Here is a 72,089-nt window from a genome sequence, read left to right on the forward strand (position 1 = left end):
ATTGAATAGTAATTTAATATAAACAATAATAATTGGTTTACCCTTATACATACATTATACGATTATACTATCTGCAAATTTACCACTGAGATCCGAAATTGGCGCTCAGAAAGCAACAATAATAGGTGCCAACCTCAGAGTAATGCCAACAGTAGGCAGTTACAGCAACACCGTATGTAGATCGGTGTTGGTTAAGCCTTGTTTACACGTGGACAATACAACATTGTTTTGTCCCCAGACTCGACCATTGTCCACGTGTAAACAGCAATTTGTAGGACAAGACTTTGTATCTGGACATCGCCTCCGAGATAGACGGGCAGGCCGGGAGCAAATTATCCTCCGTGGAACAAGGATTACCCCCACCACCGCGCGCAGGACTCGACCATTGTCTACGTGTAAACAGCAATTGTAGGACAAAATCATGTCTCGGGACATCGCCACCGAGATAGACAGACAAGCTATTTCGGCGGAACAATTATTACCCCCACCACCACGCGCGGCCGCCAGTGGGAGTTTTTCGGAAAAAGATTAGAAATCTGTGGAATTTTGAGCAACGGAATAGTACGTTTTCGTTTATCAACGATGACATTAGCAGGAATTTTACACATAAAAAACTTAAGATCTAGCAGTACTTACTATGCATATAAAATAGGTTGTGGTTTAGTAAATAAGCATAATCAGAGTATAATATATGAAAACAAGTAACACATTTTGTTGTTTTAACCTACAATTATGGCCTAAAATGGATTTTTACAGCTGTGTAAAATTCGCCATATTTCTAAGTAGGATTTATGACTAGATTAAAATATTCCTAATGCAGGTATATGATGTTTAAATTTATTATTAAATACATATTCGTTTTCTTTGTTTCATTTACTGAGATACAATATAAGATAAAAAATATATAATAATGGCGAACGGTTATGCTGTGGTAGCAATTCCAGTGAATTCGGGTAAATGAAGTTTAATCTCGGTGCTAATTAATGGTAAATAGTTAATTAAATATTTTGGTGTACGCATTTAAAATATAATATCATAAATATAAAACATGGATTAAAAAGACAATAATAAATAAAACAATTTTTTTGCCATTATGATGTTTCTATAGGTATAGATTTATTTGTAAATCGGCCGACTCGCAGTTGTCAAGCATTATTTGTTGGAAAGTTCAACTGCTTTCGATCACCATTTTTAAGACTCAATATATAATTAAAATACTATCTCAAGTTTCATTCAAATTTTATGTATAAATGAGTCAATCATTTTTAGATATCTGCGCACCATCCAATTCCTAATCCATAGTTTTTTTCTTATTATTATCTAAATTCCAAATACATCTTGGCCAATAACCTTATTTCATATTTTCATCATCAGAAATCATATTTTTCGCGAACTCGCTCGCAACAAACGCCGCGCCGTCGTGTATTTATTTTCGTAGCGGTGACGTGTGAACTGCGGCCGAATTTTCGTATTGTCCCAGAGTTTATGTTCTGCGCGGTCGAAGCTGTCCACGGAGCCTGGACATGACAATATTGTCATATCCATTGTATTGTCCACGTGTAAACAAGGCTTTACAGTGGGACACGCACACACACACACACACGGATAGAAGAAAACGCCAACATTACAAGAAAATGGAGTTCAATTATCGGCATTTGACAGTTCGCCCGTCATCGAGTTTTTAGTTTGGATTTTGTAGTAATATACACATATGTCAAAATTTAGGAATTGCGTTTTATAAAAGCGAATTATTACTCGGGCGTAGCAAATTATTACATTAAAATGGCCCTTAAGAAAGTTAAGGGTAATTTGGAAAGACTTTTTGATAGAAATTTGACAGATTTAGTGAGAGGAATTAGGAATAATAAGGAGAATGAGGTAAATATACGACGAATATTATCAGATATCAAATAACGAGAGGCGCAAATGTTTATTTGGTTGACTTAGTCATCTTGATTTAAAGTCAAACTTGAAGAAATTAATTTATTAAAATCTATTATTTGCTAATCCAATATTGTTTTCAGGCCAAGTATATAGCGCAATGTATGGAAGAAATAAAGATAGAATTAAGACAAGACAATATAGCTGTCAAAGCGAATGCCGTCGCAAAATTGACCTATGTAAGTTTTGGACCATTATCAAAACTCATTTATCTTTAGTTAATACATTTTCATATGTTATTTTAGAGGTTAAATCATAACATACATAATTGATATATTATGGAATATTTTATTTTTATAGAATTTATAGATTTCTATATTACAGAAATTATGTTGTACCTATGTAAATAATGGTTCTTTTGAACGTATTCTACTTAAATATTTTCTATTTTTGCTTTAATTTTCACAACAGTGCCATTTCATTATATATATATATTTTTTTCTATGTTTGCCACTGCCATTTTTTGTTCATTCCTAAAAGTTTTACGAAAATATATTTTAGAAATAAATTCACTCGTACATCAAAAGGAGAATCATTAAAAAATAACCAACACTAAAAAATATTTGGACATTTTTAATTTAACTGATAGCCAAGGGAAACAAATCATTTGGACACATCGACTTCATTGTATTCTACTAAACATAAATAAGTTCTCATGTGAACCTTTGTGTTTATGTAAAGAGATTACATCGTTTTATTATTGAAGTAAACTGAAACTACGCCGAGATCGCGCGCCGGGTTCATTTTGGGGCGGAATTCACATTCCTCCACATACCCGAAACCGTTTTAAAGACTGTGGGTCTTCCTATCGGTTTCACTTGTACAAAAAAGCATTGTTTTTTTGTGAATAAATGAGTAACTCTTTTTAAATTTTAAATTTCATTTGTCATTCATCCTCGTGACCATATTGGAAACATGAATGGTAGCGAAAACTGTATTTACTTGTATCACAATAGCCGGTGTCTATTAAAGTATTTTTATAAATTTAATAACAGCCGATCGTAGGTATTATTATTATCATTATTTTTTCATTTCTGAACTCCGACGCCCTTCATAAAAGTCACAAAAAGGTAAATCCCACAATCTGCATGTGGTACTGCTTATTGGAAGGCTATAACTACATCAATTTTATCAAGTCACAACTCCCACGAGAGGTAGTATCATACATGATCAATATAGTGCAGCTAAAATAAATCAAAGTAGGGAACAAAATGCCTAAAACTCTTCTAGTGGAACGGAAGGCCGGTTGACAACTGTCAACTTTCAACAGGCCGGCTTCTCCTGAAGAGTTTTAAGTGGTTTCCTCTCCACATGGGCAAATGCTGAGAAGTATGATTGTGAGATTGGCCCACATTAGAATATCCTTCCTGATTCCAACAGTTAAGCTAAAATAATGTAATATAATAGCAGAAAAATCCTCTTTTTGAAATATAAACATTGTATATTATAAGCAAGGTAAAAAATAATGCAACTCCCATATAAAAATTAAAAAAATCAAGTCACAGCAAAAAGATTGTTAGTGGATAGGTACTGCGTTAGGATCCGGGAACCACTGGTTTGATGATGAGTGTGAAAGAAAGATATATAACAAAAACACACTCAGAACTCAGAACACAGTACATTGAACGACCAATAAGAATAAAAAGACAGGCCTATGAACAAGCGAGAAGAAAAGAAAATTCTTGAATAGTGTGCTGCTAAAAATGGAACAAGATTTATCTGATAATAACACCAGAGAGGCATATAAGGGAGTGAATTTCTTTAAGAAGGGTTTCAAACCGAGCACAACACTATGCAAGGACTCTGTTGGAACAATTGTATCTGATAAGGAACAGATTAAGTCAGTGTGGAAAAACTACTTCCGCAGACTTCTTAATTCTAATAGTGATCTAAGAGACCATCCTACCAACATCTCCACTGAACTGAAACTTGATGAAGAACCTACGAACCCGCCAACGATGTCTGAAATAAAAGCATCACTAAAGAGATTTAAAACACCCGATAAAGATAATCTACCTGCCGAGTTGTTCAAATATGGAAATGAGCACCTTAGGAATCTACTACATAATTTTATTACAAAGATATGGACCCTAGAGAAAATACCAGAGGAGTGGAAAATAAGTATAATATGCCCCCATCCACAAGAAAGGTGATAAATTAAAATGCGAAAACCATAGAGGCATATCACTTCTATGCACAGCATACAAAATCTTCACCACAATATTGAAACAAAGAATTGAATCATACGCAGAAAATATACTGGGAGAATATCAAGCAGGTTTCCGAGCTGGTAGATCCACAACAGATCAACTATTCACCGTAAGACAAATTTTGGCAAAATGCTGGGAGTTTGATAAAGACATACACCAACTTTTCATTGACAAATAAGCATATGATAGCATAGATCGAGAATGTTTATACGAAATAATGCTACAGTTTCAAATCCCTCCAAAATTGATTAGACTTGTCAAATCAACCATGTCAGATTCAAGATGTCAGGTCAAAATAGACAGAGAACTAACGGAAGAATTTGCAGTATCCCAGGGATTAAAACAGAGAGACGGCCTGGCCCCATCTCTTTTTAATTTTGTGCTTGAACATGTCATAAGAAGAACTCTGATAGACCTACCTGGAAATTCACCTACCTGGGCTCCAGTATAACTGAGAATAATGAGGATCCAGCAGAAATCATAAAAAGAATCACAGCAGCCAACAAAGCATACTTTTCTTTGCTGCCAGTGTTCAAATCACGTAACGTCCACAGGAAAACCAAAATAACCATATACAAAACAATTTTACGTACTGTATTTGCATATGGGTGTGAGGCGTTAACACCGACAGTAAAGATGGCTGAAATGCTGGACACTTTTGAACTAAAAGTACTCAGAAGAATCTGCGGACCAGTGAGAGAGAATAATCAGTGGCGCATTCGGTATAACGAAGAACTGTACAATATATACCAGGCCCCGAGCATCTCGGCACATATGAAGATGCTTAGATTACGATGGGCCGGACATGTACAGCGAATGCCTGACTCACGTGTCCCTAAAACAATAATGAGCGGACACCCGGGAGGAAAGAGATTAGTGGGATGACCCAGGATGAGATGGGAGGATGAAGTGAGAAAGGATGCAGCGCAGTTTCTCCAGGTCGTAAATTGAAAGACGGTGGCTTAGGACCGATAGAGTTGGAGGCGAAAGTTGCGGGAGGCCAAAGCTCGATATGGGCTGTAGCGCCATCGAAGAAGAAGAAGAAAAAGGTACTGCGTTCGACAATTCCAACACCGAGGGTAAGCGGCACTGCTTCCCTTCGGTGAGCATTAGCACAATTAGCAGTATGCCACCTGAGGGCCCGAAGGGGGCGGGATCCTCTCCAGAACAAGCCAAAGTCATAGTGTAGGTAGTGTGAAAAAGAAGGGCGATGAGCAGGAAGGGTTCGGGGGGGGGGGTGACTTGCATTTTACGCTGGAGAATTAGTCGCATTTTTGTCAGCAAATCGAGCGGGAGATGAGGTTAGGGTCGTCCTGTGACAATGGTCTTAATGTTTTTTGTTTTTCAGTTACAAATGTTAGGCTATGACATATCATGGGCGGTTTTCAATATCATAGAAGTGATGAGTTCCAACAAGTTTACATACAAGAGGGTGGGATACCTCGCTTCCAGCCAGTCCTTCCACGCCGACTCCGAGGTAAGGCCGACGCGGTACCGACCCGCCGACGGGCCCCGGTCTCCCCCTCGCCATTTCCACTGACCCGCCCCTCTTGTTGCAGCTCCTTATGTTGACCACCAACATGATCCGCAAGGAGCTGAACTCCTCCAACCAGTACGAGGCGGGGCTCGCGCTCAGCGGGCTCAGCTGCTTCGTGTCGGGGGACCTCGCTCGGGACCTCGCTAACGACATCATGACACTGGTAAGCACCGCTGCACGGCATATCGCACCGGTTCCTGTAGTATACGCAGGGGCTCTATTGTAGGAGCAGGTACGGCGGCCTCCGTGGTGTAACGGGTAAGATGCTCGGCTCGCACACGGAAGGCTCGAGAAGAACACAGAAATTAAATCGGATTTTGCTCAAACCCGGGTGGGTGTTCTGTGTTGTAATACACCATCCGTTGTATTCGGGCCTTCTGACCTGTTGTGTTGCTAATAATTTTAGAAAATAAATAAATGTAGCGTAGTCGGTAAGCGCCGGATGCCCGTACGGGTGCACGCTCCCGAGTGGAGAGGAAAAGTAGACTAAACAATCCGCAATTTCAGATGAGCTCGACGAAGCCGTACTTGAGAATGAAAGCGGTGTTGATGATGTACAAAGTGTTCCTGAAGTATCCCGAGGCGCTCCGGCCGGCCTTTCCTCGGCTGCGAGAGAAGCTGGAAGACCCCGATCCCGGTGAGTGCCTGCTGTTTATGCGGACTGGATCGCGCTACTAGCGCACCGTAAGATTTCCCCATAATTGATCGAGCGATGGTTCCGCAGGGGTGCAGTCGGCTGCCGTGAATGTAGTGTGCGAGCTCGCTAGAAAGAACCCCAAGAACTACTTGTCCCTCGCCCCCGTCTTCTTCAAGCTGATGACCACTTCCACCAACAATTGGATGCTCATAAAGATCATCAAACTTGTGAGTACTCCTTTTGGACGTCTATTCCGTGTATTCTGCTCACCCAGTTCATTTATTTAATTACATAAATGTCCAGAGGGCTCTTATAAGTAATTGTATAAATGTGCTAATGATAATCTTAATTCATACACTTAATGCATATTCACAATGATAACGAAACAAACATCTTATTGAATTTCATAAAAATCAACCTCACAAATTTATTGAAATAGTAAACTGATGCTACAAATGACGTTGAATATAATTATTAAAAAGTTTTCATCCAGGCTTGGGTTTTTCCCGGTAATAATATTTTTTTGACTTAGCTCTATCGAGCTATCGTTAATAAAACTATTGTTATATTTGTATGCGTATAGGTATCGGACGAGCTCCGTCCATACATTATTAATTTTAAAAAATAAAAAAATATATAAAAAAATTAATATAAATATTAAAAGAGAAAAACTACAAATTGATATTTCCGCAAAGAACTTTGCACGAATGATTCCCAAATCCAAGCAACATTTTCAGCATATATACTTCTGCGTACGTGTATTTCCTGTACCAACTTAACCTGCCTCGTAGTATTCGTCGGACGTAACTTTACCATTTTATTCAACAAGAAGCATTGAAAAGACGGCATCCAATTTGCATAATGCAAAGGAAAAATAACAAATTAATAGTGTATTGCATAAAGCGTAAAATGGCATATTTCTGTACTAGGTCTTAGACATGTTATGTTGGGTATTTTTATGTTCTTACAATGCACTGACAAGTAAAAATATGTAATATAAAGAAACAAGGATTCATCGAAACATTATACTCGTACAACACAATATTCAATACTTGCGCCGAGAGATCTGGGGAGATGGACTCTAGCGGACAGTTTTCTTATCTTGTCTACCCATGCGCGATCGTCACCGTGCATATTCTGTTTTGCGCGTGTCTTTACTCTGAATTTGTATGAAAAATGCCAGATCTGGTAAAACTGTAGCTCGAGGGTGACAAGACTATGCTTCATACCGGTGATGCAGTGCCAGCGCATGCGTACTGATTAGTAAGAATTTAGGTGATTTAGTTACGTATAATGTGCATATAAAACAGTATGCAAACAAAAACAGTGGCGATTTGGTTCCGATGCCCGGGCTGTCATTCTTATAGCTCTTTAACCGTGTCAGTCTAAAATATGTTTAATATTTTTAAACCCTATTGTTGACAAAATGTAAAGAGATGCTCTGCCAGTGTTTTTAGTCCAGTCAGTCCTGTCTTAAAAATATTGCACGCAGCCTGATAAGTATTTCTAACTACGAATCAATTCTATGTGTATAATTATAATAACTCACCTTTATTTGTTTTTGTGCTCCAGAAATGTGTCTTTTTCATGTCTGGTTAGAAATAACATCCCTTGTGTGGCTATGATGTCACATGGTCTACATTATATACAAGACTTTATATAAATAAGTCTTTTTTTAAATAGTGAAGCCGTATTCTGCTATAACAGACCTAAATTATATGATTATTTTTACAAATTATGGTAAATAGATTATTTAACAGTATACTTAAACTGTTATTTAAGAAACAGTTTCAATTTTTTTATATTTTCATATGGCTACGATTTTGTCACGATGCTAACCGACTGCACTTCATGTTTGCTTCATAAAAATGTATTTTTATTGCGGGCACTCGTAGATTGATATATTTTGCAGCTGCGCTGTGATTCTCTAATGCTTTGTGGATAATTCGATCAACTACTGGGAGTTTTTCCTTTACCACGGCAATTTTGCTCAGCAAAGTCTCTTCTTTTTCTCTTTTTTAAAATTAAAATTTTGGTTAATTTTCTGAACATTTTTTTAACTGAAGCATTCTCATTTCTTGCAATTTCACTAGAGGCTAATACCCGTATGCAGAGACAAAACTTAAGGTGAGGAAAATACATTCTAATTTCAAATGCAGAGAATAACTTGAAGGTGAAGACAATAGAATGTACTTTCCTCACCTTAAGGTTTGCAGAGACAAAACTTAAGGTGAGGAAAGTACATTCTAATTTCAAATGCAGAGAATAACTTGAAGGTGAAGACAATAGAATGTACTTTCCTCACCTTAAGGTTTGTCTCTGCATACGGGTATAAGTGTTTAGTCTTTGAAAGGCTTGAAATTGTGTTCTTTTTTCCATTTGTAATGTCTTTATACCGATGATTTCCGAAAATAACACTTTTTTCAAAAATATTTTCATAAGTATAAAACTTTAAATAGTTTTAAGCCAAAATTTATATAAAATAAATCAAAAGACTGAAGGGACAAATTGAATCACAAAACTGCACACAGCAGAACTTTGAGAAATACTAAAAAAAAATCCCATTTACGTAGAGTATTTACAGAACAAGAAAACTGACCTTTTTGAATTAGGTATAAAAAGGAGCATTTAATATATCTTCAATTTGTAACCGGGTGCAAAAAAAAAACTGTATTGTAAACATAAGATTCAAAGCTATTAGTTCAAAAAGTTAGAGTTATGTAATGAGTTTGTCATTTTCCTAATTCGTTGAATAGATACTGTATATTACATGTTTTAAATTTTGGTTTTTAAATCCTTGTAATTAAAATATGTTATCTTTTGCTTAATGTACACAATGTTACAGAACCGTTTCCAGAGGGGTTTTTTAAGTCTCGAGGTTCAGGTGCATACTTTGTTAGAGCATAAAATTAGTTGAATTACATACTGAATTCTATATTCCCTACTCTAAAATGTTCTTCATCTCGGTAGTAATATACTAGAATTATAAATTATAAATAATGATAATTATTACCTAATTATAAATGATAAATTCAATAAAACAATGTTCAGTGTTGTGTTTATGGTAAAAAAGTGGAGAGTCGGTTAGTTGTCTGTACAGATACAGGGTCAGTAGCATATAAAGAATAGTCAGCAGTATGGTTAACTCGCGCGTGTGCAGCTCGGGACCATGACGCACTCGGACCCCGAGTTGGGCCGCCGGCTCACGCGGCCACTGGTTACGCTGATCTGCAGGTGTGTGTGTGTGCGTGTCCCGTGTGAGTAGTGGTAGTCAGCCTCGTCCCCCGTTGTCTGCTTGCAGTTTGGCGCCCTGACCCCCCTGGAGCCCCGCTTGGGGAAGAAGCTCATAGAGCCGCTCACCAACCTTATACACAGGTATTCCCTCGCATTCCTTTTTAAGTTGGGCTAAATGTTATACTAAATCACGAGACAAAATTCACTTTCAGCTTTACAACATCAGTCCACTACTAACCCCCCCGACTTACTTATTATTCGTGAATCGGGTTGTGGTTCCGTGGTATTGTTGTGTAGATTACAGATTAAATATACGAGGTTTGAATGTCATTCTATCTCGGTTTAATTCTTATTGTCTAGGATGACTAAATGAAAATATGTCAAAACAAAATGTAAACATTGAAATATATTATATAGATTCAAATACGTATTATTTTTTTCATAGTAAAAAACTGAATAGAATCTAAGTCATACAGTGAATTTATCCTAGCTTTGTTGGACATTCCATTTTATACTGCTTTTTGGTAAACATTACCATATTTTGTATAATAATATAATATGCTCCTCAATTTTATTGTTTTTGTGTTTTTTCCGTAATTTATATTTCCTCCTTTTATACTAATCATAACTTGTACACTGTCTAGTGTGGAAATTACAGCTAGAAACTATTTTTGTGACTATTATCCCGACCCGACATTAAGTGTAAAGAGGTTTTATGAAGTTACCCTTTCTCATCTTTGTAAATCTGAGATTTTTTAAATAGAAAAATTGATTGAGGTTTTGAATTCTTTTTGTAGATTTTGAAGAAATTTTTGTCGAGTAGGTATCGAATCTTAGTAATATAAAAAAATATTTTTCTGGAAACGGCGTTTGCCAAGAATGGTTCTCGATGTTTCTCCACTGTCAAACTGTTTTTTGGTCCTTATTTGGTGGTTCTGAAAATGTTTCTAACTTTACTAACATTCAGATAGAGATTCATATCGCCAAGCTAAAACTCACACATTTTCAGTGCCTAATCTATTCAGAAATATATTATACCATGAGAAATCTCTTTTGATTAAACATAAAATAGAGTTTTGTTTTTGGTTATGTTTTTATAATAATTTTTTAAACTGAACGAATACAATGAATGTTGCATTCATTTTTAAAAACTTGACAATTGATTATTTTTTACACTACCCATTTATGAATGCACACAGCACGTCGGCCATGTCTCTCCTGTACGAGTGCATCAACACCGTGATCGCAGTGCTCATCTCCATCAGCAGCGGTATGCCGCACGACAGCGGGATGCCCATCACCTTGTGCGTGCAGAAGCTGCGTATCCTCATCGAGGACTCGGACCAGAACTGTGAGTCGATCGTCGCTCTTCTACGGATCGTCCCTCGATCGAGAATATAGTCAATAAAATTGTACTCGTGTTTGTAGTGAAGTACCTGGGCCTTCTGGCCATGTCCAAGATCCTGAAGACGCACCCCAAGAGTGTGCAGGCGCACAAGGACCTCATTCTGCAGTGTCTCGACGACAAGGACGAGTCCATCCGCCTTCGTGCGCTCGGCCTTCTGTACGGCATGGTGCGTATACTGTCGCCTGGGCGTGTATAGCGCGCCGACCGCTATCCCCAACTTTCTAACCGCAACTTTCCCCTCAGGTCTCCCGCAAGAACCTCATGGAGATAGTGAAGAAGCTGATGGTGCACATGGAGGAGGCCGAGGGCACACTGTACCGGGACGAGCTGCTCACGCGCATCGTGGAGATCTGCTCGCAGAACAACTACCAGTTCATCAGCAACTTCCAGTGGTACATCACGGTGCTGGTGGAGCTCACGCAGCAGGAGACGGCTAGCAAGTACGGTAAGTAATGTTTTTCTTATTTGTGATTTTTGTATTTTTGTTATTACGAAATAATGATGACAACTATTCGGGTATTCCTTACCGAGTATGTTAGTTCACCAAACAAAACATAATGCTTTGTTTTTTTAGAATAATAGGGTATTGTTATAAACTGGGGATATGATTTTAAATGTATTCAGCATTTAAAGAATATTTTAACGATTGCGAGCATTTTACCATAAAAATCTGAAACGAATGTTTTCATTTATAATTTCCTATTTAAAGTTTGATAGAAATAAAACGACCCGTAACTGGCCAAAAGGTTGATGACGTCACGCGTGACTTATGGATCCTACGTTCACTCAAATCCTATACTGAGATCGTCCGACGCGGGCGGCTTGTGGCTTTTTATTTATTTTTTACATTTAAATTTCGTCTTTTCCTTTGCTTTTTTTTGTTTTCATTTATAAACATCCATAGCATTATGACTGACATTGGTTTTTTACAAGGAAAATCCGATAACTTGCCCAAAATAGATATAATCATGATGGGTATTTTTTTCTCATCCAATACAAACTTTTTAAGTTCCGGGTTAGAAAGGAAATATATAATGTTTGCTTCCAGAATGTATTCATTTAAATAGTTGTATTATTTGCATGTACTATAAATATATTGTTTCGTGTACATTTAATGCAAAAGAGAAGTAACGTGACTTTGACACAACATAACCTATAAAATACCATTGCTTGTAAACATTTCTGTTGCTCGAGTGCGTGTTAATGCCCTTTTTTTATTAAATGTGATTTACTTATTAATATATCAGCTAGGAAAAATTACGGAGACAATGCCATAGGTTACATTCAAGTAAAGCGGACGGGTGAATTGAATGGTAAAAGGTCGAGCCATCCCAGAACATAAAGTTAGAACCAAAGCGTACTCCGTCACGTTGATTTTCGACGTTGATTCCTGCAAGTGTGAAGACTGTCCAGCATCTCAAGGTCAGTTGCCAGTTTGTAAATGCAATAAATTTCACAAATAAATAAGGTAGGTTTTTATACAGCAATTTTTAGTAATTTTATTTTTTATTTATTTAGAAAACCAACAGTTCTACAAATTAAACTTAGTAACATAAGTACAGAAATATAATACAAATATAAACAATAACGTTCAAAGAATAAACTATTTTAGTATTGTAGTACCTGTCAAGTTTTATAAGTGCATTAGCACTGAAATTATTCAGTACCTACTGATAGTAAATGTTTATAGTCTACAGTCTCCATCATTAAATTTAGTATTTCGTACTGAACAAGACCTACGGAAAAAGGTATAGTGGTTTGTTTTTTTTTAACATCTCATTTCGTAACGTTCAAATGCGATCAACCATTTTTTCATTAGGTACTAGGAATGGCCAAAAAGCTTTATTTGGCGTCTTCACCGTAGTGTTTGTGCACATCTGAACTAAACAGTACTTGAATCTTATAACTAAAGACATGTTATGCGCGTTAATTAGTTAAAACAGTGTAAAACAACTGATTACAACAAAAACAACACGTAGGCTATACAAATTCATATGAATTTGTTTGAACGGTTAGTCGGATTCGTAACGCGTGACGTCACAAGCCCATTCGGCATCCGAATGGTCGTTTTGGCGCCAATTCAAAGTATACGTTTTTAAAACGCTCTAAAAAATTAACGCGTGGACAAATAAAAAAAACTGTACAGTTACCATCGTAATTCTTTTGCAAAATAAAAAAAAAACTGATAATACCCTATTGTCTATTGTAAACGTGTAACATTCTGTCATCGATTTTTATATCACTTTAATATTCATGAAACTATCTTAGTGATACTTTTTATAACTCTATATTATAATTTACTCCTAACACTATTTATTCATTCAAAGTTTTTATAATAACTCGAACGTTATTTGAAAAGTGAAAATACAACAAAATAACACAACCTATTGAGTTGTCATCATTTGTTTTGGGTAAAATTATTAGTGTATATATGTATTTTATTTTTGTTTCCTCGGATTAATACGGATTAATATGAAAACTAAACTTTGTAACAAAGGACATACTTAGTATCTTTATCTTCTAATCCGAATTTCTTTTTAAGACACATATTCGATATCTCTTTCATACATATAACCGGTGCGTATAACCATTTAGAATGTTGTCTCCCTTCAATATGAAATATTTTTTATTCTGGAGAACAAGCTCGTGTAACCCGGTAATATGATGTTCGGCCAATAGGGGTACACTGCGCACTGGCTCGCCGTATAAAATGAAGTTCAAAACTAAAAATCGTCTATTCAATTGTGAACTATCCTAAATGCCATTTTTTTCCTAATAATAGGTTATAGGTAGATCTTCAACATAAAGCATTATTATTGAAGTCAAAAAATATGGCAAGCTGCGAATAATCGCTTCTAAAGAAATTCACCCCCCTGGTGTGGGGTCAGGCGGGGGACCGTGCGCTGACTGTATGTGTGTGTCTGTGTGCGCAGGGAGCCTGCTGGCCGGGCAGCTGGTGGACGTGTGCGTGCGCGTGCACGCCATCCGGCAGTTCGCGGTGGGCGAGATGGCGGCGCTGCTGGAGGGCTGGGGGGCAGGAGGCGGCACGGGCGGGCGCCCCGCGGGAGGCGCGCTCGCCGCTGTTCTCTGTGCCGCCGCGTACATCGTCGGGGAATATGCCACGTAAGTGTTTTCTTAGTTGAGTGGGTTATGAAATGGAACCACCTCATGCCTATTATTCGTTTAGAGGTTTGTTTGGTAAGGTGCTGAGATTCGCACCCATGTAGGATGGTATCTCACGAGAGTTGAATAATCGGCATTTCATTTAGTCCGAGTACAGACTGGAGTTCCAGGCGACACGCATCGTCTTATAGTCGCTCCAGGGCCCATATCCTCATGTTCAATTACAGGTTAACGATAAAGATACTTTGAATTTTCGTACAAATATACACATTTTTGTACATAAATATCAATGTTAGTTTGTATCGTCTCAATATGTACTGACAAAGGTAGCGTTTGTAATCGCGGCCCAGCAATTCTCAGGCGGGTGGCGAGATCTTTGTGCGTGCTATCACCCTCAGTTATGTGAACTCCTTAGTATTTATAGCTGTCAAATTTCCCTGCCAATTATTATAGAGAGGCTGATCAGGGTCATGACTGGATTTGTTGAACATAATCTGTGTCTTTTGACATTAATATTAAGACCCAGACAAGCGGAGTTTTCCTGCAGCTTGTCAATAATTTCCTGAATATCATCAACAGACTTCAAGAAGAACCGCAATGTCTGCGTATTTCAGTTTGCACAACTTTAGGGGGAGTTCATTTCTATGCCTCGATCGGGTGCTATCGATATGCGTTAGATAAAATCCATCAATATGATGAATAAGAATTCTTCGAGGAAACACTATTTTCCTTTAATGGGAAAGGACAGCGCCTAATATTTGTTCAGTTCATAAAATATCGGTCCAAATTGTAACTCGTCCGACCTTCCAGAGAAACGGGAGTGATGCGCGAGGCGCTCCGCTGGCTGCTGGAGCCGGGTCCCCTGCCGGGCCCCACGCGCGCCGCCTTTCTCCACGGAGCCCTAAAGCTCACTGCGCGCCTCCTGCTGCGCCACCTGGAGGACCAGGACCTACCCGCTGCCAACCAGGTAACTGCGCACTCTAGGGAGGTAGTTTTTAAAAAAAAATTTTTTTTGGAGTTGCATTATTTTTTACCTCGCTTTGCTAGGTTTATATTTTAAAAAGAGGATTTTTCTGCTATTACATTACTTTACTTTAGCTAAACTGTTTGGGATCAGGAAGGATATTCTAATGTTGGCCAATCAGGAACTTCTCAGCATTTGCTCATGTGGAGAGGAAACTACTTAAAACTCTTGACAACTGTCAACGGGCCTTCTGTTCCACTAGAAGAGTGTTCGGCATTTTGTTCCCTACTTTACTAGGGAGGTAGTAGGGACACGTTCTGTAAGGTGGGCGCTTGAATGATAAGTCGCAGATTTGCGGAAATTGCATTATTATTACGGCTGCTGCTCTGAACTCCAATACAAAATTGATACAAGCACTCACCTTATACTGGGCCTTCTCCAAACCTTGTTGTTAGAAGTTCTTCTGGAGGCAGGCCCCACGGGATGTGGGGGGTAGGAGACACTCTATTTTGATTAATACGGTGGGTTTGTGAACTTGAAGAATAAACCTCGCGCCGCGCAAGGTGCAAAGATCCAAAATTACCAAATGCTTAACACTTGAATATTTCAGAAAGGGTTGCACGGCAAAACAGAAATCACATATTCTTATTAGAGTTTACTAGATATAACAGATAATTTAATATGGCAACCTGCGTAGTAAATGTGGTGCGACCGATTATTAAGTAGTAGTGGCGTTAATTCAATTATGTTTTGTGTAAGTGAAACATGGAACTAAGTGAAGCAGAAGTGTGAAAGCCGAGTGAACGCGGTCAAAATGCGATATCTTAGATGAGTGCGTGGGAAATCAATGTGTGACGGGGTTACGAATTTAGAAATCAGGCAAAAGTGCAAATCTGAGACAGGTATAATTGCCAAGATTAAGGATTGCTGAGAGGGTTTGGTCATTTGGTTTGGTAGAACAAATCGATGAAGCGAGAATGGTAAAACAGATATATACGGCGAGAATAAATGGACTACCATTATTTGAGTAAAATGAGGACGACCGAGAAAGACATGGCACGATCGGATAAACAAAATCTCAAGTCCGCTTATGTCAAATAAAAACACAAAAAATAGACATAATAATATAGAGTAAAAGTAGATTTATGAATACGATAAGGAAGAGTGGGAGGTCAGGTCAATTTTGTCTCAATAATAAATGTTCATTTGCAGTTATGCGAGATGATGGCGGAGAAGCTGCAGCTGCACCTTAGCTCGCCTCACATCGAGGTGCAGGAGCGCGCCAGCACGGCGCTGGTGGTGGTGGGGCTGGTGGGGGCAGCCGGGCCCGAGGGCAGAGGCTCGGGGCTCGCGCGCGAACTCGCCGAGCTTTTCAGCGGCGAGCTCAATCCCGTGGCTCCCAAGGCGCAGAAGAAGGTTCCCATTCCCGAGGGGTGAGTGACCCGCAGTCTCGGTCGATGAAAGCTGATTATTATTCCTTTCCTAAAAACTGTTTGTAAAGAGCAGTGTCTTTCTTCGGTTCCGCATATTCACTCTCAATTTTTTCAACTCAAACTAATTTACAATCGAACCTCAAAAAAAACTAAAAAAATAAACTTTAAAAGCTCTCATTATTATTATTATTATTATTATGGATAACTTATATAGCGCCATTTTTGTAACAAAATACCTAAAGGGCGCTTTACATAGTGATTTTTTTAAATTTGTAATTTAATTAAAATAATTTATTTTGTTGTCACATGCTACGGATTTATTCAAATGATTTAGAGAACAAGTGGGTTTTAAGTTTTTTCCGAAACATCACTTCACTTTCACAGCCTCGCACCTCTGCTGGGAGAGCATTCCATGCCATAGGGCCTGCGACCGCAAATGCGCGTTCACTAAATTTAGTGCGCTGTTTGCATAGAGGTATAATAACTTTTCCTCTCGCCCTAGACGTAGCTGGTCTAAGCGTTAGACGCCTGTCAGCTAGTTCATCTGGAATGCATAGTTCCCTTAGATATTCCGGAGCAGAGTTTTGCAGTGACTTATACATAAGCCAACAGAGTTTGTATTCGACCCTCTGTGGAAAACGTAGCCAGCGTAGTTCCCGAAGTAGTGGAGTGATATGACTGAACTTCGAGATTCCGAAAATAAGTCTCGCTGCGGCATTCAATACAGATTGTAGGCGAGTCATTTTGTTCATTGGTAGACCTGCATAGATACCATTACAATAATCGACTCTAGACACTACAATCGCATTTATTAATTGACGGGCGGCATCAATCGGCAAATTTTTGCGTATGCATTTAATTTGTCTCAGCTGGTAGAAGCATGAACTTATCGTTCTACTAATTTGAGCGTCAAGAGAAAGGTCAGAATTGAGTAAAACTCCCAGTAGTTTAACGGTGGGTAAAGCGGTACTTTCTACATTGGGTAGGGCCGTATCCTGGATCAAATTCTGTCGTCTGGCTGAAACGACCCATAGTTGTTCAGTTTTTGATGGGTTTAATGTTAGTCTGTTTTCAGCCATCCAGTTTCCTATTTTATCGATGCATCCATCAAATTAATTGACAAGCGCACTTCTCTCGCCTGGTTTGCAATAAAAATAAATATGTAAATATGTAAATGTAAATGTTATCAACTATAAAATACCTAAATTTTATAAATGGGGTCTCGAATTTCAACCGTCCATGCGCTCAGTAGCCGCAAGACGTGCTGTAATCGAGCTCCTATCTGTTATAATTGAAATTGATCTGAATTGGAAGAAAAATTATTCACATTCCAAAGCCCATAAGTACATAAAATTATCAAGACGGTACTGGCAAAGTCCTAACACAGATTTGATGACCTTATTGGGCTTACTCGAAATTCCTTTTTGTCATAACACTGATCGGTATCGAGTTAAAGACAACTCTCTAATATAACGTGCTATCGCAGTTTGGACCTGGACGAGTGGATCAACTCTCCCCCGGTCAGCAGCGGCAGCGACAGTTCCGAAGAGGAGGGGGGTGGCGGAGGCGGGGCAGGAGCCCGGCGCGCCGTGTCCTTCCTACCGCCCCCCTCGCCGCCGCCTCCGGAACCCACCGTCGAGCAAATCCAGAAGGTACACTGCTTGTTTAACTTTCTATAACATTTTAGTAGGTATATATATATTTTTTTTAAAAAACAAACCATCACGCCGTTTCTCCGTAAGGGTAGGCAGAGAGAATATAACATCATTTACTCTGTTTTTGCATACGGACCTCGCTTCCTCTACATTCATACATCTTCTCATACACGCGCGCCGATTGTTCCGATTTTTGATATGTCCATCTTCGAGTATTTATTGGATTCGGTCATGCCATGAAAATGCTCATCTCAGCCTTACATAATGTACGGATCTCGACAATATGAAGTTCCTTTGTACTGACAGAATATTAGTAAGGGTTCGGGTGATTCAGTTATAAAACAGCATGCAAACAACAACATTCCGATCTGGTTGACAGACTGCGAAGAAGCGCATTGCCAGTGTTTTGTTCTCGAACAAACAAACAATATTTGTCAGCGTGCGTAACATAAGTAACATTGGGGATTTGGAATAAGTTCTCGCTGTTGCTGTTGTTTGAAAGTCTCCATTTTGTTCGAAGCATCAAACTGTTACTGTCGCCTATTTACATATTGATAATTATTTTATTTACATATTGAACTGGGGAGAAATTTATCTCGTGTCCTCAATGAAACTATCTGGAAATTTTTCAAAAATGTGGACACGATCCGAACGATGTTGCGCCCTGAGCCCCTCCCTCACATAGCAGCCCGCTTGTTGCAGGTGCGCGAGGCGCGGCAGCAGGCGCAGCTGCACAACCCCCACTACCTGAAGGGGGCCCACCCCTCCCCCCCGGACGTGTCCGCCATCCCCGTGGCCGAGATCGCGCTGGACGTGTCCCTCAAGATCCACGGTGGGTAGCGATAGTGATGTTATTAATATTGTCATTGTAGATAATTTATATAACACCATTTATGTGAAAATAACCTCAATGGCGCTGTACAGCGAATGCCCCGACACGTCTCGGAGCCACCCAGCACATGGATGATTAACATTCTAGTTCCTCGTTTCCAATTATGATCACCATTATTCCCCTTTCCGCACTTGGTGGTGCGTAGGGTACTGCGTTTGCAAACCGAATGCGACGTATTTTGATCATCTGTCGCACGAAGGTAATCAGTCCTACGCTTCAGGTGCCAGTCCAGGAACAATGAAATATTGCAGTTTAAACAACCTTCAAAATCAATAATTCACTTTTACCCTGCCAGGAATCGAACCCAGGACCTCAAGAATGGTAGGCGAACTTATCTCCACTCGGTTTCCTCCTTATTTGGGATCCTTACCCGAGAGCTTTCATCTCGTGGTTCAGGGTTCCGGTTCTATTTCATACACAAAACTGTATTTTTTATCCGCCCGGACACAGATAAAATCCAAATTTGGAAGAATTTAATAACAGATAGGAGCTAGAGTACAGCGTGTCTTGCAGACGGTATGAAATCTAGCTCCCATTTACGGTCGGAATTCTAGACCCTATTTATGAACCTCACCTTCTCGGTCTCCCTTCCAGAGAAGCGTTCGGACCAGTACCTGCGCTGGAGCGACGCGGCGGGAAAGGATAAGAGGCGGCGCAAGCCCAAGAGGGGCAAGAAAGGGCATCACTCGGACTCGGAGAGCGACAAGGAGGGGCCCCAGTACGTGGTGAGCACGGCGGCCGAGATGCCGGAGGGGGTGAGCGAGGGAGGCGGCGGGGGCGCGGCCTCCGACGGGGAGGGGGGAGCGGGGGCGGATGATCCGCACGCCGCACTCGACATTGACCTGCACATGTGAGTACATAGTGACCGACTACACAACGAGAATCATGTTTTGCCGCTGTAAAAGCGAGGTCAAATTGAGAATGTTTAGCATTAACTCTCGCGTGGCTATGATGTTATGCGGGTCTATAGAATACAGGACTTGATACATCTCTCTTATTTTTCAAATAATGGAGTCGTATTTTAGTACTACCCCGGAGTAATAGTTCTCTAGAGAAACCCTACTATTGCATTCAACAAAAACATTCCAAATTTTTGGTTTGGCTATAGTTGGTTTTTAATTTAATTAAAAGACGTGTAACGGACGGTTATGGTTTCTCGCTTGCAATGCTCAACCCGAATGCCTACGGCCCGTTGTATTGCTGTAATCTGTAGCTAGCTTCGTGGTCAATAATCATAGAATGGTTTTTCTCCGTATGGGGGACTCCGTTAGGTTATTACTCTAAGGGTATGACAGACCTAAATTATATTCATCAGTCGACAGGTAAACCTCATTAAGTACAGATTTATGGTATGGTAATTTCTTATAAAACTGTAGTTAGTGAAATTATGCAATCATTATAAAAATATCTCTTCTTTCCGTCGATGTAACACGGCATTACAGCACCGCATTACATTCCCAGAGGGCGAGAGGCGACAGTTCAACTTCCAGGAATGATGTTGTGACAAGTGCCACTTGCGCCATTGTTCTCTAATATTTAACCTTCGGCGTAGCTGGACGGATTACGGTATGAGTTTTCATATGCCGGCCTACACTGCGCATTTACTACACTACAATTTGCATTCGTATGATTTACCCAAATACTTAATTTTCGGGGCTATTTTCAACGAGTTGTATGTAATATAACTCACTGTTAGAAAATGGGAATCGAGTCGCGGTAGAGTGGGGTTTGAATCTGGACCGCAACCTGGTTTAAGTGTGGCCAGATTGCCGACATTCATTCTCGAATATTACTTATTGCCATACGGAAATTATCTCTCTTCCCGCCCGGCACACGCGCAGTTGTATTGCAGTTTCTAAAGGGTGAAAAATATAATATTTTAAACTTTGTGTTAAGCCCACTGAGGGAAGACGAGGAGGAGGGAGTGAAGCGACGGAGGCGCGAGGGGAAGGGCGAAGGGGGTGAGCGCAAGGTCAAGGACAAGGCCAAGGTCAAGGACAAATCTAAGGACACTACCAAGGACAAACCCAAAGAAAAGGATAAAAAACATAAGAAGAACAAGGAAGACAGGAAGCTCAAGGACGAGAAGAAAAAAAAGTCTTCCAAAAGTTCCAAGAAAGGTGAGTATTTTGTTTCATCGAGTGAAAATATTTATTTGAAAAGGTGTTTTTACACTAGAATATTGCACCGTGTGCGGAAGGTGAATAATGAATGAGAGAATTATTCTCCGACTGAGTGTGTAGAGAATAAGCGCACGATCTCTTGTTACAGAGAAAAGTCCGGCTGCGGCCAAGACTGGCTACGAGGAGGCCCTGGGCATCTCCACCCCCAGTAAGGAGTTCGTGTGACGCTCTTCTTCTTCCGGACGGAACAGAACCAGCCGGCGTGGAGTTATGATTTTTTTTATAATTTCGTTACTTTGTGTAAAGCGTTACTTTCATATCAAAATTAAATTAATTTGAAACAGCTATACATAAATATGTACTAAACATAATATACACGTTTTATTTCAATATCTACAAAATTTTGTAATTTTTTATTTTATTTCTATTTTTTTTATTTATTTTTTTTAATTTTATTTTGTTTTTTTTTTTTTTTTAAGTCAATTGACTTCATATTTAGATACAATACCATTTAGGGCCGGTTATATAAACATCTGCAAGTAAGCCCGGTACTATTTGTAATTGGTATTTGGTACACCGCACGATTACATCTTATACTTTTACATGGATACATCGTCATATACGCAAATAATATAATATATAAATAAAAATAAGAATGAAGAGCAAATATCCAATTTTTGAATCTTCAATAAATTTATTATTTTTTGGAATACAGGACTTGATTATCAACGGGGATGTATAAAACAAATTGAAATTATCACCGTATTCATTTGCAAGCCGCCGAATGCTGAATTCAATGAATAATTAGTATTATGATATGGACAAAAAGTAACATTAAATCTGGTTGGTCTATGTGGGACACCGAAATTTATAAAACCTAACAGTTCATTTAACCACTTACCTACTGTTTATGCCCACCGGTTTCGAGACGTACCCGTATCTTCATGAGGACACTCACTACACCAACATGCCAATACTAAAATATACTTACCATCACCGTAGTATACATAGTATTTATGAAAATGTGTGGTGGTGGGGATTAGGAAGGGGAGGAGCTAAGGGGTTGAACATTACACGATTGGTTAATTAAAGTCAAAGTCCTTTTTTATTATTTGTAAAATTTTAACTCCCGCATCATTAAAATCGTGATGAAAAATTATTATTATTTAAACATCTCATGTGTTCTTTAATGCGAATATTAAAGCTACGTGACGTCCTCCCAGTGGACAAACCTCGATGGACACATATTGTATTGTCATCGGTACACCCCTGAGTTGTTCAATATATCATTTTTACCTTTACAATTTACTATTCATTTTCCAATGTTATTTTGAGCATAAAAGGCAGGTTTAATATGTTTTGATTTTGAAATTTACCATTATTGATTAAAATGTTTGACCACAAAGTTAATTCTTTGAACAAAAATAATATTATTTATTTCTTTAAATAGGAATAAGAGGTGATTTATTGTTGTTCCGCTCGATAGTATTGGAAGATTTAAATTATAATATGCGTCTTTAGAAAAATAGGGTTCCAAATTGGAGATGCATGCTCTATAGCTGTGACCCGAGTTGATCAATACTTGGTGTTCCAAATCTTACTAGGAAATAAAATAAAGTTATAATTGTTTCAAAATGTCGAGTGTTGCATTAATTTCCGACGCTATATTTGACACTGACATTGTTTTTTTCTTTCAGTTTCTTTGTTCTCCGCTGAATTTGTTTGTGATTATTTCTGCAGTTTAAAATTACCTGTCTTTTTATTTTCTTTTTGTTACACTGCATAGTGCATTGTATCGAGTATACAATTTAGGGATGCATCTATACACGCTTCTGCCGAGATACGATATCAACATTTATAGAAAAGTATCGGCTCCTGTTTGATTCCCGACAGGGTCGATGTGAAATATTGGTTTTCAAGGTGGTTTAGCACTGGAATATTTCACTCTTCCTGAACTGGTACCCGAAGCATAAAACTGATTACCTTACCTTCGCGCAACGGACAATCGAGATTGTGGTTCTGGCACAGAAAGTGAGTTTGGTATGATGTTGATATTTATGATTATTTTCTGTCTCGATGTAATTATTTTATAAAACATGTATGTAACAATATTTTTTTGTGATTTTAGCTAGCATTTTAATAGAACCAAACTGTTATATTAAACACGCAACCCTCAGTTGGCGTTCTCTTATGGATTTTTATTAGAAACCGGCCCACATAATCCGCAAAATGTCAAGATTCCTCTTGCCCGAGTATCATCATCGGTGGCGCTGCAGCCCGTTGCGGCCCTGGCCTCCTACAGAATCTGTTTCCATTCCTCCCTGCACCCTGCGGCTCTTCTCCGGTTCCACATTATCTGTCACTTTCCACATTATCAGGCCATCTTAGCTTCGGTCTGCCTCCGCTTCGTCCGCCTTCCGGAGTGATATTAAGAACTTCTCCGGGGGTACGATCGTCGCTCACTCCGCGGAGTATACATTTTCAGACCTGTTATTTAGTTTTTGTTTGTTCGTTGTGCATTCCTTCGAATATGTTTAAATAAAGTTTATATTTGAAGCACTAACTTTGTGGTTATTCATTATAATAAAATAAATAAAACAACTTTGTTTTTAACCACTAATTTTTTTTTTTTTTTTCCACTTCTTTTTTCTTCAACAAAGACGACAACAACTTCCACTTATTTTTTCAACAAAGTTGTTTTATTTATTTTATTATGTTTAAATCAGTTTGCAAAAAACAATGTACCTACATATATACGAGGCATATACAGAAAGTGACAAAACGACGAACGATGTGAGCGTCCAACTTTGATTTTGTGCACATTATCACCACCTCCATTGAACTGTTCTCCCATCTCCTTAGCATTGAATCACTCATCGCATGTTCTCTGTTACACTTAGTAGATCTTTTGATGAATGTGAACCAGTTTAGGATGATATTCGCATTAAGAAAACAAATTCAGACCTTTTCTCACAAGCGGGGGGAATTCCCATTTAATTAGGCATTCTTAACAAGTGTCACGAAGCATACGCAACGTTCAGTTAACGCATAATGGCGTCAACTTCTCAATAGGTCGGGACGAGAACGCAGCTCTGCGATGGCAAGAAATACAAACAGAACTTTCTTTCTGGATATACATCGTATTATATCGAATTAGGCGACTCGTGATAAAATATTGTAAATTTGGTTTTAATAAAGAAAAGAGCATTTTATGACTAACATATATAATATATTATGTACTTAAATATATTTCAAATCAAAATAAAGGATGCAGAAAGCTGCGGGGAAAGAACTGATACGGACACAAATATTTTGACACGGCATAAAAGTTCAAGATACACAGTGCAATATAGCAGCAATATACACGCAGATTGTTGTGCATGTAACGATATTCCCTCAATGGGATGTCACTGCTCCAACACTCTCTGCATGCGGCGGATGTGGAAGGTGCGCGAGTCGCGCTGCGCGGCGCCCAGCGCTGCCGTCAGGCGCAGCAGCGCGGGCAGGGAGGCCCGCAGGGCGCGCGGGGCCCGGGGGTCGCCTCCCGGGCCCGACAGGCGCAGCGCCAGCGCCGCCGTCGTGCGCCCCCGCCCTTCCGCCGAGCGCGACGCCACCTGAGCACACACACTTTCCTCGGTTACTCTACAGAGTAGGGATGTGGTAATTCTGCGGCTCGGATCTTTAACGGCCGATGCTAATTAAATTTTTTCTTGCCAACATTCCGGTACAGGATCTATGTCAATTAATACTTAATTATGTACGCATACAATAATGTATAAGTAGTTTTTTTTAAAACTAATATTTGTTATTGAACACATTGAACGATTCATTATAATCCCACAAAACAGCCGCAAAATCTCTCTTGTAATATTGCGATAAATGACATTGGGCCCTTTTAAATCCAAGCCACAGAATTATTAGCACTAGCATTGGAAATATATTTATTTATTATATTTTTTCTTTGCATTTTACAGTAGGTATACAAAAGTTACAAATACATTACATATTACATAAATCCCACATCAGCCTTCGCATGGCCCGTGTGTGGGTTTACATTTTATTTTAAATTTCAATAAAGGCTACTGGAAAAATACGACAGATATCAAAAAATAAAAAATAAGCGCTATCATTGAAACACAATTATTTTGTCAATAAAAATGAGAAAATAATAAAGTATACGCTATTCATTAAAAAAAGACGCTATATAAATCGGCGGCTATTTTTTTATCTATAATTTCAACAAAAATTAAAATCGAAACAAATTCAAATAATGAATCTCCATCATATTATTATCCTTATGAAATGCATCAAACAGTTTTGGAGTTGATGTCGATGAATGAGTGTCGTTGAGTGAGTCGGGATTTATGATAATAGATTTCAACTGGATCTATGAATTTTTTTGGAAAATAAATGTTGGCGTATAAAAATATATTTTAGACACTGCTGGCGACAGATTTCTCGTAGCTTCAAAGGTTCAGCTTAAATAAGAGATTAAATATTGCATCTTCCGTGTGCAATAGATTGGTTACATGATAAAAGAGCTCTCACGCTTCTTCTTACGAGTCTTCTCCAGAAAATGTATGATTTAGCCAGCTGTGAGATTCAAGTAATCGGTCGGTACTTTATTAGATATCTTCAATTTCTCTTGCGGGGCGTTTGTTTATTGAAAGTGTGAAGTAGGTAAATCCTGGAATAGGGCGGCGCACATAAACATATTCTTATGTGCGCTCTAAGAATAACAACTTTATATTTCATTTATAAGTTAGGTGCTGAACCCGGCAATGCTTTACTATTGCTAGATTTGAGTACATTCTCGTATATAGATTAAATGAACACAATTGAAAGTTTAATATCAATTATTGTTTTTACTTTAAATTAGATATGTGCGTATAGATTATTATTTTTGAGTTCCGGTTTACGCAAATTGTGAGGACAGAAAATTTTAATAAATATGTATTCGAAAATTGTTTTCCTGTTACTGTCACGCAAATGCCTCCTCGATACGGTGCAAAAAAGACAACTGCGTGTCGGACCTTTTGTTAAAATAGACAAAATTGACGTTTCGTTGTCCCGTTTTCCCCACCTCAAAACTGAACTGATTTTGTTATTTTTCTTAGACCGAGTATCGGAATAAAATTTTCTGTATCGGTACGTTTTGCGTTTTTCAAAAATGGTTATATTTGTAAACCATGCGCTCGAAGACGGCAGATAAAACGGTGCTTTTTTACGAGTTTTTTTCATTCACTAATAGGTAGACATTCACTAATTCCTTTTAGAACTGCATGTTCGCAATAACTCATGTAAGTGAAAAACCAACACGATCACAGTTTGCTAAATATTATTAGTAAGCAATAGTGCAAAACAAAGTAGAATGGCAAATGTTAGCGTTAGCACTAGTATTTACATGCTAAGTACGTATGCTTTGTACGCTAATGAAATTAAATCAATGTAGCGGTGATTTCCATCACTCCAGAATAGTACAGAGGAGAGAAATGACAAAATGCAAACTGATATTCGCAATTTTTAAATTTATTTCAACAGAGGGAAAACATTTTTGAGAAGGGAATTACTACCTGGTAAAAAAAGAAGTATAAAAATTGGAAAATTGTTTTCAGTTGTTGCCTAGTAGGTGATTTGGTTCAGCCGGATGAATCTCACCCACGTGATAAAGGCTTCAGCTTTTTTACTTCACAAAAGTCAACAGATGGAAGAGTTGAGGAAATGTGGATGTTGAAACATGGGCAGAATGGTGAATGTTACACAGTGTGTAAAGTGACCACTTAAACCAGCCAATGACAGGTCATAAGCCCTGTCTAGACTTCCATATTTCCTTCTCAAAAATGTTTTCCCTCTCTGTTGAAATAAATTTAAATATGAATAACTCCCTAAGGAGGAAATCCAGCCAGTCTGCAAACATTTGGACATACTCAAACATTGTTGATATTCGCAAGATCATAAGAAGGGATGCTATTTAGGTTTTGTTTTCATCGTGAAAATTTTGTAACTAAAATTAATCAAATCCATAATGTAATTCTTAGAAAATTGAACTTTTATGGTGAAATAACATTCTCAAAACTACTTACATACTTAGTAATAAGAAGTGAAGCTTCCTTTATGATTAAAATCGACAGAATAACACCGTATGAATATAAAATTTGTTTTAAAATTTGATATAAAGAAAGGCCCCTTGGTGTAATGGCTAAGACGCTCGATTCACGCACAGAGGGTTCTGGGTTCAATTCCCGGTGAGATCACAAAAATTTGATTCAACTCGAGCCGGGTGTTGTTCTGCGCTGTAAATCTCCACTGTAATTGCTCCCCTGGTCTGTTGTGTTGTGATAAAACCAATTCTGAACACTCAGTTTGTTAAATGAGAAAAAAAAGTTTACCTGTGTCTCCAGTCTCCAGTGGAGGTCGGCATAGGACAAGAGGCGCGCGGGGGACGCGAGTTCGCTCAGGGCTGCGGTGAGCTCCGTCCGGCGGGAGTCGTACAGGCGCCCTAACACCGCGCTGCTCTCGGCACTCCACCCGAGCCCCCGTACCGCGTCGACGAAGCCTTCGCTGCTGAGCTGTAAGGTGGCGCAATTAGAGACCGTGTGGAAGTTCTGGTTCTACATTCCTAGTGACGTTACAATACATATTATAACTTCGCACATGGCAAGAATATTGAGTAGCCTCATCCCAAGCCCAGGGAAGACATCTTTTCTAATTGAAACCTAAATGTAACAGAAAAGCCTCGGTTTTCCAAAGTGATTCTGAACAAATTTGAGACATCTTCCATATCCGTATTGGACACTGTCGTAATAGTTCTCACCTGTTCAGAATCCATGTCCGGGACTCTGCCATGTGCGAATGTCAGCTTGAGGATCATTAATGATTTTTATTCTAAGTTCATATCCGACCTCTCCAATATCAACGTCTCGTTCCCTATTCATATTCTTACTCTCCTGTCCCCACCCAATAAACGTGTATTTAAAATTATATGTAAATATCTAGTTATAAATGGTGTTAAGCTGTAAATATGTTATATTATTATATGTATATATTATATGAAATACTAAATTACTAACTTGTATATATTATATTACTAACGCATATGTAAATATGTAAAAAAAAAAAACAAAAAACTCGATACTGGCCAGAACACCCGAGTTGAGAGGTGAGGCCATTAAAAAATGAAGAAGAAGAATACAACAATGTTTGATTATGTCCAAATGCTTGCAGACTGGCTGGATTTCCTCCCTAGGGAGTTGTTCATATTTAAATTTATTTCAACAGAGAGGGAAAAATTTTTGAGAAGGGAATATGGAAGTCTAGGCATTTACAGGGCTTATGACCTGTCATTGGCTGGTTTAAGTGGCCACTTTACACACTGTGTAACATTCACCATTCTGCCTATGTTTGAACATCCACATTTCCTCAACTCTTCCATCTGTTGACTTTTGTGAAGTAAAAGAGCTGAAACCTTTATCACGTGGGTGAGATTCATCCGGCTGAACCAAATCACTTACTAGGCAACGCCTGAAAACAATTTTTCAATTTTTATACTTCTTCTTTTACCAGGTAGTAATTCAACAATGTTTGATTATGTCCAAATGCTTGCAGACTGGCTGGATTTCCTCCCTAGGGAGTTGTTCATATTTAAATTTATTTCAACAGAGAGGCTTCACAAAAGTCAACAGATGGAAGAGTTGAGGAAATGTGGATGTTCAAACATAGGCAGAATGGTGAATGTTACACAGTGTGTAAAGTGGCCACTTAAACCAGCCAATGACAGGTCATAAGCCCTGTAAATGCCTAGACTTCCATATTCCCTTCTCAAATTTTTTTCCCTCTCTGTTGAAATAAATTTAAATAAGAAGAATACATATTATACTTTAATACTGCTAGACTTTAATAACTAATATTGATTACATACATTCCTGAATTAGAAAAAAAACAACAGTAATAGTGTCTTTTTGAGTTTTTATATTTTATTTATTAAAAACATTATAAATACATTAGTCGATTACAGAGACACAGTTTAAAGTGACGCAAACAGGAACAATCCATGCTAGAAAATCTGTATCGAGTCTGGGCACTTGCAATGCATTTATAAACATACATGCACACATATATATATACACACACACATACACACATATTTTATACATAAATATTAAGATAAAATGAGGTAAGTTATTTGTTTTATTAATTGAATCGGCATTCACTTCGTTGGTACTTCATTATAAATGATTATGAAAATAAAACTTTGTTAAACAATTTTTATTATTTTACAAGAACACTACTACAGTTCCGGGAGAGCAATCCTCCCATCGACGGGTGATATAAAACTAATATAGTAAATACAGCATATTGTTCACGGTGTCATAGAATCTATACAAACAAACTAATTAAACAGCGAAACCAAAAGCAGGGTGGTTTCCATTTCACTTATCTAAGGTGTGAGGTGCATATATATATGGATAGTTATCTCAAGTACAGATACGGAAATACGACCAATGAGGGAAATAAAGTGGAATTTAGTTCTTAAAATCCAACATATAATATAAATGGAAGTTACACTGATCAAACCTAAGATTTGGCACGTGGGAAGACATCCACTTGGCTAAAGGGGTGTCAGTCCACAGGTGGCAAGTGGAGTGAGGGAGGTCTAGGTCCATTGCGACGTCCGGCGAGAATGTTTTTTCTTAAAATTTGAGGCTACTTTAATTTCCACTTGCAATAGATATTAATGTACTCCAAATTAAATATGTGTTTTGCTTGCAGCCTGTGCTGTCTGAAGGAGTGCGACTAAATTAATAGACTGAAGATGTCGCGTGCATTACAGGAAACTGTATTTTGCACAAGGCAATAGGGTTGTTTTTACATTATTATATTAAAGCTTTTTATGTAACTAGTCAATTTAAGTAATTATTTAAGAAGGAAATCTTTGCGTTCTTACGATTTACGCAAATATTTCCATTTTGGGGCCATTTTCAATGTCAATGGGCACCGAGCGAGACAGGCCGGGAGGGCGAGGCTACTCACCGAGTACTTGCAGCCGTCGCACAGCAGCTTCAGGAGGGCGGTGACGGCATCGCTGATTATGTCCACTGTTGTTTCTAATTTTTCTAAAAAATGGGTAAAGTGAATATATTTTATTACTTATAACGGTATAACGGTGATATAGCGAGTTAATTGATTTCTTTGTTACGAAAAAAAAACATTAAATACACCAAAACCTCTTTTTCCACAGTGGATACGTTCCATGCAGTACTGTCGAAAAAAAGTATACTAAAAACAGATTAATGGCGGAATGTTCATTGTATAAAAATGAAATTTTTTACTAAAATAAAAAGAGGTTCGGGTGTACATTATTCAAAAACTCTATTTCGATACAGCGAAAGAGATAAATAGTAAAAAATGGAATTTGAATTATTATGTATTATTTCATTATTCACTGTGAAGTTATCCGTGTCCGTTGAAGTGTCTACGCGCGCATGCAAAATATTTATAAGATAACTCACGCGCTGCAATTTGATACCGCTTCGCATTTGGTCCATTCCGAATATAATCCAATGCCAGTTTGCAGAAATCCACCAAAACTAAAACACATGGATATTTGTTATCAGAGCCGAGCATTATTATAGCCCCCTGTGGGGAGTGCTGTGCCAGAGCGAGGAGTGGACTAAATTTGCTTGTTCATTAATCATTTCTACTGAACACACGAAACGGCACCTTGTCACTTACTTATTATAACACCTCACATCTCAATTTAGATGAATTTTCAGATTTTAAAGTAAATTATAATAATACATGTGTTATACACGTCAAATGACAAGGAATGTGATCAGTTTTACGCTTCAGGGCCCCGATTACAATGGGAAGTTAACAGAGTTATCTTCGACTGTCTATAAAGAAAAACCGATATTTGTGTACGAAAATGAGTGTATTTGCATGAACATTTTAAGTATCTTCGTCGGTAACCTATAATTGAACACGTTTAGAAGAAAAAATTGTTCGCATATTCTGCTTTTTTTTTTTTTTTTTTTAAATCTTAAAGTAGGGCACACATATCATACATATTGTTATGTGTGTTCTAATAATAACATTGCAAATATATTTAATTTATAAATTGTTAATATTTAATCTTTTCATACTGAAAACTTAATTTTACTTTGTAGATAAATGTTAACTTCCCATTGTAGTCGGGGCCCAGGTGTCACTCCAGGAACAATGATATATTACAGTTTAAAGAACCTTTAAAATTAATATTTCACATCCATCCTGCCTGCCCTGCCAATAATAATCCTTTGCGCATCAGCAAAGGCTGCCTGCCCATAACGAATAATAATAAGTATTACATATTTTCATGCACTTACTTCATTATCTACGAAAGTAAATGGCAAAAATGTTTTTACCTTGTGGTTGGGCATTAATTAATATAGCGAGACTCTTTTGTATTTCGTCGTCAAAGTAAAGGGACATGATTGAACTACTTCATATGTATACTAGTATTCGGAATAAAACAAAAATAACTTCTTTGATTTTTAGGAATAATGTTTACATTTTCCATTAATATTCTGACATCTCAAAATGTTTATTTTAGTGACATATGACATAGCGGTAACCAGTAACCAGGGTTGCCAGACTGGATCAAGCGAAAAGAGGTAGATTCAGAAAAATAAATCGGTAGATTCGGGGGGTGAGAAGAAGGGGAAGGGGGGAAAATAAATTTGACAGTTATTCAAAATTAAAGCGAAAACGCTTGATAAATGAACAATTGAAAACCAAAAGGACTTCACTATGTGAATTACCAATTCCGGCTTGCAATTTTACCAATTTTGGCACAGAATTCAGGTAAATTTTGTTTTATTACTTTGAGGTTATGTTGATATTTCTATTTCAACAATACTGTATTTTGTGGAACCATACAAACTCTTCAAGGGTTAAAGGCATACATATTAATGAAATCACACCAAGTCACCTATGAATACAATTTTTTTTATGCACAAAGATACATCGGTTGAATGTATTTCCACAAAATATTATATTCCCGTTCTGTGAAAATTCAAGTATTGTGTATTGTAAGCCTGGTCGGTATAAATAGTTTTTTTTTTGCAGGTAGAAGCGTCTTGCAGCATAGAGGCCCTGACATTGATGGGTATTCTCTATCTCTCTATGTCCTGGTCATTTTTACAATCATCAGTCAAACTTTATTGTCAAACAAAATTGCCAAACAAAGAAATAATTAATATTTTAAAGTTCTTTAAATGTAAAATCTGTAAATTGCTGGAGTACTGAAAACATTGCTTAAAACAATGATTCAACTAAATTTAAATAGATAATTAACTGTAGAAAAACCATTTCTATCATTTTTATATGAAAAGTGATCCCCTTTCGTTTCTCTTTATAAGATAAACAAAAATAAATATGCTTTTTTCAATAATGTCATGAAATTCTATGGTCATGATTTATCGTACCACAATATTATATATTTGAAAATAACTGGGAATCACCATTCACTAATGCTAACTAATTCATTTCATTAATATATAATTCTTTATATATTCATGTACAGTAGATAAAGAGTTTTTTTAACAATCAACAGATGGCAACCTAAGTAAGCAAATAAACAATAAATTATTATGGCATATTTTTGTTTTATTTGTATTGAAATTTTGTTCTGTAAAAAAAAACGAGGAAATGTAAGAAATCGGTAGAATTTCAATAGAATTCGATAGATTGCTTCTAAAATCGGTAGTAATGGCAACGCTGCCGGTAACCGAGAAAACACGGATAACCGGGAGTGGTCAAGACCACAGATTTCAGTATAGTCTATGCCAAGAGCAGCATTGTAAAATCGGTAGATTCAGAAAAATAATTAGGTAGATTCGTTATCAGAACAGTTTCACAAAAAAAAACTGTTACTTGTGGTGAGTGACGCTGCCAAAACTGTTATTTAAGAAACAGTTTCATGGGGGGGGGGGGGGGGGGGGAGTGGCACGATTTTCCCACACCGCTTTAAAAACAGGAAACAATTTCACATTGTCGCTTTGAGCACTACACTAAAAATATTTCGATTTCAATTGGCGTTCCCCCGGCAGGGATAGCTGCTGTTCATAAAAATTGCCAGCTGTTTAAAAATAGGTAGATTTACGATCGAATTCGGTAGATCGAACTCCTAAAATCGGTAGAGTACGCTGGTTCGAGTGTCAGGAACCAGAAACAATAAAAAACATAGAAATTATAAAAATCTGCGCTGCTGCGGTCTGCGTTCTAATAAACGAAACACCCGTGAAGTAGAAAAAGCATAATCGATCACTATAAAACAAAGAAAATTAAAAGTAAACAAGCCTTCTTCGGTATGAAATCAGTCATTGATTGTAAGTCGTAGCGATGTTAAATTTGGGTGCTATATTTAAAATGCCATTTCGTGTTTTGTGTCAAATTTAGACATTTATTGTTTTTTCTGAAATCCATGGTATAAAATAAAACCGACTAACTGTAAATCGTAACTATTATATTGTACATACTTGAAATTCTAAAATTGACCACATAGCTAATAGGTTTACAAAACTAACAGGATATTATTATTTTTTATAACCTATGAAAATTGTTTTTAATTCAATCCAGTAAGTAGGATATTTTTTTTGCTATTTTTTTTAATCTACAAAAAATTTAACATACGAAAAAAATAGAATACAAGCAAATCAAGAATGTGTAGATAGTGTATTTATGTATTTTTAGTGTTTTCTTTTTAAATTTGTAAATAAGACTTTTTAGAGTAAACATATATAATATATACTTATATTTATGTTGTTTATTTGTATAAATTCGCAGAAAATATGTTTACTCTAAAAAGTCTATATGTATATATATGTATTTATTGCAACAGAAAGGGAACGAAAAAATTGACAAAAAAATATTAGAGCCTAGGCATTTACAAGGCTAGTTTCAGTAGCCTCTTGATATACTGTGTAACATCCTCAACTATTCCATCTGTTGACTTCTGTGAAATAATAGAGCTGAAACTTGTACTAAATTATATTAATTTTTGATTTTTTGGGAATAATGTTAACATTTTCCATTAATATTCTGACATCTCAAAATGTTTACTTTGGTGACCAGTAACCACGAAAACAAAAAAAAAAAAAATAAATATAGCAAATTTGTGTTGCAGAAAGCAGTGAGCAATAAGCGCGGTAGAATTGTGAGTTCCGAATTCAAAAGTCCAAGGTTCACCCCCTTATAGCGATAGTAAAAGTTTTTTAGATTAGCCGGCTTTTTCGCAGTTTTGTAGTTTATGCACCTAATAGGTGCTTAAAGCTTTAAGTAAATGTAAACACTTTTTACTTGTAAATTTGACCTTTATAACCCATACTCGATGTTCTCATGTGTTTTTGAGAATCATTAAAATCGTTATTTATAAATGAGGAACTTCAATCCTACGAGAAATTGGACACAAAAATGCTGAAAATATATGAAAAAAAAAATTGAATGACGTCACTGGTTCATACGAACCAACCAATGATATAAAAGCTGTGAAGAATATCCGGCTTGCTTACCGTCAACGAACCAATCAGAATAACTGACAGAGAAGAACCTTTGACGTCACACGCTGAGTTGTTTCATAAATACAAAACTTAAAAAAATCATTGTGCTAATTATATAATATAAAAAAAAATAATTGACAAGTTTAATGGTCGATTTGTTAATACAAATATTTAAAAAAATGAACTTCCTTATTGAAACCACGTTTTGAGAACGCGTCGTATATTAAAATAAAATATAGAATAAAATATTACCTCCAAGTCTTTATGAATTTTAGAGAAAAGGGGGGTGAGGGTAAAGTCAATACTTACTCGACCGTTAAACGCTTTAACTGAATTTAAAATTCGCATAAGCGAAAATAATAGAATCATATAAAATGTAAAACACGTGTACTACAAGTGTAAAATTACTTTTGATATTATTTTATTGAAAAAATATAAAAATAAGTTCTTTTTTTTTGCACCAATATGTTTCACTGGCATAAAAGTAGGTACTGGTCAAATAAATAATATTATTAATTTGACGTAATACGATGTTATCTGGATACGTACCAATTCTGTGCCGCTCACAGCTGATCGAACGTCAAGAAAATGGAGAATTACTTTCAGTCGGGTTAGAATCTACAGAAATAAATATAATTAAATCGTAATAGATGTGTCGCGACAGGCTCGCGTTAGGAATATGGACGGGTCCACGCCATTCCAGCCGTGGACATCTGCCGGTGACAGGTCTCCTCGCGAGTCTCGCGCGGCGCAGTACGAAGGCTCCGGTCAGCTCCCGCCGCCCCCCATGGACGGCGCCAGGGCGGAGCGCCTGCAGCACATCGTGGAGAGCTCTCTCGGGTGAGTGTCGGTCCTCGGCGGACGGCAGGCGGCGGTCGGCAGCGGCGTCCTCTAACTCGTGCTCGTGTTGTGTCGCAGGGGCGAGGCGCGCCAGCAGGTGTCCGCGCTGCTGGGCCAGGTGGCGGCGCTGGGCCCCATGGAGCGCCTGCTGCTGTTCTTGAAGCTGCCCGCCGGAGCTTCGCCCCCGGACCCCCTCAAGCAGCCCCTCAACCCTCTGGGTTCCAGGTGAGACTTCGCTCCGTATCATGTTTAAACCTCCGAATGTTTTGGAAATCATTCGATTATCTCATTTTTATAAACAAATCATATTATTCGATATCCACTTGTAAGATGTTCATGTTGAGTATAGATTCAGTGAGATTAATTTGGTAAACTGAGTACCCGTAGCCGGCCATGTTTTTACACATCCAAGTCTCTTTGGATATCGACATCTTTCTAGTCATCGAAAGAATGTTCGGAGAGGATAGCTTCTTTTGAACGTAAATACTGGTTATTTTTATTTTACCGTGCGAGGCGTGTCAAAACAAAGACAGCATTCTTTACTTTTTCCGTTTTATACGATAATCGCTTTTTTATTACTTTTACCAGACCAGAAGCTACTCTCTGTGTATATTTTATTGCTATTAGTGGCTAAATTATCGACTTTTTTGAATTGAATAGATGGTTTTGGTATTTTTTTTCTGTAACCACGCAAACAACCGTGGTTGTTGCAAACTAAATACATCGAGTCCAAAATGTACGAGATACTGCCCCGCCATTTATTCTCAGACATCTTTGCAGTCGTCGATAGTATATTTCGTAATGCGCATTATAAAATATACGTTTGTATTTGATAAATTGAAAATGAAAATGCATTGCAGGAGTGAGATTCAGCAAACTGTGATGTGGATCCAGACGCACCTGGAGGTGGACCCGGAGATCTCGCTGCCCAAGCAGGACGTGTACGAGGAGTACCTGTGAGTATGTCGGGTGCGGGGCGGGTGTGGAGTGTAGCGGCGGGTGTGACGGTGTAATGGTGCGCCTGTTTCAGGGAGTACTGCGCCAGTACCGGCATGAAGCCGCTGTCCACGGCCGACTTCGGGAAGGTGATGAAGCAGGTGTACCCGTGCGTGAAGCCCCGGCGCCTCGGGACGCGCGGAAACTCTCGGTACGTTGGCTAATATTGTCGCATAGTACAAGGCATAAGTTAGATAGTACCCCCAAACCTCTTTTTGTGCAATTTTGAAGTTAAGCGGCAATGAAATAAAAATGATGTAATTAACAACGCGCTGTTCGCACGTTTTATGTTAAAAATCCAGTTTATTGTGTGGCGACATCGGCATGTGTGGCAGTATTTCAGTATGACACGAATTCCTTTACCTTTAAAAAGTGGGCTCAACAATTGTATTTCAAACGAGAAAACCCGAGCAAACTTTGATCACTAATTGTATTCTTAGAATGATTCTTTCCAAGCTACGACTTCGACAAATACCTGCAAACTTATTTAAAATTATAATAAGCTACTTTTCAAAATGAAACGTTGTGTATCCCGGTGGTAGTACACTTTTATCCCGTGAGATTTCATGTGGCTGTCCTCAAGGCTCTGTTTTAGGACCACTTTTGTGGAATGTATTGTTTGATGATTTTCTCGAACTTCCCCTTCCTTCATCATGTATGATTTAGGGATTTGCCAATGATGGATGTATTTTGATTGAGGGCAATAGCCGCAGATCTCTGGAGGGTGACGCAGCTAATGCATTAAATAAAGTATCGGATTGGGGTATTTGAAATAAATTAAGTTTTGCTCCTCAAAAAACTCAATTCTCACTTTTAAAAGGTAATTTTGTGTGTCCTCCTTCTATCAAATTTCTGGGCACTTCTATTAGAGCGTCAAATTCGGTTTCGAACCTTGATGTAATCCTTGAAAGAAATTTGTATTACACTTCCCATGCTAGGAAATCCGTGAATTTGGGAAAGATGGCTTTCCACAAATTGGATTGTCTTTTGAAACTTCAACGGTTTATTATAAATCCATTTTCCTAGGCATCGTATGCTATGCAGCTGGCTGTTGGGCACACCGATGTGAGCTGCAATATTTCAGGCGAATTATTTTAAGTGGACAAAGGCAACCTCTTCTGGCTCTTTCTAGAGCATATAGGACATGCTCGACGGATGCACTCCCGGTTCTAACGTGCTTGTTTCCTTTAGGTCTGGAGGTTCAGCGACGATCTGCAAATTTCCACCTAAAAAGAAGGCATTCCTCTGTTATTGGTGGCGTCCGTCTACTCCCAACTGAAGGAATGTCTCAATCGAATATTAAAAAAAATACTTTAAATGCTCTTCTTAATGCTTGGCAACCGCGATGGGAATCTTCCCCTTCAGGGAGGGTTACCTTTCTTTTTTTTCCTTCAATCCGTCAGCACTTAGAATCTTCTTGGGTTATCCGCGATCACTGGACTACGCAGTTTTTATCAGGTCATGGTAAATTTAATCAAAAATTATTTGTTTTTAATATTCTTGACTCCCCTTCTGCTGCGGATATCCTAACCAATCTTCTGAACACATCCTGTGGTCTTGTCCCTTTCCCCTTCTCTATGATTACCAAATGGAGCTTCTCGCTACTATTCGTGGCCCTGTTATAGGTCCTGTCGGATATACAGATCTGGTGGCTTCCAAAAAGAATTTCAAGGCTTTTAAAAAGTTTTGTAATCCTTTCGGCGAAATGATTATGTCCGATCAATTTAATCCCAGTCAGTGAAGAATTCACTTCCCTCTCTTTTCAATCCAATGAAGTACATATTATGTTTAAATTTATTTCAACAGAGAGGGAAAAAGTTTTCGAGAAGAAATTTGGAAGTCTAGGCATTTACAGGGCTTATGACCTGTCATTGGCTGGTTTAAGTGGCACATATATTTGGACATAATCAAACATTGTTGAATTACTACCTGGTAAAAGAAGAAGTATAAAAATTGGAAAATTGTTTCCAGGCGTTGCCTAGTAGGTGATTTGGTTCAGCCGGATGAATTTCACCCACGTGATAAAGGTTTAGCTCTTTCACTTCACAAAAGTCAACAGATGGAAGAGTTGAGGAAATGTGGATGTTCAAACATGGGCAGAATGGTGAATGTTACACAGTGTGTAAAGTGGCCACTTAAACCAGCCAATGACAGGTCATAAGCCCTGTAAATGCCTAGACTTCCAAATTTCTTCTCGAAAACTTTTTCCCTCTCTGTTGAAATAAATTTAAATATGAACAACTCCCTAGGGAGGAAATCCAGCCAGTCTGCAAGCATTTGGACATAATCAAACATTGTTACATATTATGTACTTCTGGATTACTTTCTTTAAGCCCAAAGATGCTAAGGCTACCAGAGAGAGCGATTTTGAGTCATATTGCAAATCGCAACAAATATTTTCACACAGCGGCGATAGTTGTGTATAGCTAAAATTATTATTATTTCTTTAGTTGACATTACGGGTTGATTTTGCTTAAAATATATCTACAACAATATGACACGTAACAAAATATGCTATTTTTTAATAATATAAATTAAGGTTTTTAATGCCGTATTATTTTATGAATGTTTGTAATGCGATTCTGGGTATATTTTAACTTGCTGCTTCAAAGTTATGCAGTTTTTCAAATTCATGGAACGCATCTTCACTTTTCCTATGTAAGGCATTGCTCTTTTTGTCTGATTTTCCACTGAATGCATCTACCACACAAAAAACATTCAAGTATATTATGCAATTTTTCTGTTAGTTTCATAACTAATATTAATAAATATATATATATAAAATATTGTCGTTTATTATGCGCAGGTATTGCTACGCCGGGATGCGCAAGAAGATCAAGTTAGAGCCCCCGTGCCTCCCTGACCTCGGAAATTGCTTAAAGGTAACTCCTTCACCTTCGGACTTTATGTTTGTATTAGTATTTATTCTCTCAGCGACAGGACAAGAAGCCCGATCGAGCCCCAATCGAACCCGGATCCCCCGTGAGCGACATGAATGATATTCGTTGTACAGTTGCAAAGTCAATTAACCGACACATTGTACAAGGGTTGTCTGAAATGTTTCCGACCTAGCAATGAAACAAGTCGTATTCATTCAAATTTGTTTTTTATTTTTCCATATAGTCTCCTTTTACATTTATACACTTCTCCCAGCGATGCTCCCATCTTTACGTAATTAGCGTCTTTCCCCGTAAAATAGTCGTTTACGAAGGTGACGGCCTCCTTATTAGATGAGAATTCTGTCCTCCGAGTGTAACTTTTATCTTAGGGAACAAAAAAAAGTCGCTCGGGGCTAGATCTAGTGAGTAAGGAGGGTGGTCGAGCAGTTCAAACTGTAATTTGTGGATTTTCGCCATGGCAACCGCTGAGGTGTGAGAAGGTGCACTGTCTTGGTGAAACAATTTTTTATATTTTTTAAATGTGGGCGTTTTTCCATGATTTCTGTCATCAACTTATCAACTAATGATGCGTAGTATGCTCCTGTAATAGTTTTTCCTTTTTTTAAGTAATCGATGAAGATAACTCCTTGTTGTAATCTAACTTCTATTTTTATAAATTTGTTTTTTGTTTCGTTTTTTAAAATAGCACTTAATCTCTAAACTTCATTGTCAATTTTTTTTATTTTTTTTTTAAATGTAAATAGGGGCTAGATTTCTTACTATCCATGCGCTCTGTAGCTGCAAGACGTGCTGTAATCTAGCTCCTATATCATAATTGTTATATATCATAATTGGAGACGAGGAACTAGAATCCCAACCGTCCATGCGCTCTGTAGCTGCAAGATGTGCTGGGATATTTATTTATTGTTCAGCGCCCTTGAGGTGATTTTCACAAAAATGGCGCTATATAAATTATCCAAACATATATATATATATATAAAACTCCATGACTATCCCTCTATTCTATCCCCTATTTGGTGAACTTCGGCGATGTTATTTTCAGTGGCTGCAAATTTTGGTCGTCCACCAAATTTCAGCTGCCCAAAATTTTTAAAGCGCCCGTACACAGTGTCCAACTCGCCTTTAATTTGCGTAGGCGTTATTGCCTTTCAAAATTAAATATTTAATAACAGCTCATAACTCAAATTTTTTCATTTTTACAAAAACACCTATAGAAACTTACTCAAACAACTGTCCAAAAATAACTGCCCGTCCAAAACAACCAAAATTTTTATGGGTACCAATCAATGCATGCACAAACACATTCCCCAATTTTCGTTGACAAGTGCTGCCATCTTCATATTGAGGTCGGAAACATTTCAGACAACCCTCGTATGTTGTTTATAATGTACAATCTAAATATTGTTCTTTGCAAAACTCTTTTAAAACATAATTTTGTGTATATTCGAATCTTCATAGATTAGATTTAATCCTAAGTATATGATATCATTGTGTCCGAGGCTGAGGGGGTGATGTTTTCATAATCGAGGTCTTTTAAAAAAGCTAGATGATTGGTCCCGCTCTCTAGAGGCCTGGGCTGCAAGGGCCCTCGGGGTCGGCTCGACCCGGTTTTTATGTCGTGGTTTTCCTTCCCTCAGCCAAGTGGAGATCGGTTTTGAGGCCGAAGAGTCGCCTTCACCCCCTGCCGTTTGCTACAGTTAATAAAAACTCAACTCCTCTGGGTCTTAATATTAATACAAAAAAGACTCTGATCAGCCTCTCTATAATAATAATGGACACAGGATTGAGAAAGTTGACAGCTTTAAATACTTGGGAGTTCCCATAACTGAGGATGGAAGCACAGCACAGAGAGCTCGCAACCCGCCTAGGAATTGCTGGAGAAACTTTTAACATGATGCGCATTGTCTGGAACTCTAGTCTATACTCGGTCTAAACGAAATGCCGAACTCTTGTATAATGTCAGTACTTCTTTATGGGTGCGAATCATGGCACCTTATCAAAGCTCAAAACACCAAACTTCTGAGTTTTGAGAGTAAGTGCTTGAGAAGAATATTAGGTATAAGGTGGTTCGATTTTATAACTAACATTGGAGTCCGAGAACGGACGCAGAAGCCTCCTATAACAAGCGTCTTGAGGATGCGGCGGTGGACCTGGCTTGGACACGTGCTGCGCATGCCTCCTGAAGCTCCTTCTCCTGAGAACCTAAACCCAAGTTGCCTCTTCTTTAAACCTGCGGGCTCACGCCGTCCTGGAAGGGCGTCGATGACGATCTTTTGACTTTATTCGGTGGAATTAAGGGGCGCTGGATTGACGTGGAAAGAGGCGAAAATGCTGGCTGGCAATAGGGTCTCCTGGAGGCAACTGGTGATGTCCAAATGCTCCACTTATTAGCGGATGTGGAAAAGAAGATAAGATTTGATATCTTAACCGAGACGAAGGATCTAAGTAATTACTTTACACACTGTGTAACATTTATCATTCTGCTTAATCTTGAACTTTGCACATCTCTATATTTTCTTGATCCGTGTCAATCTCTTCCAAATCGCTATGTTGATCTATATTATAGTGGATTTGATTGTAGGTTCGACTTGAGAACAGTTCACCTGTCAAATTGCTCCCAGTTTATTTAGTGTAATTGTGTCGAATGTTTGTGTTTATTTATCCAATTTTATTTATACTTTTACATTGTTTGTATTCTATTTTTTATACAGAATAATGTTTCCCTCACAGGGGTGTCCCGTGCCGAGAAATTAAATTTAATTAAATTAAATTGTGTCAGATTAAGTAGTTTTGATTATTATTTTTTAAGTTTTTCAGTAATAAGTGTAGTTATTATAAGTGTTTTATTAATTACTAGAGTTATTTTGTATTAGTTTCAACAATAACCATATTTTGTGTTTCTCTTTTTTTATTTTTTGAGTACTTTTTATTGTTTCTTTGTCTGTTAAATCCTGCCCTGTAATATGGAGGATGGGGAGAATCCTCTCGATCCCCCAGATGCAATAGCAACAGGATCGGCTGAAGAGGATGCCGGTGGTATAACCTCACCTATTTTACATTCATCGAAAGCTAGAAACAAACGTCTTCCGAAGGCTGAATCATTTGAGGAGACACTCCCGCCTGCAAAGGCGGGAGTGTCTCCTCTCCTCTTCTCTTCTGCTTACATTCCTCAGGAAAACATCTCTCTCTCTCTACTTCTAACCATATTCCTCCTAATCCCTTCTCCCAAACTCGCTCTACCCGTGTAAATGTATATAGTCCTCGTTCAGCAATGTGAAGGTAGACCGATCCACCCTATGGATTTTGGAAAGTTTCTGGTTTAAAAAAAGTTTTGAAAACATTATTAAATCTCTCAAATCAGAAGGAAAATATAAATTGTCACTGTAGTTTGTAAATCGGTCAAGTGCAAAACATTTATACTGAATATAATGCCGCTTATAAAGCATTCATTCCGACATTTAACATTAGTGGGGTGGAAGGGTGGGCCTCGTGAGAGGGATATCCACAAGTGTTACGGGCGACGAAATAATTGCTTTTTTGCGTAACTCAAACCCAAATAAATTAGACGTTTTAATTATAAGGACAAGTTGACAGAGACCCCAACATGGAAACCCTCTCGAACGATTGTGATTACTTTTGAGGGACTAATTCTTCCCAGAAATATATGTATTGCCGCAAGTTTGGTCACACAAAATCTACCTGTTGATCCCCTCCTCAATGCTTTAAATGTGGAGAATAACACTCCCGAGAATTGCGCTTCACAAGACATAAAGTGTTTGAACTGTAATGGTGCCCATAAGGCCATTAGTTTGGAATGTCCCAAATTTGCGCGCCAAAAGGCTATAAAACATACAATGGCTTCTCAAAACATGTCATTTGTTCGAGCATCTAAGCTACACCGTGAGACCAAATCTTCATACACTGAAATTGATTCAAAATCTGTTTTTTCAACCCCTCCTTCCTCTTCTGTTCGCTCAAATCCTTCTCTCCTACATTCTAAATTTAGATTAAAAATTCTGAAAACACCTACAGTCCCTGGCTATAATCAATCGGAACACAATGCATGTTTTTTATATCCCAACGCGACTGAGTGGTCTTCAGTTCCCAATGGATGTGCCCTCCCCGATGATAACTCGTTCGTGCCCGAACCTTGTAATGTTCCCTCCCAAGACGACAAGTTAGGAAAAACTGTTTGTTAAAAAAATAACAGTTTCCTCAAAATAATGAAAACGATATTATTTGAATTGTTATATCATCTCATAATTATTTACCCTCCAACGCTGCTCTATTAATTGCCAACATACAATCTTTTATTTCTGAAAATGGATCCACACCCATTTAGAAATAATATGCCAGAAAACATTACTTATAATAAAAATTATTTTAACATCCTCAATATAGAATTAATGTATATCCTAAAAGAATATAATATAAAAGTAGCTGCCATATCAGAAACCTGGTTATTTCCAAGTACAAACTTCTCGATTCCCAGCTATTTTTGTATCAGAGAAGATCCTTCTCATTCTGAATTCCAAGTGGTTCGTATCAGCTTATCTTCCACCTCGCTGTGAACTTGATGCCCAGTTTCGGAATGTGCTAATGCCGTTACTATCTAAATCCCATTATTATATCCTCAGTGACTTCGATTCACACTCTACGTCGTGGGGCTCTGTTCCTATACTGACAGATCTGGTAATTCGATATATTCCTTGATTGACTCCTATGATCTCTGCATTTTAAGTGATGGAGCGGCTACTAGGCCTAAGCCTTCCTAATCAAAATTCCAGTGCATTGGATTTGTCACTTTGCTCCCTGCAAATTGCAATAGCTTCTTCGCGGGCACCACTGAGTGAGTCACTCGAGCGATCATTTTCCTATAATTATTTCATTTTCTCCAAGTACGGAAAGAATAGCGATAAACTTGGAAAGCAACTACAACATAAGAAAAGGGGACTGGCTTGCCTTCTTTGTTACCACCTGTCACTGACTGTTGGCGCAGTCGCCTAACACGATTGAGGTCTCGGGTTTCGATTCCTGGCAGGGGGGGTATAAAATATTGGTTCAAATGGTGATTCTACATTGGAATATTTAATTGTCACGAAGTAGCACCTGAAGCGTAAGACTGGTCACCTTGTCTTCCGTGTAATAGAATAGATTCAGATGCGCTGCGATTGGAGTGCCAATGCAGTTCCCTATGCACCACTGCGTGTTGACAATGACATGTATTAAAAAGTTTTTTCATTTGATGCATCTTCCAAAAATGTATTTATTGATCATTTAATGTTTGTTTACAGCTTCGATGTGATTCGGTGATATAAATATAAGTACTCGTAAATAACCGCCACATAATGTGTTCACATTCTGGTTTTCTTCCTTTTTTATATTTCTTACTAAACTTTGGGACAGCAAAATCTCTACCCTACACGGACTGCGGAGTACAGTATGCAGTTGCGAGTTAGTTATAATGCAGTTGCGATACCGAGTGTGACTAGCGAGTGTTGCAGATGGTGGAGATCCCGGCAGTGCAGAACGACCTCCTCATCGCCGCCTCGCAGCTCATCCGGGAGTGGGCGGAGAAACTTTTGGGTGAGTGTCCGACCGGAATCCTGGAAATTGCGGAGGCCGAGAGTCCCGCATATTTACTATTCTCACACTGAAGAGAATTGTCTAATCTAATACCCCCTCACCCCGGCACAAAATAGAACTTCGTTTGTAGGTGTCTTTGTTTTATTTTAAAATGTCATTATGCGTTAATAGGCGTGGACAATCTATTTGTCTATTTTTAATTTAATCCGCGAAAGATTTTTTCTTAATTAATAGTCCGAGTGTTGTGGGGTATTTTTCATAAATTCCTTCCAAATCCTCTCTTTTCCACCTGCTGACAAGCCTCTAAAATAGAAACGTAGCTGATAGGTAAAAAAAAATAATTCCAGTATGTTCGAATGTTTGTAGACGAGGACTGTACGAAATTGAGGTTAATATACCAATCGATTCGCTTTTTTTCAGCTCTATCATCTGAAATAGGACTTATTTGAAAATAAGTAATAGTTTTTAAAGTAAAAATCGAATTATGTTTCGGGAACTGAAAATCGTGCATGTAAATATGGTTTATGTGACAGCATATTAGTCAAATTTTAGATGGGCGTCTGCCGCCATTTTCTCTTTGACTTTGGAGATGAGTGTGTTGTGATCAGTGCTTTCTTTATTTTAACAAAAAGACAATATTTAAGTGTTATTTTAGTAATATTTATGTTTTTTGTAGATGTTTCTTGATGAAATTAAAGCAATTGAATTCCTCGGTTAAATTAAATTAGGCAGTTATTTTAACAAAAAAAGACAATACGTATTTGATAGTAATAGTGTAATTTCGTACCATTTTCATTTTGATTATTTCAAGTCACTACAACAAAGGTTCCTGTATTATTTCCACCTTGTGTATGATTATTTTTTTTCTGTTGACTTCCTAAAGAGGATTTTGTCGTTTTTTTAAGTAGGCATCTTTTGCAACCTCTTCATCTCAAATCCAATTTAAACAAGTGCACGGAAAGACAAAAGGAATAGGTTAAATAAACATTAAAGTTGCTGTATTGTCTACCGCAGGTATACAGTTCGGGAACTTGTGCGACCTCGCGTGCCACCTGGTGGACAAGAGTTGCGTGGAGAGCGGAACTGCCGCAGCACTCCTGATCACCGAAACACTGGCCGGTGAGTGTACTGCGCAGTGTATTGCCATATGTATGTGCATATCGTACTGTGTTCTGCATACTGACCGACTTGACCCGACTGTTGCAGAGCGAGGCGACTCCGAGGGTCAGTCTCCCCAGCAGCGTGGAGTCATCAAGGAACTGAAGAGAAAGATTCAGGTATGTTGACGCAGTAGTTATTATCGGAATCCAACCTTATAGTTTAGTGCTGTGTTTGGCTCGAGGTCCCGGGTTTGATTCCTGGCAGTATGTAAGTGTCCAATATTTATTTAATCGGCATTAACTTTGCGGAATAACATGATTTAAATTAAACGCTTTGTTTTAAGGTCTGTCAGTAAATACCTATAACCTCCTGGATGTTTCATTTCTGTGTATTTTAGTTGAGTTTATGACTACTGTAACTGTAGATGGAAAGATCTGCGCTTTCCGAAACTAGTAGTGCTTGAAATAAACTCCAGTTGTTGGTTTTTAAACTACAAGAGGTCCTTTATGAGGTATAATTGAGAATTGAATATAAATCCTATTTTATAATTTTAAGTGTCTCGGTCTGAGACCTGTCGGTAATTAAATTAGTAACACGTGGTTAGAAACATAAGTGTTTTCTATATTTTAGGATTATAGTATATAGGATAGAAAAAAACAACAATTTATTATCGAAAATGACTTTACTGTTTTTTTTTATATTTTCCGCAATGTGACGGGAAAAGAAACTAGAAGCAAAAGTCAGCCAGTTGTAAACGGTGTGCCCCAAGGTAGTGTACTGGGTCCAATACTATTTCTTGTATAAATTAATAATTTCTGTAACATGGAACTTGGCAAAGCCATTATTTCTCTGCAGTTGATACCGTAATTGTTTTCGATGAATGCTCATGGAATGATGTTTTTTGTAAGGCCACAGCAGGAATGAAAATGGTAAGAAAGTGGTTAGACATAAATTTACTTTCCCTCAATATTGAAAAAACAAACTACATAACATTTAGCCTCAGTGGAGCTCACACCAGTCACATCTTTCAATGTTATGCTTCATACTTGCAGTTTAAACCAAATTCCTGGACAAGATAAAGTGCCGTGTACCTGCTCTCCCTTAAAAAGAGTTAATGAAATAAAATATTTGGGAATTATGATCAACAGCCATCTTAGATGTAAATCTCACATTTCTATGACTGTCAAAAAACTCCGAAAACTGATACGTGTGTTCTACTCATTGAGAGGTGTTTTAGATTACGGAGCAGTTAAATCGGTATATTTTGCACTGTTTCAGTCGGTTGCGTCATATGGAGTGATTGTATGGGGTGGTTGTTCAGAGGTCATATTAAATCCATTGGCCATTCTCCAAAAAACAATATTGAAAATAATGCTAAAACTGCCATCCACCTACCCCTCTCCTACTCTATTTGAAACAACTAATTTACTAACTGTCAGACAACTTTATGTTACGGAAGTTCTAACAAATTTCTGGTCTTCAATAAAAAATAGAACACAACAAAATATTAAAACAAGATATGCAATGAGCATAAACTTTGGGGTACCTTAAAATAGAACTGCCTTTTTTCAGAGGCATTTTGCAGTATTGGGCCCTAGAGTTTTTAACATGTTGGACCCTGACATAAAGGCGTCTGTCAGTTACAATGTTTATAAAAAGAAGGTGAGCAAGTGGATAAGGGGTAGATCTTTTTACATCATGTAAATTATTTTCATGACTAAAATTGTGTTGCTTTTAATTGCCAAATATCTCCTTATTGTTTTTATTTATATTTTATTTTTACTTTTTATGTTTATTCATTTACATTTGTTTTATTTTTCTTAATATTACTAGTATTTACACGTATGTTTAATTGTTTAATTATAATTGGTATATTCTCTAATTTATATTCATTCTTTAATTTTTTACTATTATTAGTATATTTTCCAATTTATATTTATGCTTCAATTTGTCTTATTATCGATATGTATTATATTTCCAATTTATATTTATGAATAATTTCTCATTTACTAATGCTATATTTTATGGTTTGTATTTATGCTTCAATTTGTCTTATTATCGGTATGTTTTCTAATTTATAATAATTATGTCTTATTTCTTAACTATTTTCTAATTCATATTTATGATTCAATTTTAATTATTATTACCTGCATGTTTTCTAATTTATATTTATATTGATTTTTTTAAATGCTATTATTATTCTTTGAATTTATTAAGCATCATTAATGAAATAAAAAAAAACACATGTAAAAAAAGAAGGTCCTTCCTAAACACAGGAATTTCCTAGCCAGCCGGGACCTGAAACAATGAAACTCTGTACATTTAAAAACTGAAATACATTAATAAAAAAAATATTAAAAAATGATCAATGCACTTTTGCATCCGTTTGAACCTATTTTCGAAGCACTTTTGCCACTCAAGACTAGAGATACCTCATCTCTGAAACATGCGTTTTGAACGCATCGACCGCCTCTTCAGGTGCCGAAAAATTTGAATTTGCAATTTATTTTTGATGTTCGGGAATTAAAAATTGGGTGCCAAATCAGGACTATACGGCGGATGAGTCAATAATTCCATGGGTTGACCGGTGCCGATGAGTGAGAGCTCGCGTTGTCGTGGTGGAGAGTGATCTTTCGTTGGCGGTTGGCTTTTCTTATTTCTGCGACGATTTCTGGCAATCAAATGGTGCACCAAAGGTACGATTGTGACATGTCCAGTTTTTTCGAAAAAAACAGGGGACACCCATACCGTCGACTGCTGTTTCATTTCAGGCTCATACGAATATATCCAAGATTCGTCACCTGTCACGATGTCACGATGTCACGATGTCATAGACATGTTTTAAAGCACCGCGATCATATTTTTTGAGCATTTCATTCAACCATTTGACACGAGCCTTTTTTTTGAGCAAATGTCAAATTATGTGGAATCCAACGTGAACAAATTTTTTTGACGCCCAAATGTTAATGTTATATTGAATGTATGCTGGTCCTACTAATGCCCGAGGATGCCTGAATTTCACGGTAAGTCAAATGACGATCTTCCATTATCATCAATGCACAGCATCAATGTTTTTCGGAATGACAACTGATTTTGGTCGACCTTCACAAAATTCGTCATTGAGCGAACTGCGGCCACAATTGAATTCCGTATACCATCCGTAAATACTGGTCCTTGATGGTACTTCATCGTCTAAAGTCAAATTAAGTTCATCAATGCACTGTTGTTGAGTTAATCCACGTCGAAAGTTGTAAAAAATAATTGCACGGAAATGTTCGCGTTTTAATTCCATTTTCGCACTGAAATCAAATGTTGAAAAAACTATAACAATTGAAAATAGCGAACTTATAAAAAAAACTTTCTGATTAAATATAGCTTCTAAAATTCTACGATAGAGGTGTAAGTTCCCAAATAGCAGCACCAGTCTTGCCAAATCTCAAAATATTATTTGTAGCTCATGAAAAATAGATTAAAAGTATTTAACAGATTTAACCTCAAGGAAATAAAGAAATAAAAGATTTTGAATTACTCACTGTTTTTGGTTAATGTAGCACACGAAAATACAGTGGGTTCACAAATTTAATAAAGAATACAAGTTGAATTTGAATGCTGGCGGAGGCAGACAAGTGCGAGTGACTGGGACACTTCGCGTATAGACAACAAAACGTTCTCGTTACTTACTCTCTGGTCCCCCCACAGTGTTACATTATCAATTATTGTACTGATGCTTAACAATTTAACCCCAGATATCTCTGCTTTTGGTTATTGTCGCATAGCTACCCTTTATCCTCTTTCACAGTAGTAGTTGCTCGTTTGTGGAATAATCTACCCACTAATGTTAGAGACATTTATTTATTTACATTTAAGTTAAGATTGAAATGTCACCATCTAAATATTTCAGTTGTTCCTTTATCTTTCTTCTTTCCTTCCCATCCCTTCTCCTCTCTTCAGAGTATAGTGTTAATTTTTTTATATATTTTTATATAAAAAAAAATGTTTAAAATTATAAGATTCAATATGTCTATGTACTTGTAATTTTCTCAAACTGAACGTTTTGGGTAGGTAGGAAGAAATTGCATTAAGGCAATATGCCTGCCCTTATATGTATATAATTTATGTATGCATATAAAGTGTTAAATAAAAACAATATATATCCTCTCATGTCTTCGATTTACATGATAAAATTTGTACTGTGGATTGATCTTTGAACGTGAACCCTCTAGCTCTAGAAGTTACTTCACAGATTAGAAAAAGCTGTATTAATCAATAGAGACTGGAAAATTTCGCAATCGTGATAAAACAAAAAATAACGGGAAATTCGGCATTTTTACGCGAATAACGCAAAATTTGGTGTTCTTTGAAAATAATGTGAAATTTAGTGTTTTTTGAAAATAATGCGAAATTCGATGTTTTTGTAAAATAACAAGCTTAGCGAGCTTTGAACAGCCATACAATATTTCGAAGAATATTTTAAGTTGCTATCTTCACGCTCGTTTCTCTCAGTCATTCTATGGAATCGAATCTTGGCTTGATTCGAATTTGAGGCCATATTTGTTTTCATAACTGTCACATTTCCATAAAAGTGTTGTTATGTGCCGATTCTGCTGAATATGACGATATTTGGGGAATGAAAGGATTCTTGTGAAAAACATATTCATGGCGTGAAACATAGGAAAAATGCCGAGAAAAATTCAGCGTGCACTTCAAAGCAATCTTATAAATAAAATATGTAACCAGAAGACAGGACGCTGTTACGGAATTGGTTAAAGACACGACTGAAACCTTTATCAAATGGCTTTGGTATGTTGCACACACCTCTGGAAAAACTCGATGATCCGCATGTCAGAGCCTGGATTAAAAATATATACGCAAGGTATTTGATTTATTTTTATTTACTTTATTCTCAGCAAAACATTTATTTTTAATGCTATTTTACCGATTTTGATAACCTAAATGTTTTTGACACATTTATAAAGTGGTAAAAATACGACATTCAACATTTTACCTGTAATTTTTATAGTACGCAGTGAATTTGTTTCGTAAACTTCACTGATCAAAACAATTTCCAAAGCCACAACTTTTACAAACACTATTATAATTTCAAGATCGAATGAAAACATTTGAAAGTAGACTTAAAAAATTGTCGAAAATACAGTTTTCCTTTCTCAGTTTACAATTGTTTTTTTTTCAGGTGCTGGAGATTTGCTGTGCACAAAAACATTTAGGCGCCCTTGAGGTGATTTTCACATAAATGGCGCTATATAAATTATCCAACCATAATTAAGGGAGAAATATCTCGGAATTGTAGCTGCCGACAGAGTTTGCAAAGTGAAAGAAGTTTTACAAAACAAAAAAAAAGATTTGTTTTGCGAAGAAACTACCGATTCTTCAGGCCGTTGTGTGTCGCCATATTATTTAGAATTAATACAAGTCCTGAAGAGGTAAAACTGTTTGTGGCAGGGGTAAAATTTTTAGAGTCCGCCAACGCTACAAATTGTGTCAGGGCTATAATAATGCCCCGAAAGACTACAATATTGAGTTTAAACAATTGAAGAGTGTAGTGACAGATTCAGCGTGTTACATGACTAAATGTGTTGAGACGTTGAAGGTGGTTTTGGGTGACCATCTTTTGCATGTGCATTGCACACATATATATTCCGCGTTTTATGTAATATTTCCTTAATTTTGTTGTATACAGTTTAAAAAAAAAAATTACCAGTTAGTTTATATTCAGTGTTTTTAAAGTTGTATTATTGTAAAATAAATATGTTTAATGCAAAAAAACAACAGCTTTGACTTTTATTATCAACCCGTCGACTCAAATTGGTTCTAAAATATAACACCCCTACTTTTTAAAAATAACTCCGCTGTCTCTATATAATCAATAATAACTATATTGATTTATTTTTACACATATAATGCAAATATGATTTCTAAGAATGTAACCCATAATATGTCGCATCACACTACTTTGCCCGTATATTCTTATTATTGCGTGTGCTTTCCAGGCTCAGCCTCACCTGTCTCAGCCTCACTTGTCTCCCGGGAAGGGGCGCCTCGGCAAGAAGAGCAAACCCGAGGCGGAGGAGGAGCACGACGGGGAGGCGGCGGGAGAGGGGAGCTTGCGCATCAAGAGCGAGCAGGCCACCTTCTCCTACCCGTTCTATGTCGCGCCGTCGGCTCCGCCCCCTCCGCCGCCGCCGCCGCCGCCCTACGGGCCCGTGCAGCCGCCGTACGGGCCCTTGCAGCCCATCAACCTCAGCAGCTCGGCCGGCTACCTGCCCATCCCGCCCACTCCGCGCCGATTGCCAATGCCCGGGAAGAAGATGATCCTCGAGACTTACAATAACGAAGTCAATAGCCCGCGCGACTACTCGCGCCCCCCGCCGCCCGTGCCGGCTTCTCCCGGCTGCACGCAGTACCTGCCCAAGAAAATGCGCGCCACTGAAAGCTTCGGAGGAAAAGGACTCGCCTCGAGGTTCGCAGGGGACGCGGAAACCCCGAAGAGGGAGCCTGACCCCCTCCCGTACCCCACCCTTCCCGTATACAGCTCTGAACCCGACACCCCCGCGGTCGACGCTCGGTCGGTAGAACTTTTTCCGCCATCTCGAACCTATTTCGATCCCAGTCCCGGTGCCGCACCTCTTGCGCAAGATCCTAAACGATCTACCGGCGAATCCGAAATATACCCTGTTGATACGACAGTTAAAAAAAATAAGAAACAGCCACCACCCGATGCTGTCGGCGGAGTGGCTCCGCGTCCCGCCCAGCGGGGGCGTCCCAGGAAGAAGTCCCTCAGTAAGGCCAAGTACACGAGGCGCAGGCCCACCCAGCCCAGCGCCCCCCCCGCGTGCTGCCACGATTCCTGCTCCAGTCTGACCGACACCATAAACAGGTCTGGTATTATCTGCGCCGAACGCCATTCGGAAATCTTCACCCGGGAACGTGTAATTAGCATCAGCGGCCTCGACAAACACGCTCTAGATGATTATCTCAATGAAGGTAACAGCCAAGAGCACGAGGAGGAACTAATAAAGTATTTGCCGCAAAATGTGGACAGTCCTCTAAACCATTCTAATTTGAAGGGGACTTTTCAGGCGACCGATCGCCCTTTAGAGGATGAGAAATCTTCCGTTGACAATTTACCGCGAGAATTTGCAGAGATCGGGCAAGTTGCGGCTGAAATGCAAACGGCCCTGAATTCTGCTCAGGATGGAGACTTTTTGAATCCAAATTCGGAAATCGGGGATCAAATTAGTGACAATCTTTCAAAAATGCGAGAGTACTTGCAGAAAAATTTAAAATTTCCATACAACGGGGACGGGGAAAATGCTCCGGCGGCTCCACAGCCGGTCCTCGCGGTCGAAGGCAGTCCGCCGCAGCGTTTCAGTTTCGTCCCCATCTCTCCCACGGCGAGTCCCTTCGTGAGCCCCCGGAGCACTCCGCAGCAAGGCCGGCGGCGGCGTCACCCTGGGCTGCAGCTGCGGCCCGACACCGGCAGCTTCGCCGTGCCGTCCGGTCACCTATCCTTCCCCATGTCCGCCCCCCCCTCGCCCACCATCGCGGCCTCCAAGTACCGGCCTAGCTGCGCGGCTTCCGTGTACTACGGCGCCGAGCGCTGCCCGCCGCTGTCGGCAGACCCGCTGTCGCGCGAGGTCAGCCAGTTCTTCCCCGAGGGCGGCCGCTCGCAGTCCGTGCCGCTGGCCGAGGGCGCGCCCTACTTCGGACCCCCTGACCCCGTACCGCCGGCGGTTCCCTTCGCCAGCTACAACAATACGCCGTGCGGCTCTGTGCCCCCGACACCGACTCCCGGAGACTTTTGTGATTTCGGACCTTTCAATGAGCCGTGCGACTCCATTTCCGAGCGGAGCGAGTTGGACCCGGAGCATTTTAGAAAGATATGCAGCGAGCTTTCTTTCGAGGAGATGCCCGTGGCCAGCGAGAGGCGCGCCGAAGAGGAGCTGCTGATGGGCCTCGAGCTTCTAGGTCCGCGCTCGGTGCCCAACACGCCGGGCCCGCGCCGTCCACTGCCGCCGACGTCGCGCGAGGGAGAGGGCTCTCGCTCCGTGCCTTGCACGCCCGGGGAACGCGCGTGCTTCTCCTACAGCAACAGGGACTTCCTCATAAACGGCAACTCGCTGGAGAGAGATGATCCCCCGGGCTCGGGGGGCTCCCCGCTGCCCCTCGCCGCCTTCTCCGAGGACTGCGCCCCCGGCTTGCCCGAGGGAGACTTGCTGGCGGATTTGAGAAATACAGATTTTTACGATATGTGAGCTTTGGAATGAACACTGATGGCCCTTTTGCTAAATCCCATGTGATACTTATCTGTTAGTTCTTTTTTTATTGCATTTTCACCGATATTCTCCATAAAATCATCACTATTGAAAATCGGGTAGATTTTTATGTTTTAGACAACCCGGTGCAAGAAAACCAAAGTATGTGAAGAAGATTTCCGTAGCAACCGTACTGTAATCACGGTAGATATCACAACCCGGTAGATATTTATGCATTTTTTAGAGAACCCCGTTAATAATGTAAATTATGGAGCAGCTCTCTCTGCCGAGACCGGTGTTTCTACTGTCAGCGTATTAAACTGGCATATGAATAAATGCATCAGCACAGAGCTGACGTTCCGAGCTAACGTACTGAACTGACGTACCGAGCTGAAGCGTATCCGGCTGACGCGCTCTTCGAGCCGGCAGTCGCAAGAAGCCACAGAAATGGAGATAGAACCAGGTTCTTTGAATGTAGGAAATTAAGGAATTGTATATGGAATAGATCTATATTTACCCAAAATAAACTCTATTTTGTAAAATTTTTAACAAGTCCAAGTATACGAGAAGCATTCGATATATTCTCGGCATAAGTGTGAAGAAAAAAACCTTGTAATTATTTCTCGCGAATATCTTTCTTCAGACTGGACCTGACGAGGTCTAATATACCCAGTCCAGATTTACGTATAACAACGGGCGATCGATTTCTACCAAACCGTGTCCATAATCTGGCAGTCTTCGCGACTTGAGCCTTGCGCGCATCGATGGTTCGTTCGGCGAGGAATATTACACGGCACTCGAGTCGCTCCAGTTACTGATGCTGCGATCGTTGCGAACTTCGGTATTTATAATTAACTTCCTCATTCCCGTAAGAGAATATATTGAACACTCCTTGCAGTTTGGAGTCGGCAGCGAGTTACGAAGCTTTAGTTAAGAATCTTATGTGATATGTCGCTTATTTTGTGTAAGCATGAAAATACGTCTATATTTTATAAACTCATTATATTTTTAATATAAGACAAAGTCATCGTTTACATGTTGTAATGCCGAGAATGCGGTGTAAGTTGATATTAGTATTAAGTGAATTTGTACAAATAAATGTAGGAGTAGCTTTACTATCGTTGTCAGAGGACGCTGTACACCGCTTCATATTGAAGACTGACCAATCTTCCTCATCTCACACTTGACTAACTACTCTCCTCCGTAGAAATACATACCGTTACTTACTCTATTTTATATTGTTATCGATGTTATATTTTGTATATATTTTGGTTTCAGAACTATAACTGAACTAATGATTGTAAAAGCCGTATATTTCACCATATTATCAAGCCTGTACCCTGCACATTATTGTAACCTGTGTAGTGTACGTTCTGTGGATATCAAACATCCGGAGTATTATAACATAACATAAATATTGCGATTATTCATCGAGGCGAACTTACTTACAAAACATAAGGACTGGTATGTACGGCTTTTACAATCGAGTATTCAACTGTTGAAAAATATTTTTCCCCTTTCAATTAAAGTTAATTATTTGTAATTACATTTTTAATAAAATATTTATTGTTATAAATTGTTTTAATCAAAAATCCTATCATATCTTTATTATTATTATGGTTCACAAACAATTATCTTATTCAATGGAGGTGGTGTTGTATACAACAAATGGTGGCACCCAAAATGGCAATTTTTTAAATGATTTCATACGGCTTTATCTTTTGCTAGCTTATGCCGCGGCTCAGTACCGCTCCGGGATTTGGCGATAATAAGATCAGGGATAGTAATACCAATCTTCTTCTTTTGAGATGTCTCGACCTTTTATAATGATTAGTCATTTTACGTACTTATATTATGTACTTGCCGGCGCGTGCTGTGACTATTATTGAGGAGAGATATGTGTCTTCTTGAAAAACTTCTTATAAGGTCTTCTTTCTTTCGCATTCCTTTTGGAGCTTGTACCTTTTCCGCTGCAAACATGAGGCATCGAGATAAAGCGCGTACGTAACATCGAGAATCAAGTGCAAGATGCTTCGTTCTATTGTTGTTTCGCATGGGCATGATTGGCCATCTTTTATTTTAAACCTGTAGAGGTACGACATTGTTGCCACACGTCCGGGACACTCAGGAAAAATTTAGTGTACTGCTTTGGGGTTCTTCCAGACGGAAGTAATCCCTCCGGTATTACTTCCGCCTATTTCTGATGAAATAGAGTACACTTCCCTGATGATTCTACAGGTTAATACGCAAATAAGACAACTTCCTTTGAACCAAACTATATAAGAGCAACATTTTATACTTATTTTGTCAAGAATTTATTTCAATAAATGTAAAATAAATTATTAATACGAACATTATGTCTTCGTCGCATAATGTTTAAACTCTGTTAGCGCAAAGAAGGTAAATTGACGGCCAACAATGTATTTTTTTATGTTATTTTGTTAGGATTATTAAATTAGGTGAGTTTATGCGGATTTGAGAGCCTGTTTTAAGGTAAACTGATATTAAGGTGAACTTATTAAACAACAATTATATATTTATTTATTTATTATATAAATTAAAGACGAGTGATACTTAAATCCACAAATTTGGAATATCCAGTGACCGGTTTCATCGCTTTCGCGACATCTTCGAGACTGGTATCTTTATTAAGGAGTTCAATGTATTTATTCAAAACAGAGGTAAGGTTAGAGAATTCAAAATTATATGAAAGTAAATTAAATGTTATTTTTAACTTAAGGATAAAAAAAAAATCGGGTTAACTAATGAGTTAATATAATGAGTTTAAGTATTTTATTTTTAGTGTCCCATCCTTCCCAGATAGCAGTGAAACTTGGTACAAACTTGATTTAAGATTGATGGAAAGGATGAAAAGGAAAATTTGACGCGACAAGTTTTATCAAAAGTTGCTAGAATATTATTATGTAAAATTTGATGAGACAAGTTTTGACAAAACTTGCTGGAATCTTGTAATGTCAAGAATGGTATTTCAGAATACGAAAGTCATACAGTGATGATCAACACATTGACATATACATAAAAATATGGAGAGAATTCCTTTTTTTATTTAAAATGTTATATTGAATCTCAGGACTTTTCTACAAGACCGTTTTTTTTTTGGCACCACAGCAGGCTGTGACGCCCAATTACAGTGGTGAATTACAGCACGGTACACCCAGCCTTAAGAAAAATCACATTTAATTTTTGTGTTCTCACCAGGAATCGAACCCAGAACCTTCCATGTGTGAGTCAAATATCTTAACCACTACACCATGGAGGCCGCCGAATTAAATTAGTGCATGATAAATATCCAAAAAGTGGTTAATTCCAAACAACATTCAGATTGGCAACACTATCAAAGTCATAGAAAAATTATATACTTCACCGTTTTCGTTTGTGGGTTTCATGTAATTTTTAATGCGCGATACTGCCGATAAGTTCGTGAATTCGTATTAATTACGCAATTATCGTTGGATGTTTTGCCGGTGATTTTTAAAACTTTTAATTTTGTCAAAGTGTTAATACTCGGTTTAAAGGATAAACTATTGATATGCCACCGAGGAAAAAACATTAAAAATGAGTTTTTGTAGCACTGTCATTCGACAAAACCGCCTTGTCAAGAGTTCTTTAAAAGTAAGTATGATATTAATATCTCATTCACTGCATAATGCTTACAATAGTTAAAACTGATTTATTTTATTTTATTTATTTATTTATTAGTTTATACATACAATGTTACAAAATGGCACAAAAAACACTCTGGCAAAATTCTGCTAGTACTAGGAGTAGGCTCAGTATATGAAGGGTCGGCAAGCCAGAAATATTAATACGCCTAATGTTGCAATCGGTTCCTATATGGGCAAATGCCTGTTCTAAGAAACCGATTTGTTGCGGCAAATATGGTTTACGAATATTTTTCCTATAAATAAAAAAACTATATTGAAGAAATAAAAAAAAAACAGTTATAGCCCAAAAGAGAAGAAAAGAAAAAAAAAATTTAGTTTACATTAAATGTAAAAATACAATTAAATACACAAATATAAAGCATACATACTTCGTACATACATATACACATACATACATATATACACACATATACATACATATACATATATATACACACATTCATACACGATATATATGCACATGCGAAAATACAATAAATTTATATATGATTCAGTGGGATAGCATAATATTTAGATTACTATCTTCAATAAATTCTCCGATTCCTTACTTCCAATGTCTGTCAACCAAATTTTTAAATTTCTTTTCAAAACTGATGGTTTATCAGATTTCCAAAAAGACGGTATCAGGTTGTATAGTTTAGGTCCGTTATATAGAAATGATTTTTGGAATACCGCTGTACGTGCTATTGGAATCACCAAATCGTTTCTTACTGTACTCCTGGTTAAGTGCGCATGACTCACAATCACCTGAGTGCTCCTATTTTTGTGGATGTCAAGTATTACTTTCCTCATGTAGATTTGCCTTAAGCCAAGGACGTCTAAGGATTTGAAAAGGCCTTCACTCGGATGATTGTACGGTTTTCGCAATATTATCCTCAATATTGATTTATGTACCTTAACCAAGGGATCAAGAATAGTCTTGGCAGCTCCTCCCCAACAAATACATCCGTAGGCCAAAACAGAGTTGCACAAACCATAGTATATACTTTTAATATCTACAATGGACAATATGTTACGCAGTGTTATAAAGATATAGATTAGTTTCCTAACTCTACCCACTAAATAGTTAATGTGTTTTCTCCAGTTAAGGTGTGCGTCAATAAAGATTCCTAAATATTTGATGTCTTGTACACATTCCAGATGGTAGCAATTACAGCTGGTAAGCGTGTTACAATTTGTATTATGAATTTTTATCCTTAATTCTATTCTTGGTAGGCCTTTTATATTTGGGCTGAATTTTACGTATTTTGTTTTCTTTGAGTTTAGTGTCAGCAAATTATCTTTGAGCCAGTTTTTAAGAATATTCATTCCTGTTTCGGCCTTAACGTGTGTTTCCTCCCAATTATCACCTTCAAATACAAGAACTGTATCGTCTGCAAAGGTGATTATACGAGCGTTAATATTTAAATTACACAATTCGTTTATATATATAATAAACAGCAAAGGTCCTAGCGTACTACCCTGTGGTACCCCAAAATTCATTTCTAAAGCAGTACTGCTGCATTCTCCAATTTTAACCCTCTGTAATCTGTTGGAAATGAAACTGTGTAACCAATTTAGAGGTCTACCTGTGATCCCAATGTTTTCAACTCTTTTTAAAAGAATTTTGTGCGATATGGTGTCAAACGCTTTTGCCAAGTCAAGAAAAATTGCAAGTGTTTTCTTACCATTGTTAATGTTGTTTACTAATGCTCCGGTTAATTTTTTTATTGCGTCATCTGTGTTTTTACCTGGTCTAAATCCAAATTGGTTGTCACTAAGTAAGTTTTTACTCTCTACATAATCGCTTAGTCTATTTTTGAATGCTTTCTCCAATACTTTTGAATATGCACTTACCAACGATATTGGTCTGTAGTTTTCTATATTCTGTTGATCACCCGATTTAAAGATTGGTTGCACTATTGATTGTTTAAGTTGTGTTGGAAAAATTCTTGATGAGAAACTTAGATTGAAAATGTGCGACAGAGGTTTGGCAATGAAATTTTTTAATTGTTTTAACATAAAAGTATTAACAACGTCAGGACCCTTGGAATACGTTTAATTATTAAATATCACAAACATTATACTATTATTGAATTGAATTGATTAAATTATGATTTATTTACAGAACGAAAAGGCTGTTGATATAAATATATCGATTCAGGTTATGGTCCCGTGGCTAGTGTCTCGGATTCACAGACCAAAGGTCCGTGGTTTGAATCCTACTTTACCCCAACTTGATTCCATTTTCTAATAGTGAGTTATTTACAACTCGTTAAAAATGGCCCCCAAAATTAAATATTTCTGTAAATCATAAGAACGCAAATATTTCTTTTTTTCAAAAAACAAACAAAAAAAAACCAATACTTAAACCACAAAAGCTCTGCGAATGAGCAAGAAAAATCTGATATCTTTGAAAATTAAATAAATATTGTAGAAAAGACAGAGAAAAGACAAAAAGGCTCGTCAATAAAAAATAATGCACTGGTTTTCGTAGAAAATGCCCTCGCAGATGCAATACTTCCTTTAATTATGAAAACCGAACAGCATGATTGTTGATACAAAGAATAAAAAAATATAAAAATCTGAAAATGTATGGTATGTAATTAATTTTTCTATTTTTTTAAATTAATTTATTTTTTGTTTATTCAGAAAAACAACAGCAATACAAAAAAAGCCAAATCAGTTTTCTACATAAATACAATTATACAAATCCAGTTCAGTTAGATATTAATACGTGTAGAAGTGCTTATGTGCGAGTTTTTGTGTGTGAGGATGCGTGGGTAAGTGAGTTGAGTGTGGTTTTAGTAGATATGTGAAAAAGCTTGTGAGTGTATATGGGGTGAGGGTGGGTTTATAGACAGTATGAGTGTGTGTTTGATCTGAGTGAATAGAAACATCTTAAATTTATTATAAAGAAACAGATTTTTTTCAAATAATAGTTATTAAATTCTTATTTTAAAAGTGGGTTTACTGCAGTTAAATATACCTATGCTATTGAAAAATACATTTTAATTACGCGCCAAGGGAATCAGAAGAGAATTCTGTGCATTGTTGGTGCGAACTGTAGGTACACGGGAAAGAGAGAAATTCGTATCTAAGTACATTAAGGGCCGACTTAGAAGCCATAACAGGACTATCAAGACGTCCATTAAGAATTTCATGTAAAATCCCCATATCTAATATACCAAACGACGATCTTCAAGACTAAGTATATTATGTTTATGACAAGAAGTTTTATAGTTAAGGTCCGTAAATCTGTATAATCTATAACTGGTAAAGTTTTATAACCGTGCATGCTCAAAACTAATATGTCACGTCATAACAATTTATGTCATGTTTTATGTTAGTTACATTTAAAAAATGTATCCAAAGTAAAATTGATTTTTTTATTTTCAGAAACGTACGGGAAAGCACGACTTTTAAATGTATGGGGAAGCATTTTTAAAAAGTTGAAGATATTTCCAATTTAGACTCTGACGATGAAGTGAGGAAAAGAAAAAGTTCTAAATTTATTGCAACAGAAAGAAAACATTTTTGAAAAAGGAATATGGAAGTCTAGGCACTTACAGGGCTAATGACCTGTCATTGACTGGTTTTAGTGGACACTTTACACACTGTGTAACATTACCATTCTGCCTATGCTTAAACACCAACATTTCCTTAACTCTTCTAACGGTCAACTTTTGTGGAGTAAAGGAGCTGAAGCCTTAATCATGTGGGTGAGATTCATTCGGCTGAACCATTTCACCTCCGAGGCAACGCCGGAAAACATTTTTTTAATTTTTATACTTCTTATACCAGTTAGTTTAATCAACAACGTTTTGGGTATGTCCAAATGTTTGTAAACAGGCTGGAATTCTCCCCTCGGGAGTTTATTAAGAACCAAATTTGATGCAACAAAGAGGGGAAAAAAATTGAGAGAGAAAGGAACATGGAAGTCTAGGCAGAGTTTATGACTTGTCATTGACTGGTTTAAGAGGTCATTTTACACACTGTGTAACGTTCACCATACTGCCTTTGTTTAAACATCCACATTTCCTCAACTCTTCCATCAGCTAACTTTTGTGAAGTATAAGAGCTGAAACCTTTATTATGTGGGTGAGATTTATCCGGCTGAACCATCAGCTCTTATACTTCACAAAAGTTAACAGATGGAAGAGTTGAGGAAATGAAGATGTTCAAACATAGGCAGAACGCTAAATGTTACACAGTTTGTAAAGTGGCCACTTAAACCAGCCAATGACAGTACATAAGCCCAGTAAATAACTAGACTTCCATATTCCCTTCTTAAAATGTTTTCCCTCTGTTGCAACAAATTTTGATTTGAATACCAAATACTTTTTACCGTGAGAAATCCCCCTAGCCAAAAAGCTAGTAAGTCATAAAACAGTTTTATTTATTTGTTTCAGAGCTGAGAGACAAAAGAATGCACCGGACTCTGATCTCTAGTCAATTTATATGAATTATTTGACATCACATCATCCGACTTTCTTGGCAAAAATAGCCTGTATTTTTTATTATTTATTCAAAATAAATATACTGAGTAATAGAAACAACATATTTTATTTAATATTAATATTTTTAAGAAGCTTCGTGTTTTTTTAAATATTCTTTAGTTTTTTTTGTTTTTTGTGTTTTTTTTTCTTTGTTATTTTTTTCTTTGTTTCTTGTTGTTGTTTTTTTTTGTTTTGTATTTTTTTTTTCTTTTTTAAGAACCATAAGTGGTTCCTCTCCCCGATGGAGGTTTGAAATCATCGTTGCGATTCTTACTTTATTGGCAGCTGCCCTGAACAAAGACTGAGTGCTGCAATGGAACCAGTCGCGCAAGTTCTTAAGCCAAGAGATGCGCCTTATACCTGCACTGCGTCTTCCTTCAATCCTTCCCTGTAGAATGACTTGTAAAATTTTATATTTCTCGCCTCTCATCACATGCCCAAAGTACTCAAGTTTTCTTTTTTTTATGTTCTTCAGTACCTCTTTATCTTTTTCCATCCGTCGGAGAACATCATCGTTTCGGACTCTATTCACCCAGGAGATTTTTAATATCCTCCTGTAGCACCACATTTTAAAGGCTTCGATCTTTTTTGAAATGTTTTGGGTGATTGTCCACGACGCCGTAAAACAATACCGAGAAGACGTAACATCGAGCAATGCGCATTCGGATGTCTAAATTAAAGTCTCTAATGCAAAGAATGTCACGCATCAGGATTTCAGGAAATAGCAGTCTCGCGCCATCTCTATTCTGACTTTGATCTCTTGCGAGTGATCCCATTTATCATTCAGCCAGCATCTTAAATATTTATATTGATGAACTTGCTCAGTAACCTGCGCTCCAAGTTTTAAAGTCGTAGGGAAAGTTTGTGGCTTTTACCGAATAACCATACATTTAGTCTTGGAAATATTCATCTCTAGCCCTTTATTTGCCGTGTGAACTTTGTCCAATAATAGTTGCAGGCTTTCCATACTATCTGCTAGAAGGACAGTATCATCCGCGTATCGGATATTGTTTATGATTTGTCCATTTATTGTATTTTTTGTTTTATTTTTTTTGTTTTTTTAGTTATTTGTGTTTTTTTTTTGCTAAATAAATCCAAAATTGCATGAATGTTGTTGTAAAAACCTTGTACGATGTTTGTAAAAACAAACGTTATGCAAGTTTGTTGGATGGTAACTAGGAAGTTTGATTTAAACTTGCCTCAAGTTTACAGAGTTGCAATCTCAAACTTGGGTCAAGCTTGAACTCTTGATACTTCAAACTTGATACAAGCTTGAGGCAAGTTTAAATTGCTATCTGGGTTCGTGAGTGTAATTTTTGTCAATTATGATTTCTGAAAAATAAAGGGTAAAAAGTCATTAGTAAAAATATATTGCAATGGGTATGGTAATGGAGAATGCACGTGTGTTATCTGTTCATTAAGTAATTCTACGTCGGGTTTATTTTTTAATCTATTAACTTCGAGAATTTCTAGTTTGTCAAGTTCATGGCCATTCGGTGCAATATAAATTATTTTTACATTATTTTTTTAAATCAAAGAAATGTTTATTTTCTATTAAATGATTGGCAAAAAAAAACCACGATTAAATGTGTTCTTTTATGCGTGTTTTAAAGGCTCTACCCGTTTGACCTACGTAGCATGTATTTTTACAGTCATTACAATTAAGAAGGTAAGTTCCTGAGTTGGAAAACTTATCTTTTTTGTCTTTAGTATAAACCAACAAATTAGCTAAGGAATTATTATTGTAAAAGGCTGCGGTGCATTTATTTTTATTTATTATAAGCGGACCCGACAGACGTTGTTCTGCCCGAACGTTAGCTTGCCTGCTATTAGTTGGTTTAACATTCTTTAATCGCCAGCCGTGTTTTGATGTGAGCTTGACATTTAATTCGAAACCAAAATAAATTACGAAAATGAAAAAATACTTCGTGTTAACTTTACATATTTCATTACATTACATATTTTTTTGTACGAAATCTTCCAAATCAGCAAAAGTCCTGGTCTGAGGGTATATAATTTATTATGACACAATATTTTTAATCAAAAGTCGATAATTTAACATTACATATCACTAACACGGGCTGTAAAAACTATTTTGTTCGGGTGTTTTTTAAGTACGTATATTGTTTGTATATTTTTTAGGTCATTAGAAAGTGAATTGTAGAACTTTATTGCTGTATATACAAAACTGTTTTTTTATGTTAGTTCTAGAACAACCTAGGTTGTTCGCAAGTTAAATTATTTGACGATCTTGTATTTCTTGTTTGTATATTGCAGTTAAAATTTAATTTTATATTTGTCTTAAAATGAGAGAAAAATGCTTGATTGTGTCGTGAAAGCACGCGAAAACTATTCGAACTAAAAGAAAAAGACTTTTCATTGAAAATAAGGTACTTAGATACTTGTTTATCATCGCATTCCAAACTAAAAGCTATTGATATTCAAATATTGAATTTAAGTAGGCACTTAGGTACTTGTTTATGGTCGAATTCCAAAATTAAAAATTATTTTTGTTCCCGAACGTTGGCTCGCCTGCTATAAGCTAGTAACATATAATTTTTATTTGAGTAAAAATACTGTTTTGTGAACCACTTTATTTGTTTACACAACCGAATTTATGTATTATGTATGTTTACTTTTTAAATAACCCTAAAGATGGCAAAGTGTTGTTGCCGAAACTTGTCGGTTGTGTGAACAAATAAAGTGGTGTACAAAAAAGTAGGTATTTTTAATTATCAAAAAAACAAATTTGTAATGTGATTGTTTTGGTAATTTTTTGCTTTTACCTTTCTGCTTACTAAAGTTGAAGGTTTGAACAAAGACTCTCTCACATTCGCATTCGTTAATGTTTATTGTACGCAATTATTACTTTATTATGTCAATATAATGATTTAAATATTTAAATTAATATTCAATTTATTCGAGTTGCAGATTTACATATGATGTTGCATGTGATTTACAGATTATCTCTACAAAAATCTGATAGTACATACATTACAATAATTAATCATAATTCTTCATCGAAATATAAATGTTACTAGCGGACCCGGCAGACGTTGTCCTGCCCGAACGTTGGAAAAAAAATCATTGATAAGTAGGTGCCTAGGTACTTGTTTGTGATTAAAACGTCTTCCCCACACAAGCGCACGGTGGTCCCGCGTCCATGGAGGGGCGGTCATAGCCTTTTGCTGTTGTAATAAACATTCAAAGCATATGCTACTGTATTTAAAAAAATACTTTTTCATAATAATGACTAATTTCAGGAAAAAAACAACTCATTTTTATTGAAATATATAGTTTATTGGTTAAATAAAATAGTAAAAAATGTAAAACAATGATGCTCTTAGTATAAACATATCAAAACCTTATAATTTCTTTATGTCGGTTTATTTAGTAGGTACACAAAAATTAGATTTCGATACAAAAGTACATAGTGAAAGAGTACAAATATAAAACTAAACGTACAAAAAAGTAACGGTTTAAAAAAAAATCTAGTGTGGGTGTTGTCATTTTACATAAATAAAAATTTCAGCACTTAATATTTACAAAAACCTATATTTACGAAAAAAAATATTAAAAACTATTAATTGCACTTTTAAAAAAAAAGTAAACACAACAATTCTAATACCTCTTTTGACAAAATAGACTTCTGCTTACGAGGCAAATTCCTGAGGCTTGAAATTAAGGGATCTGAAGTAAGAAGAAGTTTATGTAAGAGATAAAGTTCGTGACATTTTTCGTGTGTTATCGCGCCTATAAAGCTTAATATTTTTGTTGCCTGATTCCGCTGCTTCCTCAGATAACTCTCCAATAGACAATAACGCATGCTCAATCACCTCAGACCTATGAATAGGTATTTCATGGACAGAAGGTGGCGAGTAGTACCATGGATATTCCTGAACTAGTTGTTGAGCAGTTTGTAACGTGTAATACATATCCTGATGACAAACATTGCAGCAAATGGTAGCACTTGTCTATCAGATCCTTATTAAGGCCGTAATTATATTACAAGTCAGAGCACTTAATACTTTCTAAATCTTCCTTTTGAGATTCAAGTATACGGTTTGTGGTGTTATCTAACAAAGATTGCAATTCTATTTCGGCAGACGATTCTGTGATTATTTTCTTCGATGGATAGCACCGTTTTTTTGCATTTAATACATTCTGGTAAGATGGAAAAGTATAAGTAGCTCTTTTGAAATGCACAAATTGTTTTATTAATAAATACTGATGTTTATTTCACTTTGCTTCTACAATGAGAGATACTACTTCGTCAGTACTGACATGTGAAAAATATGTATTAGATTGATCGGAGTACTTTCTACGTTTTGATCATTTGCTACAGTCCGCGAAATTCTTCCTGTGTCGATCATTTGAAAACGGCGTCTCTTTTAGCTGCTCCTGGACTCCTGTACGTTGCGTGGATCTCAAAAGGTCGCATTCTTCTGTCACATTTAACCAATCAGAATATTTACCGACTATTTTTGGTTTTGAACGGGCACATTGCATCCAATACTTGGATTTTTTATGTACATGTAATCAATACGATTTTCAAGTTATTTTTGTCGATATTTTCGACGTCGGGTATTTGTTTGGCAAACACTTGTAAAGTATGGAGTTTTTTTCAACATTACTTAAATTTTAAGCTAGCCAAATGTCAAACAAATGCATTTTCGTAAATAAACAGATGTAAAGAGATCTTAAAAAAAAATATATAAAAAAGTCAGGCATGTAATTTTCCCTAATTTTTTTATGCGTGTACAAGTGTATGGCTCATACTAAACCCCGGAGCAGGGTTGTGCAGATAAAAATGTATAGATCATAAATTAAATATTCTTGTAAACATTATGTTGTAAATAAGGTTGGGGGCAGAGCGGGGCAAAATAGTTAAAAGTCTATGGAAACAAAAATATTATTTAAAAAATTAAACAGAATTTGTGCATTATGCAGCATCGACACTATTCGAAAACTACTATTCAATTACGCTTTAAAGTATATAAAAATAATCAAACATACCTTCAACTTGAATTTTCATCACAAAAAAACACACATCAATGACTAATTCTGAGAAATATAGAACAGTTAACACGGTGACTAATAAACGCACTGATTACAGTAATTAGCATTTCCTTGGATGAACTCACTTTCGATGCTGAAATACAATAACAATATTCCAGCAACTTCTGATAAAAACTTGTCGCGTCAAATTTTCCTTTTCGACCTTCCATCAATCTTAAATCAAGTTTGTACCAAGTTTCACTTCTATCTGGGTTTAACCATGCCCTGGTTGACATGAAATATTTATTTAAAAAGGTATTTTTACACTAGAATATTTTTCATAGTCCCTGGACTAGTACCTGAAGCGTAAGACTGATCATCTTACCTACATGTAACAAAAATGATCAAGATACACTTTAGTGTACCAATGCAGTGCCCTATACACCATAAGGTACGGAAACGGAAAAATTATGATGATTTCATAGAAAACATTTAATTTTTTTAAATGGCCGTTAAATCACTTTATGAGTAATATTTTACTATTTTCGTCCATAGCGCACCACCTCATTTCAATCCATAGGGCACTGTTAAGTAATAAAAATTTCACCCTTCTCACATAAATTTTCCTTTTACCATCAGAGGTCGAAAATTTTGGCCCATAAGGCACTACCTCACATTTTGAATAAAACAATATTGACTTATTAAGATATTATTAATTTTTGTTGTAGTTTGTGCTTTTTGGCGTCTCTTAAGTGATTATTTTTCATGTTTTGTAATCAAACTCAATACTCATTATTGCGCTTGGCATGGCGTATAGCAACGTTACGTGTGTACGAGGGGCGACCCAAAAAAAACAGAAATTTCGTCATAACAGAAGTTAAGAAAAAAAGAATTTTTAAAAATATTTTTCACCAAATTTTGATCACTTTCTAAATATTCTCCCTTGACCACAACGCACCTCTGCAAACGATTCGTCCATTGTTCAAAACATTTTTTAAATTCACTTATCGGGATGTTCTTTAGGCCTTCCAGCGATTTTCGTTTTACCTCCTTCACAGTGGCAAAACGCTTTCCTCTCATGTCCCTTTTGAGTCTGGGGAACAAAAATAAATCATAGGGGGCTAGATCCGGTGAGCAGGGGGGGAGGGGCTGACCAATTGGTGTCATGCCGTTTTTGGTCAAAAACAGCTTTATGGGTAGAGCGGTGTGGGCCGGCGCGTTGTCTTGATGGAAAAACCAGTCGCTTGTGTGCCAAAAATCTGTCCTTTTCTTCCGGATACTTTCCCTCAATCTTTTCAAAACCCCTGAATTGAACTGCACGATATTCCAGACATCTCACAAAGTTGATCAATGGTTCGACGACGGTCTTCACGAACGAGAACATTGATTTTGTCGATGTTTTCGTCAATTCTTGACGTTGAGGTGCGTCCTAAACGGGGTTGGCCTTCAATTGACATTTCTCCATTTTTAAAATGTGAAAACCACTCGTAGACTCTGATTTTACTTAGGGCAGAATCCTCATAAGCAGTCTTAAGCATAACGATAGTTTCCGCGGCCTACTTCCCCAACAGGAAACAAAATTTCACAGCCGCGCGGTCCTCTCGACAATCAGCCATTACGTTTTCGGCGACATGGAAAAAGTTGTTTCACTAAAAAAATTCCCACAGACGAACACTCACAGCAACAGAACTTCGCACACTGACTCAAAAGACGTGTTCCCAACGAACATCGGATCGAAAAATGGGTATCTCCACACTCCCTCCCCACCACAGTGCGATTCCCGTTACTTTTGGGTACCCCCTCGTATATTGTAAAATTGAATCATCCGTAAACTTATCCCCGGAAGGTAAATAAATAAAAAAATGTTAATTGAATTTTGAACAATATTTTAAATAAGACAATATGACTTTTAAAATGTGCAGGTACTTGTTGTATTTACCTGAAAGAAACAGTAAACTTATAATACAAAAAAATACAGGTATTCATACAGTTCCATACTAAGAGGATCTTCTATTTCCATACATAAATATTATATTTCTTCATTCTGGATAAACGAAAATTCATTAGTAGTCACTTTAGTTGCATAATGAGGAACTTCAGCCCTACGGGGAATTGGATACAATATTGTTTTTCTTGCGCGGGGTAAAAATTAGAGGATGAAATTGGACTGCAAAGTTTCTCGAAAATGTACGGAAAAAATAATTAAAAAATATTTTGATAAAAATGCACTACTTTGAATGACGTCACTGGTGAAAAAAGTTTTTTCGACTTAGTTTAATAGTCCATTATTATTATTATTTTTTTTAAGGATTCTGATACGCCGCGCGCCGCTAACCGTGCGACCGCACCCCCCTTAGGCCCATTTCACATGTGCAGCGCGTATCCATGCGACATCGCATAGGCCGTTTTCACACATGCCACGCAAATCCATACGACCCGATAATTTTACCGCGGTTATCCTGCAAACGTGTTACATACATAATGTGTTAGTTTTTCAGACGCGTTGTGAAAATGTACACGACCCGGTCTGCCAGACACAAATCTGCCAAAATCTGTTGGGGTGTGCTTAATCGCAAACGATTATTATCAATATTAATAGTTTGAATATCCGAATTAGATTATTCCCGTAATCGACTTTTTATTTATGGATAATGCGTTGTTTTTTCAAAATACTTATGAAGTATGAAGAACGAAAGAAAAAATATTAATTAAAAATATATGATATAAATATGCCTATTCTTATAATGCATTATTGTATACACTAACTAAAAAAAATACATAAAAACTTATGTATTGTACTGGTATTATTATTGTGAAAACTATTTTTTGGTCATTTCTCAAAAAAGTGTTTTTTAATTAGATATTTTTCTAGTGTTTTTTGTTGTTATTACTATTTTTTTAATAAAAAAAATATTTCTTCACCCAGGCTTTACCAAGGGGACTGTTAAGAAAGGAATGGTGTATTTCTATAAAATAATTTTATAATAAAATAATATTTGGAAAATAATAATAATAACGCGTAACTCAGGGAATCTTCATGTACCTAAGTTTCGCTGAACGAAGTTTCGAAAAAAGTATCTGGAAAGTATTAACCATTCCGAATAATCAATAAATATGAAAACACGAAAAGTCGAATAGCAAATCCAAAAGTGTAGCAATTAAAAAATATTACTTAAATCTTTTTGATAGTGATAGTTATTAATGTTATTAATATAGATGGTGTAAAGTGTATACTTATATTTTTATTTTTAATATTTCAATATATATATATTGAAATATTCGATAATTTGGAGGCATTTTTTTTCAAAATTGTAATAATTTCACATGTGTAATACTGTCTGTAGCTCTGCTTTAATATATAGAAATACATTATGCTACATTGCCTCTGTCACTTCAAAACTTTTTATATTCGTGCTTTCCTTGTCTGATAAAGTTATAGGTTTTATTATTTTTATTTAGTCTTTAAATAGTACAAACATAAGATATGAATGTTCTAATATATTAACCTGTATATAATTATTATTAAAATGTATACTAATTATTAACATTTCTAAACAATAAACGTACATTATTATTTATATCACTACAGAGATGGGTAGAATTTTTGTTTCAAGATTATGGATATTCGAGCGTTTACAGGGCTTATGACCTGTCATAGATTGGGTTCAAGTGGCCACTTTTATGTAGAATTCTACAACATTCCCCATTCCGCTTTAATAAGCTAATGCGAATATCCATATCGGTGACATTTTTGGTTTTAGTATATATGTCATGAAACAGGGAAAGCTTTCGCTAGCGCGTTTTGGAGCGCCATCTATGTATTTGATATTGAGGTTAAGTATTAAAGCAAATTACTTTATTTATAAAAAGATATATACTTAAACCAAAAATGTCACCGATATGGATATTCGCTTATTAAAGCGGAATGGGGAATGTTGTAGAATTCTACATAAAAGTGGCCACTTGAACCCAACCTATGACAGGTCATAAGCCCTGTAAACGCTCGAATATCCATAATCTTGAAACAAAAATTCTACCCATCTCTCTAGTGATATAAATAATAATATACCTACTCCCCCTTGGGATAAAAAACCCAGAATTGTGTGTGTATAAATATGTAAATATATATACATACCAAAATAATATTGAATAAACGTACATTTAAAAAAACTAATTTAAGACCAACTCGAATAGAATTACTTTTTAAGATATAACTTATCTGCTACACATGCTTTATTTTATTAACTTACATTAAAATGAATTATTATTTTTTGTTCACTTAATTTTTAATGGTATTTCCTTAAACTGTCCAGCTCGGTGCATCGACAAGTTCTGTGTCTTCGTTTTCTTACTAAATGGCAGGCTTACTTCATTTTTATTTCTAGTTTCATATCCGAGTTCACACTGATTAGAAAAAACCTGGTTCCCTATGTTCAAAACTTCAAATATCAAAGGTGGAGGAGCAGCAAAGACCAGAGGTCAAATGTCAAAGGTCAAAGATTAAATGTCAAAGTTCAAATAAAGGTCAACAAAAGT

General features: G+C 37.1%; 3 protein-coding genes and 1 long non-coding RNA gene across 5 annotated transcripts; 3 read left to right on the forward strand and 1 right to left on the reverse strand.

The window, feature by feature from the left end:
* Positions 1–1,636: 1,636 nt before the first annotated feature.
* g (adaptor-related protein complex 3, delta 1 subunit-like garnet) lies at positions 1,637–23,717 on the forward strand. 2 transcript variants are annotated; one of them, XM_088235714.1, is made up of 18 exons: positions 1,637–1,878; positions 2,025–2,120; positions 5,500–5,628; positions 5,711–5,851; positions 6,196–6,325; positions 6,413–6,552; positions 9,627–9,700; positions 10,759–10,910; positions 10,988–11,133; positions 11,211–11,412; positions 13,901–14,090; positions 14,901–15,057; positions 16,267–16,487; positions 17,974–18,139; positions 18,845–18,974; positions 19,629–19,884; positions 20,931–21,154; positions 21,306–21,558. In XM_088235714.1, the coding sequence occupies exons 1-18, from the start codon at positions 1,783–1,785 to the stop codon at positions 21,380–21,382; spliced, it is 2,727 nt and encodes a 908-aa protein (XP_088091840.1). In that variant the 5' UTR covers positions 1,637–1,782; the 3' UTR covers positions 21,383–21,558. The 2 variants fall into 2 exon arrangements, with proteins under 2 accessions (XP_088091840.1, XP_088091841.1); XM_088235715.1 differs by lacking the exons at positions 20,931–21,154; positions 21,306–21,558 and adding an exon at positions 22,944–23,717.
* A 647-nt stretch (positions 23,718–24,364) lies between these two features.
* LOC148275432 (COMM domain-containing protein 2) lies at positions 24,365–31,797 on the reverse strand. The gene is made up of 5 exons (XM_088235716.1): positions 31,561–31,797; positions 30,667–30,744; positions 30,188–30,270; positions 27,547–27,726; positions 24,365–24,771 (listed from the first exon to the last, which is right to left on the reverse strand). The coding sequence occupies exons 1-5, from the start codon at positions 31,625–31,627 to the stop codon at positions 24,565–24,567; spliced, it is 615 nt and encodes a 204-aa protein (XP_088091842.1). The 5' UTR covers positions 31,628–31,797; the 3' UTR covers positions 24,365–24,564.
* A 36-nt stretch (positions 31,798–31,833) lies between these two features.
* LOC148275433 (uncharacterized) lies at positions 31,834–32,793 on the forward strand. The gene is made up of 2 exons (XR_015824022.1): positions 31,834–31,999; positions 32,264–32,793. It is a non-coding gene; the product is annotated as an uncharacterized LOC148275433 (long non-coding RNA).
* Positions 32,794–35,238: 2,445 nt separating this feature from the next.
* LOC148275434 (uncharacterized) lies at positions 35,239–54,918 on the forward strand. Its single transcript, XM_088235719.1, has 9 exons — positions 35,239–35,535; positions 35,614–35,760; positions 36,396–36,491; positions 36,566–36,682; positions 39,338–39,413; positions 44,936–45,017; positions 46,032–46,136; positions 46,224–46,294; positions 52,127–54,918. The coding sequence occupies exons 1-9, from the start codon at positions 35,375–35,377 to the stop codon at positions 54,389–54,391; spliced, it is 3,120 nt and encodes a 1,039-aa protein (XP_088091845.1). The 5' UTR covers positions 35,239–35,374; the 3' UTR covers positions 54,392–54,918.
* Positions 54,919–72,089: the final 17,171 nt, after the last annotated feature.

Source organism: Micrasema longulum, unplaced genomic scaffold, assembly GCF_059751315.1.
Source record: "Micrasema longulum isolate JH-2025_06_02 unplaced genomic scaffold, ASM5975131v1 h1tg001429l, whole genome shotgun sequence".
NCBI classification, from domain to species: Eukaryota; Metazoa; Arthropoda; class Insecta; order Trichoptera; family Brachycentridae; genus Micrasema; species Micrasema longulum.

Excerpts from the sequence above, each read along its gene's own strand:
- g (XM_088235714.1), top strand. The coding sequence starts at position 1,783 with ATGGCCCTTAAGAAAGTTAAGGGTAATTTGGAAAGACTTTTTGATAGA. Across the intron at positions 6,553-9,626 it reads TCATAAAGATCATCAAACTT|TTTGGCGCCCTGACCCCCCT; the intron begins GTGAGTACTCCT and ends GTCTGCTTGCAG. Across the intron at positions 18,975-19,628 it reads CGTGTCCCTCAAGATCCACG|AGAAGCGTTCGGACCAGTAC; the intron begins GTGGGTAGCGAT and ends TCTCCCTTCCAG.
- LOC148275434 (XM_088235719.1), top strand. The coding sequence starts at position 35,375 with ATGGACGGGTCCACGCCATTCCAGCCGTGGACATCTGCCGGTGACAGG. Across the intron at positions 35,536-35,613 it reads ATCGTGGAGAGCTCTCTCGG|GGGCGAGGCGCGCCAGCAGG; the intron begins GTGAGTGTCGGT and ends GTTGTGTCGCAG. Across the intron at positions 36,683-39,337 it reads GGGACGCGCGGAAACTCTCG|GTATTGCTACGCCGGGATGC; the intron begins GTACGTTGGCTA and ends TATTATGCGCAG.
- LOC148275432 (XM_088235716.1), bottom strand. The coding sequence starts at position 31,627 with ATGTCCCTTTACTTTGACGACGAAATACAAAAGAGTCTCGCTATATTA. Across the intron at positions 30,271-30,666 it reads GCGGTATCAAATTGCAGCGC|AAAAATTAGAAACAACAGTG; the intron begins GTGAGTTATCTT and ends CCCATTTTTTAG. Across the intron at positions 27,727-30,187 it reads GCGACGGCTGCAAGTACTCG|CTCAGCAGCGAAGGCTTCGT; the intron begins GTGAGTAGCCTC and ends GCCACCTTACAG.